A 61,163-nucleotide genomic window follows, 5' to 3' on the forward strand; every position below is an offset into this window, starting at 1 on the left:
CGCTGAGATTAAGAACCGGAGAGCCAGACAAGAGTATGAACTCACTCATCATACTTACAGTTTTAAACAAAACAAAAAAATGTACTGGACCACGGAAAGTTCTAGTCTGCAACTTCTTGCAGCCAAAACAGAAGGACAAAAACTTTGCAGGTTCTTTGTCCACCACACATTTGAACTCATAAAATGAATGCAAAGAAGGGGCGGACAACTTAACTTATAGTACTAAACATCTCAGTTCAAGACACCGTAGTAGATCCCGGCACACCAGCATTTGTGATCCAATAAACACAAACAACAGGACAAGATTTTAACGGATATCCTCTTAGATTCAGTCATCATCATCATCAGAATGTTTACAGCAAAACAGCTATTTTGTTTTTAAGACTTTGCGAAAGCAATCTGGCCTTGCCCCTGCGCTAAAAAAGTTCATTTTATTGTGTTTAGAAATGACATACTTCATTCACAAATAACACATGCTCTTATGTCTTGCGCCTTACCCGAATAAAACATGCATATACACCACCGTTCTTATTAGAACACACAAATGAGAGCCCATTACAAGGTGTTGACCTGCAGTAAGACTATTATATCTCACAGTAAATTTCACGGTTCATTGATTTTATTGTCATATCTGTTTGTATTGCATTAACTGTATTGTATTGGATGTTTTGTCATGCCTATGTTTGAATGTTAGAGGACCACAATGGAGACCAGAATGGAGTTCTTGAGTTTCTATCATCAACAATTTTTAAAGGGTTGCTGTCTGCTATGCAGTCTTATGAAATCTCATTTTTATATTGTAAAATAAATTAATTCATTCATTGTGTGATTTTATGGAGCATGCTTTAAAAACATTATCATTATAAATATGCATTAAGTTTCTTTTATGTACACCATATTCACTTTGCACTTACCACTAATGTGGAAAGAATTTAGTATTACTGAATTATTACCATAAGATTAATAGTTTTTCTTTATGAAAGCGAATATTTTTAGTATTTATAAATTGAATTATTTATTTCAAGTAATTTGAAGATGATCAATTGTGGGACACATTTTTCATCATAAACACACACACAAAACATTTTTTTTTTATTGAAGCATGATATAAAAATACACAAAATCAGTATTTTCTGTGTAGTGTTTAATTTTCAGTTGACATTTGCACAATGGTTATATCAAATTGAATTACCACACCATTTGGCTGCTTTCTGTAAAATAAACACATTTTCTCATGAGACAAAAATGCACCGTCATAAAAAGGTAATGTTGAACACATGATGACACCTTTTCACACGACTTTATAAAATCAGCTGCCATAAGCACAAATAAACAGTTGTTAAGTTTCTTTTTAACAGTCAAGTAAAGATGTCCGTGTGGTCCCTGCAATCTGGGAACAAAATTACACGTAAAACCAGAAAAGCTGCTACTCAACCTGCAATACAAAAAAATCACCTGACTAATTATCTATAATTACCGTTATACCCATCTAGAGGAGTACAATATTCAAGACAAAGGTATAAAAAAAGACCCTTTCATGGTTAAACTGAGAAGATCCATACATTCGTCCCAAATATTAAAAAAGATTTAAATTATTGCTTTAACTGCAAAATAAAAAAAATCCTGCTCACAAACTGATAAAGGAATCATTTAAAATGCACCCAGTAACCATGTCCTGAGTTTAAATCCCACTTCAGAGAGGGACACAGTATATCACCAAACTAACTATTCAACAGTTTCCAGAGCTTATGAGCTGCTTTTATAAATACAACTGTTGGTCAAACAATAGCAAGACATGTATATAATAGCAATGTGGTATGGGCCCAGCTAGCAAGCATATTGCAGTCAACTGCCATCGATACAGGTAATGGGTAACCTATCCGCTAAAAAAACTGAGTCAAGGCAGTCCAGATGACATTTACTGTAGCTGTTAAGAGGACGCAAAATGCTGGTGGACCAACAGCTGGTAAGAACAGTAGCTCCATAGCTGCTTGCTTGCTGGGTGGACAGTATTAAGATTTGGCATTTATTTACTGCACGTCACAATGAATTCACCTATGGTGGACAAAATGGATTTCAGTGATGTATCAAAATACACCGTATAAATACATGTACAAAGAAAACTAGCCTCCTTCCCAGATCTACAATATGTATATATATATTTTTATTTAAGTGCCATTAACATCTGCCTTAAACTGACGTGGTTCTGAATGAATGCTCTTGGTCTGGGTCACATTTTACTTGAAAAGTATCCAAAACTTGAGAATTACAGTACTGACAATTACCACAGTAGTTAGTTCTAAACTACAGTACCAACAAGTATTGTCCAGACTGCACGACAGGTAAGCGGCTAACCATGCCCTGCGTTAAAGAACTATCCAGAGAGACCTGTGGCGTCTCTTAGCTTACGTCTGGTACGCACTCAGAGTCACAATGTTAAATACAGTGAGACTCGTCTGAGCAGAACACCGTGAGAGAGATAAGCCAGTTTTGTGACCGTAATGCCTCCTGTGACACAGGACACAGAAAATAAGTTTCATGCCCCGAGCAGAAATCAAAAGTCGACATATCACATGGAGGCCTTTGTATTCCAGGGGTGCCCAAAGTTTTATGAGCTTTATAGGCAGAACAAGAATCTCTACAATGACCCTTTATGAGCCACCATTTCCAGATAAATAAATTCCAATAATTTTTATAATCATTTTTAACAGTATTCAAGTTTCAGGGCCTAATGCGTACAAAGCGTGGCATTTTAGAGCCCATTTTTTATGCAAATACAGCATCAGCCACTGCTGTATTACTAGTATATTTATATGGGATTGAGATTCACTTTAGTTATGGATATCAATTAATTTTTTTCATAAATAATGTTTTGAATCAGCCTGCTACGGCATAGTTAGCATTTCAAGGACCCCATCCAAATTAAAACATTTTAAATTTAAATAATTTAAATTTAATTATTTTTAAATAATTACCCCTTTCAAGGGCCAAGAACTTGGAGGGCCAAGTCTGGCCATCTGCCCACAGTTTGGGCATTCCTGGTTAATATCATTACAAAGTGCAGGAGTCAAGACAAGAGCTCAAATATAACACTGGATCCCTGATGTTGTTTCAGCATCCAAACCGAGTACTCTTCTGTGGTAACGTTCAACAGCCGGCCTACAGGTCAACATCCACCGTGTCCACATCCACATCATCATTGGCGCCATTCTGCTGCCCCTCCAGGGTCACGGCAGGGACCTGCAGCTCCGCCTCCTCCCCCTCTTGGCTGGAAAGAATGTTCACACGCTTTCAGGTTCACCTCAACCAATAGGACTGCTCTGTTTTACACCTCGGTCCCGCCCATATTTCTCACCTCGTGCTGGATTTGACTGCTTTCTTCCCTTTGGCTTCTGCAGACGCTGACAAGGGAGGGGTCCTCGTGTCAGGGCTCCTGAAGGGAAGCCAGGCACCGCTCTGCACCTCTCCTGTCAAAATAAAAACAGCAACACTGTCACATGACTAGCTTTAGCATGGTCACAATCAGTTCAGTTCAAATTTAAACACATTTCAGTTAATTAATGAACCGAAAAAAGAAAAAAAAACACAGTGGCCATTTATTGAGTTCATGAACTGAATTCCAAATCATGTTCTGAATTAACTGAATAGATCACATCCCTTTTGAAAAGCTTTATTGCCCTTTTTGGTTAAAAAATCGAAATTAGAAAAGCCTAGGAGAAAATGTGGAAAGTAAAAGTCTTGCCTTGTGTTTCTTCCACCCATGAACTCAGCCAGCTGATTTCACTCATTACTTCTACCTCCTGGCTGAATAATTGTACTAATCAACAAATCCAAGTAATTGGAAAAAAATACTGGGGAGGACTCTTTTTTTTAACTTTCTGAACCTGGATAATCCACCTCTGGTGTGAACCATACTATCTCTGTGCATCATGAGTAGAGTGCTACTAAATAGAACCTCATACTGTGAAGTGTAGTACACTTCTGTGCATGTCAGGGACTGTAGCGGGGTCATAAATGTTGCAATTAAAGACTGCAGATAACTGACAAGCCTAGATAGGCCTAATGGTCCATTCTGGTATTCCATATTTTCATATTCTTCTTATGTTCAGCTGCGTGCGTTTCTTGTTGAGCTCGACGCTCTTGGGCAACGCACCGTCAGAGGGAGGCTGCTTGATTGACGGGGAGCGGGAGCGGTTGGTCAGAGAGGGCTGCTTGAAGGTGTCGGAGCTGATGAAGGAGACGGCGTCCTCCCCGTCGGCCGTGGCCAGCAGAGACGCCCGGTAGTAGACCAGGGGGAGCCAGGCCTCGTCCCGGTTGTTGACCGTATGTTCTCCGGCGTACCTCTGCAGGTAACTGTATCTGGGGGACAAACCAAAAATCCTCACCGAAATCCCCATCAGCTTTGACTGTGTGGAGACACTGGCCAGGATTTCATCAATTGTCCTTGCACTTGACTTAGAAAAAATGCTAATTTAATTTAGTTCCTTTTTACCAACAAGCAGTTTTCATTTTTGTGATAAGTGAAATTGTGAGACTCAGAAAACTCAGAAAGAAAAGTAAAGTAAAACTGATTCTTGCATTTAATCATGAATCAAGGTTAAGGGCAAATGTTGGCTGAATAGTCAATATGATGAGTATATCTGGCTAGCAGACCTTTTCACTGTAACTAGCATGGTTCTGAGCATGCTCAGTTTGCCGGTCCAGGCACGGGCTGGTCGTGCGCACCACATTGCAGGGCCGTGAGCTCGACCGCGACCGGGTGCGGTCGTGGAGGCTGGCGCACTTACACGGTCTTCTTGTCGGGCCTCAGCAGCTTGCTGGAGAACTCAGTGAGGATGGTCAGGTACGAGATGTAGGGCGGGGAGTGCCGCTCCGTCTTCTGCACGAATCCCTGGAAGACAAACTCAATGCCGTCCCTGAAACCCAGGAACAGTGAGGCTCAGTGAGACACACGCTCCAGTACGGTCTTTCATTTTTACTTCACCAGCTCTCTTGAGAACAATAACCTCTTTTGCAAGAGAGACATGGACAGTCAGCAGCAGAGCAAGCCAATGACAAATAGATAGCAGAATATATCAATTAGCAATTCATTTGAAAAGATAACCTGAATCAATGAAATCTAAAAACAGTTATAATTAGGCAGGAAAACTGGTATTTACATTTTGAATTTAATATTGCTATGTTTTCTACAGTAATAGAAAACATAGTAATGTTACATGGAAAAGAAATACCTGCGGCAAGTTAAGTGTTTGACAGAGGCAGAAACTGTGATATAAAAAGGGCAAAGTGGATTGAAAGGATTGGATGGGAAAGAGGTGGGGTTGGGATAGGTTTGGCAAAAGTAGAGGTGGAAATAGAATTCAACTTCCATACTTCCAGAGGAACGTGTCACTTCTCTTAGCACGAAACACGAAATCCTGCGGAGGCTGGTGACTTACTTTTAAAAACCGACTTGTTGATCACACAAAAATACAATAAAGGACTTCAAGGTGATTTGTAACGTAGTGTATTTTCAGTCATCCCCATTTCAACCACACGGATATGCCTCTACTGCAGCACTGATGTATGACTGACTCAGACAAGTTACATGACATTGTTTAGAGCACTTTGTGTCCATAGAGAGGAGATTTCAGACCTCCACTGGAACACTGATCTGTTTGGCTCATACAAGTCACATGGGGTTAACAGACTAATCAGGGAAGAGTGTACTTTGTGTTCAAAAAGAGGACCAACATGGCTGCAGTGTACTGGAGGAGTGGCTCTGTGTGAGAGAGCAGTACCTGTGGATCATGGCCAGGGACTCACGGGACTTGACCTGGTCCCAGCCGAAGGTGAGGGAGAAGCGTCGGGCCAGCTCCTTGATGCTGCTGAAGGTCTGGACCCCGGAGCTGCAGGTGTTCCCACTGTCCTGCTCCTGTTTCAACCTGAGGAACAGCTACCAAAGCACAAAGACAGGAGCGTCAAACCTCCTGCCTTCTCCCAAGCCGAACAGCTCAACAGCTAGAGGTGAGCTGTTTATTAGTATAATTGGGTGTGCCAAATTAGGATTGAAATGAAAACCCACAAGATGGTAGGCCTCCAGGAACAAGGTATGGAACCACTGCTTTAGACTATTGGGATACATTTGCAAGGTGGACATACATATGAGGCATATAACCAAGCCATTGGTGCTTTTGAATACACTGCCATAAACCAGGACATAAGTCGAAGAGCCAAATACAGACAGCACAGTCAGTTTCCCAAAAAAATATACTGGAACATTCTACTTAAATGGGGTGGGGGTGTTCCTGTGGGGTTTTAACAGGAACAAACAGTGTTTTCATGGTACCCCTGCCTCCCCCCACGTACCTGCTGCAGACACAGAACCAGGGTCCTTGCGCTCTCTATCTTGTCCATCTGCCTGGTCCTGCTCAGGGTTTCTTTGATGATGTCACCAAAGTCGTTGTAATACTACGGTACAAAATGAGCAAAGCTTTAGAACTCATCTCACTGCAACAAAAGATCACAGCTGGGAATTCCCGCACTGGCTGGGCCACGTAATGCTATCATGCATTCAAAGGCACGTGGAAGGCTTTTAATCGTCAAGTGATAGGGCAGCATGCCGTAGGTTTTATTTGTATTCATTTGGAAGAGATCCTGTGGTACTTTTGAAAATCGAGGGTGTTAACCCTAGTATCCGAGTAAAATTCCAACAAAATTGGCTCTCTACGTCCGCCCACTCAATAGTCCCCTTACATCTGATTGGCTGAGCAATCCCTCACCTTCTGAACCCACTTTGACTCCCCAGGTAGTGAGTGTGAAGTAGAACTGACACACAGTTGAAGGTTAAAACGAGGGGAGCACCTTCATGTACTGCTTTAAGACCTCCGCCGCCATGCTCATCTCCAGGACGCTGTGCACGATCAGCTTGCAGTAGGCGGCCAGCAGGTTCCTGCGCTTGTGGAGGTCCTCCAGCTTGTTCACGGCCGAGCCGCTCTCGCTGGCTGCGTCGAGGTACAGAGAGAGAGAGACGCCCCATAAAAACAGCCCTCTGTCTGAGACATCCCCAGCGCTTTATGCAAAGAACCACACTAAATTTAACAAATACTAATTTTGACATTAAGCCTTTTATTTTTATGTTTTACATTCGTTTTTAGCCTAAAAACATTATAATATTATATTTATATGTCATATAACATTATAATAGTGACCACAACACAGGAGGCTTTTTTTTTGTCTTTTGGCGACCATATTTCTTGCATAAATTACGAAACATATTATTTATTAACTAATCATTGGGGAGAAGGCTTTGTCAGCTTCCAATCAGAAGAGAACTTGAAGTGAATGCCTGTGCAGAACCTCCAGCTTTCGTGCTCAGAAAGGACATACTTTACATCAGAGTAAAGTGTTCTATTATTTTATTATGTTCCCCGTTCTGAAAAATGTAAGCATACATCTTTATCATGCGGCTTAATGAACACTATAAAAGTAAGAAGAAAAAAGTGATTGCGCATGGGCCTTAATAGGAAAAAAATTCCCCGCACATTAGATCTACCGCCAATCTCGCTAACGCTAATGTGTCGGGGAAAAAATGACCTTCCTCAGGGTTTGGCAGGACATCCAATGTGTGGGTGTTTTTTTTTCTTTTCTTTTTTCTGATTTACTAGGCGATGTTGTTCTCCAAGCGACTGGCTACGACAACAAGGTGCGTGAGCATTAATACTTTTAAGAACTACGCGGCTAATGAAATACCTCACTAAACGGAGCTGAAGTTAATAATACTTTCTCCTGGAAAGCAATCGCTCCAATATCTTATCTTAATGGCCGCTCTTTGTCCCCGACTGATTGAACAGCCCGGTCACCTCCTAAATTAACCATACATCATTATAACCCATCTAAAACATGGAGCAAATTACATAACTCTCTGATGGCTGTTTCATTACTGCTCTCAGGCCAGCAACCCCTTATTGCACTCGTGTCCAGAACAGAGTAATTATTGACTGCTTAGGGATATTTTTAGTGAGGTCCAAAGTCCCAGTCATGTGATTATCTATGTGTTGTCTTACCACTTGACTTATTTTAGATCTTTATACATATCTTTGCAGGCAGTGTCGTTTGTGTTATATAGGTGGAGTAGGCTACTTTACTCAAGTACATTAATGTACAGATTTTTACCATATTACAGATGTTATTTTTTGTAGACAGCTTAAAAGAGCCAAATTTTTATTTTGTTGTAAATTTTTATTTATTGATGTCGATGTGTTAAGGCAAATAATTCATTATCTAACGCCGGCAAGGAGATCTTAAGGAAATCTGGAAATGAACGTATACTTCTAACAAGATCTCCCATAAAAGGATAGGATTAATTCAAAGCATATTTCTGAAAAGTAAAATATGAAAACATTTATTTTTTAGATATATTCTTTATATGTTACTATTATATAACAAATATACATCCATGCATTTTATATCTGAATACATTTTCCATTTATAACTACTGTGTGGAAATCGATTTGCCTCAAATTTATCAAATTTATACTGTGAAAGTCTGCCATCTGCTGGTTAACGGTAATACTGTAAAATGCTTAGAAAGGTGAGAGCAGAGCTTGGTGTTCTATCACCGAATATGCTATATTATACACCCAAAATATTTTTACAGTATTTGTGGCACCACATAACAAATTTAGGCCATGTCCTGTTATTCAAGCATCTAAATAAAATGCACTTTTTTGGAGCCAAGAACTAATGTTCTGTATTAAATCAGAAACAAATACCCTAAATTACACAGTCCATAACTGAAAAGTATTTGTTCCTTAATAATATGTAGGGATTACTGCTCCCTGTTACAATATAAACTGTGATAAAGCGCTATTTGGATTTGCTCATATGCATAAGGAAACAATGGTAAAACTGCATCAATTGAAAAAAAGAACTCTAGAAAAAAACATCCCAATGTTTAAATGTAAACATACAAAACAAAAACCAACAAGAATATTTGTTTCATGAAGCATTTTTTGCTGTACTGTTCCAACTGGACCCATACACACTGCACACACAAGGAGACAGGAAGCGCTCACCCCTGCTCTGGCTGTCGAGCTCCACTCCGGTAAAAACGTGCTCCATGATGAATGCCAACAGCGCCCTCTGCAGTTTGGGGTCGGGGGTGTAGAGGACGACTGCACCGGCTGTGTGGTCCCATGCCTGCAGCTGGTAGCTGTGAGCGGTGAGGAGGTCACACAGTGACAGGAAGGCCTAGAGGGAAATCGACACTAGTGAGTGCACACAGACTGGCCTAGTCACGCATTGTCACTGTTTCTGTCAATATAACGGCAAAACGAAACAATCACACACTTCACAACCAACAATGTAACAGCACCAAACAATCACACGCTTCACAACCAACAACGTAAGAGCACCAAACAATCACACGCTTCACAACCAACAATGTAGCAGCACCAAACAATCACACGCTTTACAACCAACAACGTAACGGCACCAAATAATCGCATACATTGTGCGGATGCAGCTCAGTTCCCTTTCAATTCAATCAATTCAGGAAATGATTTGAAATTAAATTCATGAATTGCAAAATGGCCATAATTTTTGATTGAGGTTTTTCAATTCATGAGTTTTATTTCAATCATGCTCTCAATTGCAGGCAATAACAATGCAGACAAATAATCATATACGTGCTGTGATCTGTTGTGATCAGAAACTAGCACTGTGGATTCTATATCAATCTTCTATTCTTGAAATTTTCATATGAAGTACACAAAGAGTTGAAATATTAACCACAGCACATCAGATGTAATATCAGTCTCTCCTGATTGGCTGGATCTGTCTGAGGGTGGGAGCAGCCCTGCGACAGCAAATGCAATGTAAACAGGAAATGGAACTCTGGCATGTTTTTGCAGTTCTAAATTCTGGTTCCGGTTTCCTGGTTCTAATTCTGTTTATATTTCCTGGCAGTGGAAGAGTCTGAAAGAGAGAGACATCCCTCACCTGTTCCTTCACCGCAGGGTTGCTATGGGAGAGACAGCGGTGGCACTTTTCACAAAAACCCCGGAGCTGGTTCCTCTGGGCGAGGGCTTTCTCCTGAAATGGCACAGCAGCCAGAAGCGTGAGACGTCAAGGGACGTCCCTCAGCGCAGCACACGGACTGAATCACAGAGCTGTTCTGAACCAACGCCATCATTACTAGTCATGCGCAGGACAATCAAACGAATCTAAAGACTGTTAGACGTCTGGATTGGAAAGCGTAACGGAGCCTAATTTGACAGCCCAGACGGGGGGGAAGTCGGCAGTCTTGTCTGATGAAAGCGAGTCCTTGTGGCTTCCCTCACATTGCCCTGTGTAACCCATGCTTTCAGAGACACAAAAGCCTTCTGCCCCAGGGACATGCGCCCGCTCCCGTTTCAGGCACTTAGACCCTACAGCAATCTAAATTCTTTAGCACGACTCCCTTTGAACTGTACAACTGCTTCTCAGTCTCCTGCTGAATTCGAAAATCCAAAATGGCCGAAATTCGGAGACGAATGCCCGAGGCATTACAAATGCAAATCGCGACGCGGTCGTTGTCGTCGACGACGAACATTACTGCCCCGCAGTCTGTCAGTTATTGATTAAAGGGTCTTTGGGAAGGGCAGCAATCAATGGCCCTCTCCCGCAAGAAGATTTAATGTTTCCTTCATACCTGAAGCGCTCGCAACCGCCGTTAACATTTCACACGGGAGGTCAAAGATCAGGGAAGAATGCGAGAAATATGATTACCCAGAAAACGGCGACACCAGGTTTAATAATTTAAAAAATGCCAGATAAGAGGGAGGGTGCATGGAACACAACAGGTACAAGAAGCTATTAAAACCAACACAATCCATCACCTGTGTCTACCACACTTAATTACATGGGATGAATCCCCTTCACTGGCATTTGTTTGCCTTATTAAACTCCACTGGGTGTCATCCTTCTTGCTGCTGAGGGATAGGATTTGGCATTACCCCACCTGCATTACTGATGTACAATAAAAAAATAAAACAAAATATGTATTTAACTTGTGGTCCATCACTTGTCCTACTGTAAGATCGTTTCAACACAGAAGAAAGCCTAATTTTATCCCCATTTTAACTGTGTTAACAATTCATTGGACTCAACCAATCTGCAATAAAAACATAAATCCAATGGGAAATTGTGGTTTGGTTTGGTGTTATGTGGGTTGGGTCGATATAGGAGGTAGTTACTTGGCTGGGGTGGTGGAATGGGGGCTAGAGTGGGACAGTTTTGGTCAGGTGCTAAGGGGTGGAGGGTTTGTTAAACAAAGTAGCAAATACATGAAAACTAATAAAAAATCATTTCCCCTGATGATGAAGCATATTTACGCACCCTGGAAAGCGAGCCCTCTCCACACGAGCTGAGCTGCCACAGCACTGCGTAGCACACGCACTGCAAGGCCTGCACAGTGACCTACGGGAGACAGACACGCCTAGTCAGTGAGAGATTCCATCAAAGACTCTACAAACTCACCAGATAGCCAGCTCCACAGTCATTATCCGGCGTTTCTGTTCAATAAAACTGGTGGAGGTGTACGTTGAGAGGTGAGCAACCCATAATAGGTGAAATAAGTACGCCATCCATTTATTATTAGGTGGCCAACCTAAATTGTGACTAGCGCTCAATACAGATGGACAACAAACCAATAAGCAATGCCCACATCTACCTGCATTCAGTGTGGTATGTAACAACCTATTTTGACCAACCATCTTCAGGGAGCAAAATATTCTAAAGATCAGAAGTTCCGTCTCTCTATCATTCAAGCTGAAGATATCAATGAGGGCAATTTCAATTTAGTCAATTCAGTAAATACAATGAAATTCAACTAATGAACTGGTAAAATCCCCATAATATTCTATGGACATTTTTCTTACGATTTCCTGTATCGACTTGAATTGAAATGAACTAGGCTGCAAGCCTGTTGCTGAACATCTGGTTCCTACAGTGAGTCTGTGGTGAAAAGACACATAAAGGTGCTAGTGAATACCTCGGGAGGCAGAGATCCATGCTGGACCTCTACACCGAGCAGCCGAGAGACAGAGTCGTAGAGCCCCCATGAGGATAGGTCCTGAGAACTGTGAAAACGAGAAAAGAAAGAGGTGATGCCCACACACACATACACACAAACACACGCACCTTAGGCGTACCTGGCCCGAGCAGTACTCAATGAGCTTGTTCAGTTACGGGTTTCTTACTTGTGGAAAGCGGCAACCCTCTTCAGGATGGATAAAATCTCCTCAGTCTGCACTTCATCAGCAGTGAATGTGCCATCCTGACAGACAGAAAAAACTTTCTGTTAAGATAAAGGGTACCAACACACACATACACAAACTAGCATACTGTATATGCACACACTCACACTTCCACAATACAAATACACACATACACACACACACACACACAACAGGGTTGTGCAAAATTATGAATTATAGAATTTTCTCCCATTAACTTCATCTGTTGAAATTTGAATTGAACTGGCCACATCCCACAGAATTTTGAATTGTAATGCCAGGATGTGGAATTTAATTCATTGCAATTTCAAGACATTCCACTATCACACAACAAGAGAACTTTGTTACATCTGACATATATATATGTACTTTACCAGAAGATACCAATAATTACATCATTCATTTCTAGAAATGTTTCCCAACTATTCCTTCATCTAGAATCAGTACCTACGGGATTAACTAGATCCATTTTGTTTGTCATGTTCTCAACCTCATATAGAGAATTTTGTTTTATATTTGAAGCCACAATCCCTTTCATTTCCAACTGAATGTTTTACAGACACTTAAGGCAATGTATTTACACATTGAATTTATATGGCATATTTTTAAAATCAGAATGAACATAATCTAGCTAGTCACAATAAATAAGCAGCTATACTATAGACTAGCATATGATGAATTTGATAATAGAATTTCAGCCCTGGCGACATTTTCTTAATCATTTTTTATAAAACATAGTAGAAACATTCAGTTTGTATAAAAAAACTGCCATTCTGTTTTAATACTAACATTGGCTTTACTGCTACTTAAGGTGTCAAAGGTATCAATAGCAGTCAGTGTAAACTATTTTAAAAATGCTTTGCTGCGCCAGTGGGCTGAGCCCATCCATGCAGGATGAACGCTACACACCTTTATCATACTAATGAAGTGGCCTGTGGGCAGAGAAATCATACAAATGAAATATTCTTCCACCATGTTGCACGGAATGAGTGTTAGGATTTATTAATTATAATGACTTATTCTGTAGATTGGCACTTCAAAGATTCATTGTAGGGAGAGACACATCAATACATACTTATAATAGTGTTTAAACAGCATTTTATATATTGTTTTTATGATAACATGTTTAATGTACAAACAAAGCATTAAGATATAAAGTCTTACAGTAAAAAGCTACACCTAAAGCATGTATATGCATTTTTAAATCTGAGTTAGAGGCATTCATAATTTGCTTCTGAGCGGTGCCCAACCCTGATGCACATACACACACACACACACTAACACAATCACATAATTAGTGAATAAGATAGATAAGATGGACGTGGAGACAGATGGAGATGTTTGTACTCATCATCAGATGCCCACCTTCTCCACAGTGTCTCTCAGCAGTGTGTCCAGCCTCCCCACCCAGCGCCGGACCATTTCGTCCCAGGCCGGTGACGCCAGGCTTTCCCAGGGCGTGTCCGCGGAGCAAAGGGCCTGGTACGTGCGGGCGGCGGCCTCCAGCACCGCGGCGTCAGTGTGCATCTCCACCACTGCAGCCATCTGCGTCAGCAAGGCCTTCAGGTGCTGGAAGACAAGCAGCAGGACGACGTGTGCTGTCATTGTCATGCTACAACCCCAGCAGGAAGTGCGCTGTCATGCTACTGTGCTGTTATGCTACAACCCCAGCAGGACGTGTGCTGTCATGCTACTGTGCTGTTATGCTACAACCCCAGCAGGAAGTGTGTTGTCATGCTACTGTACTGTTATGCTACAACCCCAGCAGGACGTGTGTTGTCATGCTACTGTGCTGTTATGCTACAACCCCAGCAGCACGTGTGTTGTCATGCTACTGTGCTGTTATGCTACAACCCCAGCAGGACGTGTGCTGTCATGCTACTGTGCTGTTATGCTACAACCCCAGCAGGATGTGTGTTGTCATGCTACTGTGCTGTTATGCTACAACCCCAGCAGGACGTGTGCTGTCATGCTACTGTGCTGTTATGCTACAACCCCAGCAGGACGTGTGCTGTCATGCTACTGTGCTGTTATGCTACAACCCCAGCAGGACGTGCACTGTCACGCTACAACCCAATCAGGATGTGCGCAGTCATGCTACAACCACGATACAACTCATAAAAACATCCAGCCCCATGAAGAAACACATAAATTAATTCAATGACAGGAGTGACTGAAGGGGAGGGTCTTCATTTTAAATGAAGAGTTTTAGTCCTAATATTTCTTTCTTAAACAGATTTAAAATGAAATTTCTATATTGTCTGTAATGCACAGAATTTGATTTTCGAAAGTTTGCCTATCCATTCAGAAATTACACCTCACACCTCGGGAACATCATACAACAACCACACTGAAATACTATGAGAATGGGAGTTGCTGTCTATTTGTGCTACAAAAAGAGCTCAAATGAATAAGGTGGAGTCTATGCAGAGGTGCAGACGGAGAGAAAAGTACCTTTTCAGAACACGTAGTGGTACCAGCGTCCATTTGGAAATACTGAGGTATTTTTAGGAAGTAGGACACCTTCTCTACGTCACCTGAGTACTGCAAGGAGGAAAACAGCCTGACGTATCATCAGAGGGCTCCCTCTTACAGAAGCTGAATATTCTGCAATATATTCTAAATATGTGGACTTCCTTGCAAATATACAAGTATACAGTATACAAATTTCCAAAAAAAAATACACCACTTTTTCAACTTCACATTCAGTATCTGAAAGCAGCATTAATTTCTACATTATATCTGCTCACATATTTTTAAAGCATTGCAATAGTTTGAATATACAGTGAGCTCCATAATGTTTGTGACAAAGACATATTTGACTCTGTACTTCCATGTTTCATATGCTGATTAGAACACTTAAGGGCAACCAGCCACCAAAACAAGCAGGAGCATCACCAGAGAAAATACTTATACTCTGTATAAAAAGTGCTGTAATTTGTATATGGTGAAACCAAAATGTTAAAAATAAACCCCTTAGATAAAGCTGAGAATCTGAACTTTAACCACAAATTAAATTAGAAATCCAAAATTGTGAAATACAGAACCAAATCAATAAAAATATGTCTTGGTCCCAAACATTGTGGACTCACTGTATGTGTTATTTCCATATATGGTGACAATATTCTATGCCCTACCTTAGACAGCAAGTCGGGAAGCACCACCAGGAAGTGTTCGGTCAGCCTCGTGCAGTCATCAGACTGGGCCTTCCTCTCTCTCACACTGATCACCTGCCTCACATGCACGCACACACACACGCACGCACACACACATGCACGCACACGCACGCACGCACACACACAAATACACGCACACATGCACACACACGCACACAAACACACAAACACATACACACACACACACGCACGCGCACACACACACACACACACAGACACACACACACACAAACGCACATACACACACACGCGCGCGCACACAAACACACAAACGCACATACACACACACAGTATCAGCACTTTGCACTCCTCCTAGCAGGAAGCCCTTCTCCAGGCAGTTCCTTAATAATGGGAGCTACAGGAAAGACTGATGACACTATTGTGCAGAAATAAAAGCCTCTCTGGTGAGTCAGATATAAAGCTCCTCAGACAGACAGGCAGCCTTGCAGTCTGACCTTCTTGCTCGTGCCTCTCCCTGCCTGTGGCGGGCCCTCGGCGGCCTGCCGCACCGATGCCAGCAGGATTTCAATCACGAAACCTGTGTGAGCGCTGCTCTGACCTACGGACGTGTACACACACAACGCAATACATGAATAAACCCACAGACGCAAACATATAAAATGTTAGAAACGTACACACGTGCTCATACAACACAATACACATTTCTGCACACACATACACACACATAAATATATGTGCACTCACAAGTAGTAAATACACGTAAATAAAGACACACAACTACACATATACGTACCACTTAAAAAATAGACAACTTTTAAGTAGACACTCACTCACACACCATGTTTAAAAAGCATGAACACAAAGCACATAGACACATACACACACACATACACGCTCATACATTTAATGACACAGATAAACACACTAATACACAGCAGTCAGCCAATCTTAGGCAGGCACTGATAGTAAGGTATAGAAGGAGAGGTCTAACCTGGCAGCTGTTGTGGTTAAGGGGGCGTGGTACTGATAGTAAGGTATAGAAGGAGAGGTCTAACCTGGCAGCTGTGGTGGTTAAGGGGGTGTGGTACTGAGAGTAAGGTATAGAAGGAGAGGTCTAACCTGGCAGCTGTTGTGGTTAAGGGGGCGTGGTACTGATAGTAAGGTATAGAAGGAGAGGTCTAACCTGGCAGCTGTTGTGGTTAAGGGGGTGTGGTATTGATAGTAAGGTATAGAAGGAGAGGTGTAACCTGGCAGCTGTGGTGGTTAAGGGGGTGTGGTACTGGAAGAAAGGCAGGGAAGGAGAGGACTAACCAGGCTCTGAGGAGGGGGAGTCGTGGAGCAGCAGTGAGGTCAGAGAAGGCCAGTCCTTCAGCAGAGCTCCTGCTGAGTCCCACAGGCTGTCCACCAGGTACACCACATGCTGATGGAGCTGCAAGGGGACAGAGCACCAGTCCTCAATAACACACATACATATGTACATCACAGTACATGGAACATGTACTCATGCACATGCATGCACTAAAAATACACTCACACTCGCTCTCTTACACACACACATACAGTACATGGAACATAATACAGTACTCTCTCACACAGACACACACAGAATGCTCTCACACGCACACATGCATGCACACACACACACACACACACACACAGCAAAGTGCTACCTCCCACCTTACTCTCCCTGTAGAACTGCAGTAGGGCCTGGACCCTGGCATCCGCCAGATTTTTGCGGCGATCCAGTTCTGACGCCCCATCTCCGGGCTCAGCGACGGTCGGAGCGCTAAGCAACCTGGGATGGGGGAAGGAGGGAGTGCATTCACTATCAGTGAGTGTGTGTTAATCAATGGCGAGCTCTCACAATCAGCTGTTTTCTCTTAGGGGAAACCTTTATATCAGTCAAGTTAAAAAGTGTGCAAAACTAGCCGAGACCTTTGGTGCACTCTATAGGGCAGCCAGGTTGTGAGCTCCCCTGTAGGGTCAGGGGTTCACAAGCCGCCATGATACTTTCTGAGCTGTGATCCCCTCTCTACCAGACAAGACAGTACTGAGCGTTGCAATCATACAGTCTGAGACTGCATGGGATTCCCTGTGAGACAGCATGTGAGACAGTATAAAGTCCCAGCGAGGTTGCTCTCACAGACTCACTTTGTGTACAGGAACTCCCCAGCTGTGGCAGCCAGTGGCCTGTGGGAGGAGTAGACGAACTGGTACATGTGCTTACAGTCCTCTGTGCTCAGGACGTCCTCACAGGACCTGCAGGGTGGAATAAAATGAAATTAGGTCATTCATAAATTCTTATAGAACATTTGTGGACATTTTTCAATTCTGAAAGTGCATTTTGGAGGATAATCAATGAATTTCTTTTCAATTTATGTCATGACTTCTGAAATACATTTAAATTCTATTTATTACTTGAAAAGTTATATGGTATTACTTGTATAAAATACAAGTAAAAGTATATCAGTAAAGTATTTAAAATATTTACAGTACATGTATTTACTTCCCGAATTGACTGAATTGAAACAGCATTGACCCCAACTCAGTGAATAATTGGGATGAGGTGGGACTCACTGAGAAATGACCATGAGGAGCCTCATAGCCTGCACTGCCACTTCATGGTCCTTATCCAGAGTCATGGACACCATCCTCTCCTGCAGGGAAGCATATGTACTCATTTCCATTAGATAAAAGGGGACAATGTAGCAGTGATCAGCATATCACCAACTGCCTCAATTCACAATGGCATATTTAGCATGGCATATCTAGTGTATGTATACAGTAAATTTCCATCTGCAGTCCGTAGGCAAGTGAAGCTTTAAAGGAAACGTTAATAAAGCATAAAATGAGAGAAAGTCAAAACACACCATATGGGGTCCTCGCAGGTAAAATATTAGAACCAACTCACAGGAAAAAAAGTATTTACAATTCTTATATTAATAGATAAAATTTGATCACTCCACTGAAGACATTTGTGACTGAAGCCGAATAGCACTTCAGCAATATCTTGGTCATCACAATCATACTGTAAATGGTCTGCAGGGATAAGCAGAGACCTGAGTAACACTCAGACAACGCACTTGAGTAATAGACTAATCAGGCTAATTAAATCGAGAAAGATTAGCATGGCTAATCTCCATCAGACCTGTAAATTCAGAAGCTGACGATGCAGAGGCCCTGTGTTTGAGCCTCATCGCTTCATCTTTCTTATCTTTTCACATCATCAGTCCATCCTATCCTTTAAGAACCGCCAGTAGTTTCCCTGCACGCCTAAGCAACGTCTTGCCTATGCTTGCGGAGTTGGCGCGGGGTTCTGGAGTAATGACATGCCTGGGTCATGCCGTCGAGATGGCTAATGACCTAGCTGAGGGGCTGCACTGCCTGGGGGGGACCTGGGGGCCCTCACAAGCTGTCAATCACTGAAGTCCCGCTAATGGGTGAACTTTCCCCCCTAACCTGTCGCAGACTCTGGCTCCTGTGCCAGAGAGGGAAAACACTCTCAGACTCACATGACTCCTCACCAGCTCCACTCTGTTGCGGCTTCTCAACAAGGATCATAACCAAAAAGGAGGAACAAACCCCCATCCATATTCTGGAGAAGAACAATTACTTGCGTCTGTGGTATTTACGGTAAACACATTTATAAAAAAGGGGGGGGTGGGTGTATACTAATGGAATAATTTGTGTTTTATCTTTTGGGAATCTATGGTGCAGATTGCTCCAGGCCACTGGGTTGGGTTGTTGTTGACAGAACAGGAAAGAGGAGGCTACAGCATTATAACTTTAAAATAAAAGTTTTGAAGTTATAAATCTTTCTTAAATGTTGAAAAATAAAATTCAAACCATCAAAAAAGCACAAAACTTCAGTCTCTAAAAAACCTACCTTAAAACGGCTTGTGAAAAGGTCCAGTTTGGAGTTTAAAAGTGTATCGCCGTAAAGTCCCTGGAGACCCAACACACACTTTAAACGGACGTCAGGTTGCTGGAATAAAAAAGGATATTGAGGCTCATTTAACACATGCACACCTTAAGGAACTGCCTTAAAATACAAGGGTGGAAAACAAAACTCAGAAAAGATAGTGTTTGGTTGGCCATGCACTTCCAAATCCGGTGACGGTTATCATTTCTTTGTGTATTTGGTACCATAAAATATGTCATATGTTATTGGATATAGATATTGATCACATTCAATCTCAATGGGACAAAATTAGTGTGGCCTTGTTGCATGGTAGTGCTAATTTCAAGTTGCTCCTGAAGTCTGTCGTGCAGAAGCTAGAAGTACTACTGCACACCACAATTACTGAAGACAATAGCAAAGACTACTCAATTATAACCTTGGTGATTTCAGTATAAAATATTGCAACAGGTTAGAATAAAATGTGTACAGGCATTCAAAACCGCAATAAGCACTTTTTCCTCACATTTTGGTAGACAGAGGATGTGCAGACAACATCTCCAGGCTTAAGTATTTTATGAATAGTTTACTGACAGAAATACCCAGCCACTGACAGCATCTAAACTATCCATTATTTCTGATGGAATGACACATCACAGAAGGAACTTAGTCTTAGACTAGGACAGTGACGGCCAACAGGACCGCCATCAGGAACTCAGTCACACTAATTGAACCCAGAGGTAGAATTCTTAAAATCTGTTTGACAAAACAACGACTTAAGGAGTCGTATGCCACCTGGACCTCCCTATGTTTTGTTTCCAAGGCAACGTGCAGGAGCCTTCCCTAAGCCCACACACCTTGTCGTGCAGCATCCATCCCAAGTATTTCAAGTAGCTGTCGTTCAGGAACACGGGACTGTACAGCCTCATCCAGATCCCCAGTTCTTCCATGCAAATGGCTCTAATCTCCGGAATCACGTCCCTGCAATTGAAGGCCACATTCGATGAAGAAGGACCTCAAAATCTACAAGCATCGGCGATTGCCAGTTTTGACAGGATAGAGGATAGAGATATCTTACCGATATCTCTTCAGAAAGACTCCTTTGAAAATGGCATCCATCATGTTTTCTATTTCACACCTCTTCTCTTGCAGCTGGGCAGTCAAAAAAACATTTTAAATATGGCTCCCCATCAGGTCCACGGACAACAGGGGTGATGGGCTGCAATCCTGGAGGGCTGCAATGCTAAATTATGACTAAGTGATAAATTTCAGTCACTAATTGGCTCAAGAGTCCACACCCCTAAATTGGCTGCTGAAAGAAAGCCAGAAAAGTCTTCAGACAATGAGGCCGTGCAGGACTTGACTTTGACACCCATGATCTACAATATGCCTGTCAGATTTCAAAGTGTGTAATACACATACACTGGGATAAGACAAGGAGAAAGAACACAAATTAGAAGGAACATTGTATTTGCTAAAAGAAAACCAAACTTGCCTTTTCTATGAGGCAATCCTATTTCTGACAAGCAAAATGAACCCTTACAGAAATTAAATACACTGCAATGTATTGTAAATTCGAAGACTTTTCATAAAAATAAATATAAAAATATATACAGTGAAATATCTGAAATTGGGAATAATTTGTATTGCAAAGAACACACATTACGAAGTGCAGCAATATTCTAACAGCATATGTTTTTTCAATATACATATTTTCAGTATTTCATTTCCGTAAATTCATGTCTCACCTCAGTGATCTTAGCCTGGATTTTCTCGAGCCGGAGCCCCGCTCGTTTAGAAGGGGCCTTCCCTTTCTCCACCTCATAAAGCCTTTGACTGTTGTCCACACTAACACTGAGGTTCAGGGCCACACCCACCAAGGCACTCAGGAGCTTGGTGGCTGTGGGTGAGAGACACACGACAGGATGAGCAGAGAGTTCTGAGAGAAAAAGAACTATAAGGCCATCTCAGATCAAAGAGCCAACAAGTTTTAGAACTTTTAAGAGGACGTTTTTGTCTGCTGAAAACGACTGAGTTCAAAAGGATCAGGTTCACAACAGCAGCAGTAGTCTCTGAGATTCAACAGACGTCAAATTTTCGGTCCAAAGTTTGAAAAAGAGTTGGAGAGCACAGCCAACTTGTAACTCGTTGCAATGGAAATAGGGATTTAATTTGTTAAACCTTATTTTCATGTGGACTGTGTGGTCTTTACGTTACTGTGTAGTAAAGTTTTGGGTTTTTTTTTTTAACTCACCTGTCTATTTTCACTCCTCAAATCTGCTCGCACATCTGAACTGGGCTTCAGTACAGACTTTAACTAAACCAAACTCAGTTAACACAGGAAGCTACTACGGACGCAAGCGGTCGAGTGCTGTATAAAAATGAGCCCGGCGGGCGCACGGGTGTTACCTGCCAGCGTGCAGGTGTGTCTGAAGGCCCGCACCCTGGAGTCGGACAGCTCAGTCAGCAGCGAGATCAGCGTGTCCATCAGGTGGCTGTCAAAGATGATGCTGTATTGGCACTGGGACACCAACACCGACACGAACTCGCAGAAGTTGCCGCGGAACCTCTTCCAGTAAAGGCCTGGCATGGTAAGGGGGTACTCCCCACTGTCCTGAAACAGGTTGTGGGAAACATTAGGACCCCTCCTACCTGTACATCCCACTTACCTGATCTGAGGGATACTTTCAAGTACAAGAGAATGTTAAATTCAATGCATTACTGATATTTACTGCTAAAAGCCCCTATGTTTGACCTTTTTACAAAGGGTACGAAATCTGGCTATGGTGATTTTCAGAGAACTGATTTATTGTCCACAAATACATATTTATATAATTAATATAATAATAGGTTTTTCAATGTGATGATTCAATATGATTACATTTAAAAATGTGATTTCTATACTTTATAAATAAACAATATTATGTCAAATAGAAGTTTATGAAAATTATTTTGGAGCACGTCAAAATTTGTTCTTAGTTATTGACCTGATTTATGGACAAGCGCTCAAAGAAGAAATTATATGCAGTGTATTGGTCTTACACTTTGCTAACACTAAGAATGTAGAGCTGGAAAAACCATAAACGTACCATGTCCAAAGGCCATGTGACTGTAAGAATCCAAGGAAAAGCCAGGAACTTTTTATACTGTAAGCCAGACCCCTATAACAGATTGGAAATTCAATATGCACACATCTCACTTAAGATGTTCCAGAATTTACCACAGCAGTGACATAAGCTGTATAGACACAGAGAACTCCTACCTCATCAAGTTCCTCCACCATTTTACTCATCACCTCGGTGTCCTGTTTGTTTTGAAACATCTCAGCTGTGACCACACCTGTCACACAAGAAACAGGTGTTACTCCATAGCTGTCAACCAATACAATTTTTTTTTTATGTTAACAGTATCTGTGTGCAACATGAGGCCCGTTCGAAGGGAAACTTCACAATAAAATCATTTTTGATGGTAAATTTATTTGCACACTGATAATATGGTGGTAAAAAAGGCAAATTACAACATACAAGAAAACGTTTGTTATCAGTCTCCCATCTTGAAAAAATCTATCAGAGACATATTTTCATCACCATCATAGCCACACCCACTCAATATACTAGCATTGCACGTCAGGGCCAAAGTGGTATGTTTTGGTTACAGGGCATTTCAATATTTTTAGCCCCCCAAAAGTGGAGGGAAGGAAACATTACCTTTGCATCCAGAGCACTGTATGAAAAAGCTAATGAGGTCCAGAAGGGCAGTGTCTCTGTCTGTATGATAGGCCTCAATCCAGTCATCCACCACAGCCTTCAGAAAAGAGATGTGGAAAAATTTATATTGTATATGTATTTAAACAGGAGTCTGTGATTATGCAATAGTCAATAAAATGCTATTTTACAGACACAATTGTGTAGGTGTACCTGAATGGCGCTCCTCCCCATAGTGACCACCTCAAACAGGGTGACGGCCTCGATGTCCCCATTCTTAAGATGGTGGCGTTCTGCCCTGCCAGGGCTGCCACCCCTGGACTCTGAGAACCTGCGTTTGGCATTTTCGGACACCTCCCGTGCCCTCCTCTTCCCTCTCTATGCATAAAACACACACACCCACACACACACACACACACACACACACACTCACACTTCTAGATATGTAGCAACTCAGGTATACAGTAAAACCACTCGAAGACCTACATGATTTTGACACAAATTTAGAGATTATTGCAGCAATATAATCATTCTCTCTTCATCATCAAATTGTAGACTATATCCTGTGAAACCTCAGGAATAGGAGTTAACACCTACCACATTCTTTTGTCTGTTTTCATTTCCATTGTGATTCGCAGAACCAGAGGAAGTGACATCAGTGACTGAGTTCTCTCTGAAATTCAGAGAAATAACACTGCTCAAAGTACCTCTTGTGATAAACGGCCAAACTGCATGCTTGTAACAGACTGTTGTTGTGTTTTTTTTTTTTTTTGACATTTATAATAATATCATTGTAGCATTTAGTAGCAGCCTAAGACTCCCTTTTAAAATGCCATTTGAAACTAGGGCAGCTCTGTGAAACACACCTGATTGTGACTTACATTGATAATTTTTAGCATGTAGGCTATATTTATTAGCAAACTTACATTTCCTGGGACAAAAGTCAATACAATTTTGAAGAGCAGTCTAATATGAATAGGGCAATCACAAACCAAATTACTTGCAATTTCACATAACTTTATTTCCCCAGAGAGCCACCAAATGTACATTTTAAAAGTAGAAAGGTCTTAAAGACTTTTGATACAATTTTAATCAGCATGTTTCTTACTTTTGTATTGAGGATCTGGAGGCTATTGGTTCAGCTATCATCTCTTTTCAGGTCATGGTCATACTTGGGCAGTGAATATATGTGGAATGGTGCATTCAGAACTGCTGTCCAACAAAACATCAAACCCTAGAGAAGGGAAGAAATTACCAGCCTGAAATCACAACATGCATGTAGCATTTGCATATACAGGCAGAAAGTGGTTTGAAGGTTACTAAATAGTTTGATTAAAATAGTTTTATTTCTATATATGTATTCAGATGTTTTTTTTAGGCATTATTAATACAAGACTTTGAGTCTTTATTAAACCTGACATCACTGAGTCTCAATGGACTATCAGTTCGACAGGTGTGTTACCATGACATCAGGATTCTCTAGGGTGAAGCTACATAATTACCATGACTTCAGCACCCAAGAGGTTGGTATTCAGGTACAAGGCAACTAGCAAATTCGACACAACAACAAGCACACACGGACCCACCCGCTGCGAAACAAAGAGGAACCCACAGTGCAAATGGATTATTATCTTTTCTTGGGAGGTAAGTTTATCTCAGAACTTACGGAGTAAGTTAACATTTTGCTAACCTACAGTTCGTTGAGGCTGACGGGAATGAGCAAGTGTGCAGGAAGATGGGCGTAACGTTAAGTAAATCTTGATTTAGCATGAAATGTTACGTCGCAATATTTATTCTTGCTTTTAAAAAATGTGCTTGTAAAGTGTCTATACAAACACATAGTAAGTGAAGTTAAGATAGAATGCAACCTTGGAGTAACGTTAGCAGAATTATTTTTTTTAAAGGCTACCAAGCTATCATATGGGCTAGTTTATAACATAACGAGAGACTATATTAGTACACCTATATACCATGTATTATCAACTGGTTAGCAGCTGAACTAACGTTCTAGCCAAAGCTTTTCATCTTGAGACAAAGCTAGTCAGACGAGCAGCCAAGTTAACTAGCAAACATTAGCGACCAGTTATCTTGGTGCCAGAAAGCGGCGCAGATTTTGTCTGACTGCATGACTAGCTACCTGCTGGTCCGCTACATAGGTGGTGGAGAACCAGACAAGGAAATGTCATTCGCTGCTTAGAACAGGGTAGCAGACTTGTACGTTATTACAACTTGTAAGACTCACATAATAGGTAGTTGGCTACCAAACAAACATATTTACAGATCATTGTCTATTTATTCCATTTATGTAAACGGACCAGTGTTTGTGATAGCACTACCTCGAGCTAATATTTGGTCCCATGTTGTGAAAAACTAACCACAATTTACTTCAGACACAGCTAACATTAGCCTACTAGCCAATTTCTCCAGTGAAAAAGCTGCCGGTTGTGATTAGTCATTGGCTACAATCACGAACATAAACCTTAGACCGAGAATATGATTGGATATCGAAGCTGTCACTCGGGATTCCTTTAAATTTGTTTCTCAAGGTTCTGTACCCATCCCCCACAGCTCCATTCTGAAACACACAAAACTTCAATTCTGCTGCAGTGGTTATATAGCTGTAGTTACATACAGAATATATCCAGTAACACTAAGACCTGAATTACTACGATTAAGCTTCTATCAGTACACCCAAGACACCCAATTCAGTATGTAAACGTGATCATAACGTTGCCATGCTAAGTTAATGACAGCAATTTCAGTTATGGCATTTCTGTCATATAGCTAGCTAACGTTAGCTGACTAGCTATGCAGTATCTTGCCATCTGACAATCCTTGAAACAGCTTGGGGTGGCACAGGCGTCCTTTATTGTACACTGAGCAATTCAATAAAGCATAATCCATGCGTGTAAAAACGCGAAATTCCCTTACCTACCGATTGAAAGCATGCGGATTTGGGTGGGAAAACAATCCTTGTACAGTAGCTAGCAACCAAGACCTAAATCTCACAACGCCATCCTGTGGTATTCTCTTGCAATAACAAAGCAACAATGACAAGAACAACGGAGGGAGGAGCGTTAAAATACATAATCTTCTGACTGTCACAATTAATAATCGGTGCACACTCTGAATATGTAATATTAAAACAAAATGTGGTTGTACGATAACGTTAACTTCCACACTGCACTCGCTGACGTGTCACCGTTTTTTAAATCACCGTGAATCCTAAATCTGCCAAAGGTTTTTTTTTTTTCTTTCTTTCTTTTTAACTTTAGGGATAATCGCAAAAGTACGAACCTAGCTGTACCATGCACCGACAGAATAATATATGCGATTTCTATATTTTTTAAAAACAGGAAATTCCTTTGTACATTTTGCTAGCTAGACTGCTGAAGTTGAAACATTTAAGAATATACCATCCAAATACAAAACGTGCAAGTCCAGCCCTTCAGTCATTAGTTTAACCAGGATTATTTGTACCTGTAATCAACCGAATTTCTCATCAGTGATGCCCACCACACTGCCCTGACACTTATAAACTGAAATGTGAATGTTATATTACCTTAACATGGCTACAGTAAAATATACTTGTAATTTAATTCGTTTGATTGCCTTGCATGTAATTAAGTTGTGATATCCTAACTGATAAAATGATCCAAGTGAGGGTGCTCAATTTGACACTAGAGCAAAGCATCCATATCCAGAGAGACTTACACAACTATTTTTTTTTTACATAGCATTTACATGGCATTCATTTATACAGCTGGATATATGAAGCATTGCAGGTTAAGTACCTTGCTCAAGAGTACAACAGCAGTGTCCTACCTGGGAATCGAACCCATGCCCTTCAGAGTTACAAGACCAACTCCTTACCCATTATACTACGCTGCCACATCCCTGAAAGTGATGAATGCGCTTAAAGAAGTCATACTCAGAGCTGATTAAAAAACTAGTAGGCTATGTGCTGCTTTCCTGTAGCTATGTTTTGCCCATTTCTCTGGGTCGATGAATGCTTCCGGGACCCAAGTCAGACAACTGATTGTCAGCGGTATACCTTATTAATATAGCTATAAGTGTCCGTAGAGTCACTTTAAGTATCTCCAAGGGATACTCTCAGTTCAATACCTGTGACCATGGTAGCTCAGCCATATTCATACATTGAAATTAAATAGTGATCCGAGATCAAATTTTAAATGTGTTGGGGCCAAGGCAAATATGTGTGAAAGGCCAAGTCAAACAGTTCACCAGGACCATATTCCTATCAATGCCAGTACATTTTTAAAAGTGAAGTTTGCAGGGCAGTATGAGTTTAGCTGACGCAATTACGGTGTATACAGTGTACAGAATAGACTGTTACACGTGGACCTTGTTTTTAAAGGAATCAGTGATGGCTTGCAAAATTGCAATGTAAATAATTACACAAGAATAAAAACAGCTTAATATGTAAAAATAATAAAATAAATAAAAACAAAAAAAAATCACCAATTTGATGTATCCTTTCAGAGTATCCATTTATTATTTATTAAATAGTGCTTCAGACAGACAAGAGGTCTTAGATTCTTGCTTTAGCCCGCATAGGCAATCATATTAAAACAATGCTTATACAGGTAGATTTACAGTAATAAAACTGACAGTCGTAACTGAAAAAAGTATTTAATTTCTGTCATGACATCAGGAAGGAAGGATATTTACCGACAGCATTAAAAAAGAAAACGGCTCCAACCCCTCAACAGCATTGGTATAAAAAAGAATCTGAGTAAAGTTTCTTGCAAAACGTCATCTGTATTCTTTTCAAAACACTGTAATATACAAATGTACAGCTGTAGGTATAAAAACCTCAAACTCATTGGACACTTTTTTTTTACCCCCCAATGAAAGCAGTGAGTCTGAAAAATATAATTCTCATTTACTTCTTCAAAGAGATTTACCGCTTGTAAATTCAAGAGGTCCTTGATTGCCTCTTTATATATTACAAAATGTATTTATATAGAATAACAAAAGGCTTGATCGCTGATCGCAGTCCACTCCCTTTCCGTTTGTTCAGAATGGCGTACACCTGGGATAAGCAAACCCAATAGCTGCAGTTGAGAGGTTTCTTTATTCGACTGTCTCGTTGGTAGCCAGTGCGTACAATGTCCAGAGCTGCTTCGGAGATGTAGAATTTAATCTACGGGCGTCCACCAGGGGACAGTGTGAGGTTGGCCATGAGCTCATGAACAGATGCAAATATTGTGCATTCACCTGAAGAGGAAAAGAAGGGAGAAATGAGATTAAAGCACACACGCACGCACGCACGCACACACACACAAACAGACACACACACACATGCATGCACACGCACACATGCACACACACACAAAAGCGGGTCCACTGAGTAACCGCAGGCGGAAAGGCTCTCACCCTGGCGGGGCGGGTGCATTTCGTTGAACCTCCTGAGGATGGTGCTGACCATGAGGGCGGCGGCTCCGGAGGAGCTGTGCTGGCGCGGGATGTCCGCCTGCTGGGTCAACCCCGTGGCCATGTCGTACACGATGGGCACGATGATGCTCACGGGCTCCTGGGGCGCTACCAGCCGCTGGGTCAGCTGGAGCTGGGGGAGGAGGGGGCGTGGGGATGGATCAGAATCTATGCACACTGCACTTCAGGCCAGATTTACCCACAGCGTATTAGCTCCAGAAAAAGCAATATTTATACCGGTTTCCTTTATCAAGATAATGGCTGGCATGCGTAAAAACATTTTATACATGTTAAAACCTTTATTAAAGCTGACCTGCAGAAACTAACACTCACATATGCAGCAAACACACATGAAGCCCTATATAAATGAAGTCACATGACTCTTATATGGCATGTATTTATCTCTGAGCCATATCCTTAAATAGACCCAAAACTGTAGTATCCTCAGTTACAGTTTTCAAACAAGCTTTTTGATGGCTCGCTTTGCAGCTCCTTAGCCTGTTTAGGGTGTTAAAATGGCTGCCAGGATGAACAGTAGAACCATGGTGCCTTTCACTGGGTTCCTCAGCATAAGACAGCAGGTGTACTCACAAAGAACAGCATCTTGGATTTGAGCACCACAGCTATGGTCCCCGGTGGTGCAATGGGCGGGGCACTAGGGGGTATGGTCAAGCAGAACTGCACGTTCCACTTGAGCTGGGCGGCCTGGTCTGGGAACTGGAGCACATAAGAGAGCCAGCGTCATGGACCTGGACACCAGCCGCGTCCACCTCCCCACACACAGTCAAACATCACAGGCATGCTTTCCCCACAGATTCTATACATCAACCAGATGGTCAGCTTCATATTCTTAACTTTGAATATTCCATCACTATCCCACTGCAGCTGAAATATTCCAGATTTATGCATATTTTGTATATCCATGAAGGTGTTAGGCCAAGGGGAAGACAATGGATGTTCTGTTCTTGGGCACACCTCTGCATAAATACTCATAGTAATGCACCACCATAAGGTCCTGTAACCAAACAGAACATCCTGTAGCTAAGAAAAAGGAAGGACAAGTCAGGGCTTAGCTGACCATCTGGTTAGTGTCCACATTTTTTGTTATTGCACACCCAGATGTTATGTTGATCAGAATTTGGGTTAATTCCACTTCAATTCAGTCAATTCAGAAAAATGAATCAGGACATTGTCGGATATTTCAGTTATTTCCCTGAATTGACTGAATTGAACACTGGTTAGTGTCCACATTTTTTGTTATTGCACACCCAGATGTTATGTTGATCAGAATTTGGGTTCATTCCACTTCAATTCAGTCAATTCAGAAAAATGAATCAGGACATTGTCGGATATTTCAGTTATTTCCCTGAATTGACTGAATTGAACACTGATGCATACCTCCCCACAGGCAGCGACACACAGCAGACTCACCAGCTCCAGCTTCATGATGCGGACACAGTCTCGCAGAATGTTGGTGGGTGCTCCCAGCAGCTTAGTGAAGGCATTTAGCGTGTTGTACTTAAATGGAGGGCCAGCCACCTGATAGGAGAGATTCAGAACACGGAGAATATTAACTACAGTGTGAGAATGACTCCACGTACCATACGCTCATCTTGACCTGCAAGGATCCAGATTATCATGTTGAGAACACCCCAAAAGCACAAGATGAGCCACCAACCCCCCCAAGATCATTCAGAGATGAAGCAGGTACCTTTAACTGAAGTGACTTATAGAAGGTGCATTTATTATGTGTAGAAAATTACAGCTAGAGCTAAACATAAGCAAAGCTACAATCAAATTGGTACCAATGCAGTGATATGTGCCAGAAGAACTGCATAACAACGGTAAAACCACATGTTGCAGTTCCTCTCGGCTCCCAACCTGCTCTTGCATGCAATGACATGGTAAGGACATGGGAAGGTCACATGACACCACCCACTACCGAACGTTCAAAAGCCCCAAGTCACTGGCATCAACAAGATTCAGGACACGCTTGACGCCAGAGTTCTGCCTTGGAAATTGAATGCGCAGCCCAGGTTGAGCGAGTGGGCAGGGAGAGAGCCTCCTTTCAGCTGTCTGGGAAGTGGGTCACACAGGAAATTAGCTCACGCCCACCACACATCTGACTAACAGAGAGAGCTTCAAAAACACTCGTGGCCTCATCGTGAGGAGATGGTAGGGGTTTCACACATTAGCCTGCTCTGCTGTCTGTCTTTTAGCACTGGCCCTGCAGCGGTTAGCTAAAGTATGCTTTATTCGCACAAACACATGATGTGGGTTTAGGGCTAACATCTTCCTTTTCATACTGATATAATCTCGTTTGTATTGATTTCTTCATTTCAAAAGGATATGCATTTGTGTGGGCGTGTGCATGTGCATGTGGTCTCACCCTGGTCTCAAAGAACTTCTCCAACACCTGCAACTCCTCCTGGGACCATGGGCCCACATTTTCAGGGGTCACCTTCAGCTGCAGGGTCTGGTAAGTCTTGGGGTTCAGTGCCACCCTACACTTCAGTGCGTCCGTCTTGAAATTGATGACACCAGGCTCATTGGAGGTAAGGATGTTGAGCTGCAAAGGGAACAGTACTACCATAAACCAGACATGCTCCTCATATGCACAGGATGAATCAACCCTACAGTGCCAGCACTTGCTGTAGACAAGCAGCAACATTCACAAAGCTGCAAGCTAGCTGATCTTCACCTGGCTTCTCTTGTCAAGTGCATTTTCCTTTAAAAAAATGTTAAATCTTGTTGTCAAACTACACACTGGAGAAACTGTAAGCAAGCAGGTTATTTAAAATGCTATAGGTCGAAATGGGGTGGAGAGCCTGGGTTTAATGTCCTTACCAAAAATGGTCAATAAAATGATGGGGAAAACAAAGACCTTTTATTAGTACATTGTCTATCAATACAAGATAAATCCTGTAGAGCTGGTATGTGGTTAACAGTTTTAAGAGAACAAATGAACATTGAATCATTAGCATTCATTCCACACCCTCTTGTACAGCCAAATATCTGAAAGGTATGGGGCCTTTGGTTCACCACCTGTCCATCACACCAGCCATTTCCATTTGCCCACATGGTTGAGGCAACAGAGCTACAGCTGATGCAGTGACCTTCCCTGTTAATTGGGCTGCCCTGCATTCTGTGTGTGTCCCCGGAGAGAGCAGAGGTGGACAGGCCTGAGTTTCCCCAACCTGAAGAGGGGGCCTGCTTAGCATAATGTCCATTTTCGCAGGAGTCATTCTGGGGCATCCTAACTCAACCAATTAAGAAAAGCCAACCGAGCTCAGATTAAATGCGAGTGTGGATGACTGCTAATGAGAGAATCAAACACTTTGTCTGACATTTCAATTTTGAAGTACAGACATATCATTAGAGAAAAACGAGAAATATGAAGAACTGAAGACAATAGCTCATAAAGGAGAGAAAGATGGAGAAGGATGAATAATCAGAAGGTAGGTCAAGTAGATGCATGCACAGAGGGAGTAGGATGTTGAAGAATATAGAGACAGACAAATGGAAAAGGAAATATATAATCTAATATACTGAAAACAACAAACAGACCAACAGAAAATGGAGATGGATGAAGACATGGGGGGAAAAAAGGTGGAGAAAATATACATAGACAAATATGTACAGACTGATGAATAGGGGTTGTTTTTATGTCATAACTTTATATAAACAAAGGTTCCAGCACAATCTTCCTACCCTCTGGTTTTCCAGCTCACCATTACAGCAATGTTAATTAACGAATACCAACCAAGCCTGATGATTTATTAAATACGTAATTTGTTGGTCGTTAGAAAAGAAAGACCAATGACAAACGTGAGATTTTATAAAATTCCCCAAATCATTTTAAAGCAAGGAGAAGATTGTTGAAGGCTGCAGTCACCTGGTCCAGTCTTTCCAAGAAACAGTGAGACAGAGCTGTTTGCAGCACACACTTTGTTCTAGGCAAGTTCCATGAAACATGGTAGTATTTCAGTCCTATACCTTGCAGACTAACAGGACTAGCATAGGCAGTTAGCTAACAATCAAACTCTTCAGGTGAAATAATCCAGTAAACTGGCTAGCGAGCTAGGTGCCAGATAGAAGAAAGCTGAGCAGATGGACATTTACAGGCGAAGACAGAGAAGGCCATGTACAGGAAAAGCAAAAGATGGAGAGAGAACAGTCATGCAGACGGACAGACAGACGGAGTAAGAGGCTCACATTGGGCTCCTGCTGGATGATCCGCTGCAGGTGTCTCCTCATGATGACGGAGCCAAGGAACCGCTCCAGAGGGGAGCACAGGTAGCTGGCAGCCAGCCCGGGCACCAGGCAGGGTGTGGGCGACGGCAGCAGCAGCACGTGCAAGGCACTGTGGGTAAGCACGGTGGGGATGGAGGCCGCCCATGAGCGCTGAGGTAGCCTACGATGGGGTGCCATGTTGGATGACATCGCTTGGGAGCCTGTTAATGCGGTGAATGAAGTTGCATATAAGCAGGCACGGCACTGTGAACACCATATGGTTTTCTACACTGTCACCAGTCTATGCACCGCTAGTGTCTGTTGCAAACTTGAGCCTCTCCGTTCAGACTACATAGCTAACTGGGCACGAGAAAAACAAAACTTTCCAGAAAGGCATCAAGTCAACAGTTATAAGAGTACTTTAACTGACTAATGTATCAAGAGAGCAAAATGTTGTGATGAAGACCCAAGGGTCAAAATGTGAACCACCGCAAGGCGAAATAAAATTATCGCATTATGACTGAAGCAAGTTAAGTGATCGAATATTTTATGTGTTATTACCTAAAATGACATTTCGATGCTAAACCCCTGGATTCTGCATGTATATACTCTTGTGGTGGACGGCAGAAAAAATATACAGCTGCAGTGGCCTCAACATGCAACGACTTACTGGTCCCAGCACGTGGAGAGTGAGAGACATCCGGAATGGGAGAGTGGAGCGAGGGGTTCCCTGGGGACATCCCGTGGATTCGTGCCCCTGGGGAGGGGCCAGGAACCTGGGGCGACCCTGGCCAGGTGCCAGGGCGCTGGCTGGGTGAAACCATGGCATAAGGAGAGCTAGGGTCCAAAGCTCCTGCAACACAAATGCAAGGTATCAGCTGTATGGGCAATGAATACTTCATCATCACTATCATCATGAATAACAATCACAATAAAGTCACTGTATTATTGCCTTGCCCGTCTATGCATATTCATTTATGCTGCTCTCTTGGCCAGGTTCAGTGTCAGTGGCGAAATAAGAAGAAAATTTTCACTTTTAGAGCCACAGAGAGGAAGAAACTAAGGAGTCAAAGTACCAAGTGTCTAGTCTCACCATTAGCAGTTTCTGAAGGTTAAACTGAGACAGACCAAAGCAGATATGCCCATTAGAAAAAATGATTGCAGTAGGAATTCTTATCTTATGAATATCACACGCACATACGAGATGACATCAGAGATATAAAGCGGCAATTCAATGAATACTCTAGAGCATATTTTGCCTGCTGCAAAATTCATGTTCGTTGTTAAATCATTTCTTTATCTGCCCCTGGTCTTTACATTTCAAAACAAATCAGTAAAAATGAGTTGCTCCAATTATCAAATTCAGTAACGGAAAGCCCTTTCGCCATTTAATGAGACCAGAGACCATGTGATTTTAGTGTAGCAAGAGAAACCTGTATAAACTGCCCACCTGGAAAATAGTCACTTCCCAGTTTCTAGACATGATCCTATCTGCACTGACCTTCAACAGGATATTACAGGCCCATTATGAGATATTAATAATAGACTATTTCATATACCATCTTTCATCTCATGATTTCAAAGTGCTCTGAAGCCCCGACCCACACATATAATCGACCAATCAGTGGGCTCCGTCAGCACGCGATCACCCTATTGGTCGGCTCCGTCAGACACCGGCGGAGCAATCGCCGCACACAGGCAGAAGCAGGACAGTGGAAATTCCCCGACAGGTCTGGCTGGATGGGTAAGTGGGGGCACAGGCCCAAACACATGCTTCTACCGTCTGATCTGATGCAGGCACGTCTTTCTCCCACTCACTGAGCATAGATGCTGGTAGAGCCAATGTAAACATTCTCACAGACACAAGCACTTGGAGGGAGAAAATGAACACAGATGCACACACACCCACCCACAGTGCAAACTTCTCTCAGGTTTATTATTCCCACAGGTTTATTACAAATTCTGTCACGCGCACATCATTGCGCCTCATAAAAACTAGGTTGGTCACCCGTAGGCACCCGCAAACAGTACCATTGGTAGTTTTTTTTATATAAAAGCCGTTCTATGGCTGTTCTTCTGTCTTTTAATGAATGCCCTTACTATCTACACAGTTACTATCTACACAGTTTTCCTACCACAATCTCCGAATTAAGGAGAACAGCATTTTCTAATCCTAAACATCCTAAACTAATTTAAATGCGATAATACATTTTAATGAATTCATTACCCTTGGGTATATCACTTCTGGTAAGAACTGTACTTGTGTTTAACAAAGTCTCTGCTAACTGTGACCTTTCATGCATTGTATTTACTCATTGTGGCTGCTGACTTAGCCAGGACTCACTTGAAAAAAGATTTTAGCCCAAGGAATTTCCTGGGAAAATAAAAATGTTAAATAAATAAAACTTGGCCGTAGACACACAGACAGACTGCTGGACAGACACTAGTTTGAGGGCAACGGGACATGCAGTTCAAGCCGTAACCTGTGCTTCTTACCCCTCTCATTGGCTGCCAAACACAGATGACGCAAAACAGGACGGCAGGTTTCTTACCTGGAGACTGTGTTGGCATCATGGTGGGTGAGGGTGCTACACTGGCATGGTATGGGCCGGGCGGGGAGGTGAGGGGAGGGTAGACTCCGCCTCCTGCCTGCTGCTTCCCAAACTGCAATAAGAGGAGGAGAACTCAAGAAAACCTATTCACTCTATGCAATGAGGACCAGCACACTTAATTTCTAACAATTTCATTTTATTTACATTTACTTAATCTTTTTTATTTTGGGCTCTTCACACCAAGATATTGAGGGATGATGAACAATTAGCAAAATACAGGCAAAACAGAGCAGCAGCAGTGCGCAGCTGCCCATTGGCCTGCATGAGGCCCCTCCCACCTGCTGAGGCTGCAGCTGGTACATGAAGTCCATGGAGTCTCCGCCCACTGGAGAGGGTGGGTTGTCGTCTTCGTTAATGGAGCGTCGCCGGGCGTCCTGGTTGCTGTCCACAAACATGTTCAGGAACGTCTGCGGGGTGACGGGTGAAAGGAGACGCCCAAACATCAGTCCCCAGCACAAGAGCAATAAAGGCCCCTCATCACTACGCTTGGATTTCTTCAGGTGCATTTAATAATAACAGCAATAACTATGCAAAATACTAGTATGAATGCTTCTGAAAGTAAGTTAAATGTTGATCGTTTTGGTTTTATATGAACTTAATGCCTAATGTTAAACTAGAAAAAGCACTGAAAACACACAAGATATTGCGTATTACCTGCCAACCATGTAATAATATAATAATAAAAATAAAAATTCGTATTTAATTAGTCACCGATTTTCTTTTCGACAAAAAAAAGAAATGCGCTTGACATTATAAGAAGCACTGAGGCATAATTCAGGAGAAGTAAAGTTTGGTCTGTGGAGCGCAGAGAGGGTGTACCTTGAGGCCAGGCGCCGGGTAGAACCCTTCCACGATCTTGGTGTTGTCGAAGAGGCTGTAGGCGCCGTCGCGGATGGCCACCACGCCCCGGCTGCGGCAGTAGATGTCGATGCAGTACATGTTCCGGAAGGCCAGGCGGATGTGGGTGGGCGACTGCGGCAGGATGGAGAAGCACTGGTAGGCCGTGTTGGTCCTCTGCGTCAGGCCCAGCATGGGCACCGTGGGCAGCTTGTTGATGGCATTGAGGGGGGCCTGGGTGTCCGACAGCACCTGCAGGAAGAAGGAAACCAAACGCGGCTCCCGCTCAAGTCGACGCATCTCCTCGTCATAATTTTAACGCGTTAACCTTCCGCGTTCTAAATAGGGCCAGTTTCGTTCAGTCGAACAGTCAATTGTTTAGTTGAAACCGCTCGTCCGACTAAGATTCTGTAAGATGAGCAATCGCTGTTTTGAGTAAGTAGATGTAATTATCGGGTCCGGTTTATAGAATAGCCTACGTCTATCTTTAGATTCGTGAAATTATTATTTTTTAGAAGTTCTAAAAACAATTTATTGTTGCTCCATTTATCAGCTTCTTTTCATTATTTATTTACAACCGCATTAATGCTAATTTTCTCTTTCTGAACAACTGGGCTTCATCGTTATTTATGTCATTTATGAGGAAGCTTGTTGTTTTCCTGGTTCAGAAGAATGGACGTTTAAAAGCACATTTATGGAAACATTTTTTGTTTTCTGGTTCTGGACGAATGGGCTTTTAAAAGCATAAGGCATAAAAGCTGTTCTTATTATGGTTTAATTTGTTGTTCTAGTGGTTGCACTTCACAACAAAAAATAATTGTTGAAGCAATCTTCACATTCACTTAAGATAGGACATGAAGGCACTGGAGCTGTGTCTAATGACATTGCATTTTCCTTTTAATTAAGATTTGTTTAATTAGCCCAATAAACTAGCAAATAGATTATGCATTATTAGAACAAGCATACTAAATGATGCATTATTATAAATCTATTTTTTGTTTTGGTTTAACAGCCAATGACCTGCAGGTCGGCACCGAGAGAATCAGTGCAGTGACGTTGCAAGCACTTGGGTTTTTCCACCCTCAGTTTCACAGTCTGAGTTGTCACACAAAAAAATCAACACAGTGGTCTTGCAATTGCCTGGGTATACTCTGGTTTCTGAGCAGTCCCTCCAATGTAAACCTTCCTAAAAACTCCATCAAACAACAGATTGTGCCAAGAGACAATGGCAGTGCATACAATGTAAATAATTCAAATGAATTGGATGTCTTTACTTATGGGGGAAAAAAAACGATTCTTAGTCAAATGAACTGCCAGTTAGTCAACCAAGATTTTTAGTTGATGACAACCCCAGGTCTAAATAAGAGCATTATTCAATCTCTCAAAAAGATGTATGGGCTGGGGTGGATCAAGATGAAAGCTTATTTTATAAAATAAAATATACCAAATTCCCTGTTGTGTATGCAATGCTGCATTTAAGTTTACATCACATTTAGCAAATACTCTTCTCGAGATGAGCTTAAACAAAAATGCCTTAAAGGTCATTGTATGCTAAAGAACATAGTCAAATTCTACACATAAACAATTAGTATTCTAAAGTCTAATTTCTAATGCGCGGACAATCACCCTAGGTTTGCTAAATAATTGAGTAAAGTTTAATGTCACAGACACCGCAGATGGCATCAGTTTCATCTCCTGAGATCCGGTCAGCTCACGTGACATTGCGCGATAGCAGCAGTGCCTTCAGCTCAGAGTCAACATCAGAACGTCGCTGTTGTGACACTGCTGTACGGCGGATGGAGATTACCTGCAGCAGCTGTACTACTGTGGGAGTCTTGTTGAACATCTCTTGCAGCTGGTGCAGGATGATGTTGTGGCAGTTGCTGCAGCCAGAATTGGGCCCCACCGTGCCCAGAGAGATGTGGAACCTATGTGCGGCAGAGTTCCACTGGATCGTGACCTGGGGGTGAGAGATCGGGTCGCTGAGTCTCGCCAAACCCACTAAAACTGTTCCCCTGGGAATATTACATTACATTACATTACATTACATTACATTACATTACAGGCATTTAGCAGACGCTCTTATCCAGAGCGACTTACACAGCTTTTACATAGCATTTTACATTGTATCCATTTATACAGCTGGATATATACTGAAGCAATTCCGGTTAAGTACCTTGCTCAAGGGTACAACGGCAGTGTCCTTACCCGGGAATCGAACCTGCGACCTTTCGGTTACAAGCCCAGTTCCTTACCCACTGTGCTACACTCCGTCCTCCGTATGACAACCACCAGCAGACATTCTAATCAAACGACATCAAGCTGGTGCCACGAACATTAATACTGAATTGTAACTACGCCCATTGTAACTGTGGCGAGATTCCCCAAGGTCTTGGCAGCGGTGCTAAACTCAGATTTGTGGGGAGGAAGACGAGACAGAGCAGTCATTGTGAGCGCACTTGAGCCCAACCAGTCACAATACGGCTCCTGTGCTGGCCTACGGAATTTTCTGGGGACTGGCGGGAGGAATTCTCACCCTCTGACCATAACTCATGGGTAGCCATTTTCACAAGTTTCACTGGCGAGGGACCAAACGACATGCTCTGGGCAGTTTCTGTGGAACTGCATCGCCAGCTCATATAAATACATTGTGAAGCCTCACCGTAACATGCTTCCAACAGTGACTGCTCTACAGTTCACTGGTCACACATTAGAAGCTCAGGAAGGAAGCCTAATATTTGACATCTTAATTTCGGCTACTTTTTCTTTCTTTCAAAGAGCCCCTCGCTGCCTAGATTTGGACTTCCAAAACACAAGATGTGAATATGTAGAGAACTGTGTTAAATTATATCTTATGTGTTATCATTGAAGGAGTGATCCATTTTTTAACTGAATTACGTTGTCAATGACCACTAAAGGCATCACTGGTCGCAATGTGAACAACAGAAGTCGATACAATGTGAGTCACGGCAATGTAATCGAATAATCTCATGACATCACAGCTGCCATCAGGTGTACGATTGCCTTTTAAGGAAATGTTTGGAATGTGAATCATAGTGCCCGGACAAAGACCTGAAGTGGAAACACTGGTAATCACATTACAGAGCTTAAGTGTGCGCTGTTCTTTCCTTCTTTTAATATAGACCACTCTGCCAGTTTTCCTTTTAACCGTGAGCGTGAGGGTTTGTTGATTGGTTACGGTTGCATTCCAAACGGATCTGCGCTAGCCGAGGGTAGCTGTTCGGTTGGCGGGGCAGCACCCCGCGAGTAGTTCACCACCGAATCCCTCCTGGCGGGAGCCGAGGTCTCCGCGCCCGCTCCCTGCTCCCATTTGAGGGAGGCTTCCCCGGCTGGCACTCACCGAACTCCCCCTGGAGCTGCCGTAGCACAGGACCAGCTTGCGGTAATTAAACAGCCGGATCTCCGCAAAGAGGCTCAGATAGGAAGGGATGTCTGTGGGTGGGGGGAAGAGAGGCAGGGGGAGGGGTGAGAAAGGAGACAGGAAGTACAAGGGCCTTGAGACGTCATGAATAAACATGCGGGAGAGCGCAGAGCTCTGGCGCCGCCGCACGCGCAGGCGTCTCCGCTCCCAGCTGGCCCGGCAACCGCGAGGAAACGCCGTCCGCGCACGCCAGCGAATGAGTCTCTACGCTGAACAGATAGATCATTCCAGAACTACACCTATTTGTCTTTTTACGTTTATTCAACAGAACACGCTGAAATAAAAATATCCTATCAAGACGTGCGTCTGTCTCTCTGTATAAAAATAACGTATATAAACGCTGCTCTGAAACACAGTCATCATATTCGTGGCCGTGTGGTGCTCACCTGGTAGGGAGTGCGAGAACTCCAGCACGCACTGGTACAGCCGGCTGATGCTGTCCCAGTCGTTCAGGAACATCTCCACCACTTTGCGCCCGCCCACGGGCTCTGACAGAGGGTTCTCATAGGTCAGGTACACGCGGCGGGTGGAAGCTGTGGACACGCAAGAGCGATTAGGCACAAAAGACACACACGCCCACACACACAGGCACGCGCACGCTCACATTCAAAACCTATTTACCACTCGCACAGAAAGCCATCTGTAATGACACCAGACCTTCTCCATTTCCTATTCTTGTCCCCCCGGCCCTTCGGGTTCTGGCTCATTAATATTCCCTCACTGCACGCGAGACACACTTCGAGAGCCCAGAAATGAGCTCCGTCACACCCGGTGTCCTCACTTGAGCTGTTCACCCGTGCGTCATTAATTCAGACCAGGTTCAGATGCCTTTATTCGTCAAGTTGAAAAAAATAACATCGGTCTTCCTAGTGCATAGCAGAGACAAACTCAATAAACAAAGTATATCACTAAACCAAAGAGCGGTCCATCAAACAAGACCATAAACATACACATACGACCATATACAAACGATTAAGACGTTTGATCATTAAGAGAGCATGTCAGGGATAGGGTGGGTGGTTACTCACTCTACCCACTCTGATTGGCCAGAAACAGCCAACACCCCCATTTTTAAGCCATTAGGAGAGGAGGAAGGTAAAAACAAGACAGTTCTATGAGACTAACACTTTCAACAGGAGTCACTTTGAGGCCCTGAGTATCCCTCTGGCAGCCAAAGGCCGATATGACAGGATCCTCTTATGGGGGGGGTTATCACAGAACAAGGAAATAAAGGAGGAATGGAATACATTTACACCCCCCACCCAATCCTAACAAACCACTGGCTCATCTCGTCGCCCAGGGCAACAGAAAACCTGTGGCGGAATCCGGTTCGATGCCCCCGCAAAGAAGCGCTTCTGTCTGGCGCAGGGAGGGCACAGAGGAGACAGACCCAGGTCTGTGCTGCCTGAACACAGACCACCTGTCAGGCCTTCGCTTTGAGGCCCAATGTGCACAGAGCCCCCATCGTCAAAACCAGCAGGCTAATGCTGCTTTCACAGGGATCAATGTAGACAGCAGCACAGCATTTTTGGGATGGGGGAAAAAGGGCAGGACAACGAGATGGCAATGAAATAAACGTTGCTATGGTGACGTTGCTTGGTGATTGTCCTATAACAGAGACAGTTTCCAACATGTATAGGAAATGGAGGATTGTGCTTGGTATAGCTCAGTGTCTACGTGGGGATAAAAGGCAACAAAAATGAATTAGGAGAATGAGCTACAAACTGTATCTTCAAGAACAAGGTTTGATGCAAAACACAAACCTCAAAAAAAAGAAATAAAATACTCTTATATTGTCAAAAATTTAAGCATTTTCATCATCTGAGAGCCGTTACTGAAAGCACAGCAACATTTCTCACCTATTTCTATGAAGCTCCGTGAGGAAGCTGTACATAATTTAACAACTTCTGTAGTACGTGACACTACGCAGATGGGATTACTGCTAAGAAAAGCCCACAGTTCTGCACAGCTGTCCATAAAGTACCTCAGAGAAGAAGAGCTCATAAGAGATCAGTTCTGCCTTTTAACTCATTGTGGATAAGGATTACAACGTGTACAGGGAAAGCTAAACCAAGATCAGCGCTCCTACACCGAGACTGTTCATGGACACAAGCCCTGATCTAGGATCCGCCATGCCTTTTGTTTCCCCTGTCCATAGCCTTTGTAATACAGGCCTGGAATACCGACCCTGATCCAAGATCAGTTGTGCCTTTCAGCTCATAATGGATGAGGATGACCAGGGCAAACCTGATCCCAGATCAGCTGTGTGAATGTGCGCCCTGATTCAGGTGCGGCAGCACTGACCTTGCTCCTTGATGGAGGTGCTGGCGAGCGGGCAGTTGGAAAACACCAGCTCCGCCACCCAGGTGCGGTTGTTGCGGCCCTGTAGGCGGAAGGTGCAGTCCAGCAGGGAGCGCTCTAGAGCCTTCTGGGTCTCCACGCCGACGCCTTTACTGGGCGGGATCCTGACAGAGGCAGAGAGCTGGGCTTCACCTCAACCGTAACGTACACATGGTCTAATGGGCCCTTTTCATTTTTTATAGCTGGCTATCACTGGGCTTCCCCCTTATAGCAATGGAATATACGGCAATGTATTGTCAATATTTTCTATGTATTTAGCAGCAGTGTGCAGTATTTTAACATCTGAATGCAGCAATGGTTTGTATATGTACCTGTATATTGCAAAATGTTTAAATCTTAATATCCAGATAAATATTGTTTTATTTTATTCCTAGCATGGCTAGCTTCTCACAGCAAGTTCATGAATGCTTCCAAGGTTATCTGTTAATTCAAGAAAGTTGTATGGATATATGTGTAAGGTGATGACCCAAATAGAACAAATATCCAAAGCAACAATGCTGCCATATCCAATTCCATTAAAAAAGCTGGCACTATGGAGAGGGAAACAGGAAATAAGCCCACAGCACAGTACAAACTCAGTCATGCTGAGGAAATTGCAAAGGGCTCTGGGATACGACAGTACTTCACGGATGTGGAAGTCCCTCTCTTACCTGAGGATGCGGATGGCGTGACTGCAGCAGTCCCCCTCCACCTGAACGCCCTGGTGAGGGACCTCCATGTTGGACAGCTGCGAGCAAAAGCACACAACTTCATAAATCTGTCTCCTAGCAACAATCAAGCATCAGGAGAGCACCTTGAGCGGCGGTCCCCACACTTTATGACTGCTGATAGCCACTTAATGAGTGAATACGTGCACGGCAACATCGCCGCTTATTCAAACGTAGCTTGACACTTGCAATCACGGAAGTTCACAAACCTTCAGGAAAGATTTACACTCAATATGTAAGATGAGGCAAAATTTGAACATTTTGTCATTTCGCCTTCATCAGTGAGATAGTTTTGTCATCTCACTGTGCCAGTTTTCCATAATATTTGGACCTCTGGGGCCAAAGTTTAACTAAAAATGTTGAGTGTTCTTTTCTAAATGTAGTTGGAGAATTCCTTTGATCAATGCACCTGCTTTTAACTCGAAGGGCTGAAATAAGAATGCAATCAGTTTCAATTTAAAACAAGTATGCTAATAAATTAGACATAAGTACATGTTACACACAATACACCCATTGCAGTATACAAGTGCTCTATGTAATTTGATAGTTTTGAATGTCAGTGAAAAATGGATACAAAAGTTATTATCACAGGTATCTTGTTTGCCACCTCAGCCCCTCCCTGACCCACAGGGTAGGACCCCTTACCTCGCAGCGCAGGCCAATGAAGGGCATGTTGGTGTCACACATGGCAACCAGGTGGGCGAGCACTTTGTTGAAGGCGCACATCTCCCCCGATCGTTTGGGCTTTTTGGGTTCGACGGCGCCCTGTTCACCTGACAGCTTTCAGAAAAGACACGGGCCATGTGGTTAACACCCTGCCAGGTTCAGAGCCATGAGATGACTCAGACCACATCCGGCTCTAAGATATATGGCCTTTATTAAACCGGGGAGGCTCACATCATCTGTGGGCCAATAATATCACATTCTAGAAAATTCTCATGTTCCTCTTTTCCTAAGCTGATGTTGTCAGGTCTGATGTGAGTCAGAGCACAGACATAGTGTGCGAGATGGCTTCCCAACAAAGCTGCAATACATTTATACACAGGTATAGGTAATTCAGGTATAATACTCAGTTGTAGCACACACAAACACACGTAAGCACAAACACGTGCACACACAAACACACACACAGACTCCATATTACTCATACTAAAATAACAGCCATTTCTCTTCCTGTCAGGAACAAATTTACAACATCATAAACAATAACTGGTCCCAATGTCCTATAAATAAAGAGCTAAGGGAGGGCACATAGTCATCAATCGCATAACAAGCCCCTCCCCCTGACTGACTCAAACTGCAGTACCTGCAACACTCCGGCAGCCATTTTGTGTCTTCAACCTGCTGAATTTTGCTGCACATTGTGGTAGTCACAGCATGAATACAAACTATCCGCAGAGTCGCTGTCACCTGACACGCCTTCCAGCAGCACAGCAATTGAGATGTGCGTAAGGGCCTGGTTACTTTGCCGTGCTCGTAGATCAAACCTGTTGAAAGGGGTGGTGTCTACGGCCTACCTTCCTCTTGGTCCCCGGCCTGGCACCCTTGCCTGAAGAGGCGTCCATCACCAGCTCCTCCAGGTTGGGCTTGAACTGCTGGAAGAGCTGGGCGCTTGGTGGGCCCTCGTCCCCCTCCACCTGGGTCACCGCCAGGAAGTAGTACCTGTACTCCAGCTCAGTGGGGCTGGCGGGCACGTCCAACATCTCCAGCACCTGAGAGGCCGGGACAGAGAGAGAAGTGCGGTCAGCCTCACACGACGTGACGTATGTCACCGTTCTGAGCGCCCTAACATCACCCACTTTACTCAGGATCTTAGCAGGCACCTTCAGTGCATCAAAGCCCACTTATCCATCTTTTCCCCTCAGGATTTGCTTAAGGGAACACCCATCTTGGAAAAACTACATTCTGAACAGCCTAGGAGACCTGGTGAGAGCCGGGAGAGAGTTAAAGAGCTGGACAGACTGAAAGAGACTCAGACAGACATAGATTCCCCGAGACTTTGAGGGACTGAGAGAGACTGAGTTAAAGACTGGGACTGAGTTAAAGAGCTAGACAGACTCTGAGAGAATCAGTGAGACACAGAGAGAATCTGACAGACTCTAAGAATCTAAGATCCTGAGAGCCACTTTAAAAGTCTGAGAGAGACTGTAAGAGTCTGAGATAAACTGAGAGAGACAGAGAGACGGAGCAAGACGAAGAGATTGAGAGAGATGGAGAGATTTATATACCTGGAGAGAAAAAGGACGAGTTAAAGAGCTGGACAAAGAGAAGCCTGTGAGAGAGATTTAAAGGTATACTAGGAGACAGGAAGGGAAGGGGTCTTACAACGTAGTACTGCGGGAGGCGGGTGAGCTTGATAAAGAGGCGGTGCTTGGACAGGCCCCCAACGGGGTGGGAGGAGGTGTTGGAGAGGTGCAGGGTGTCGCTGCACAGGGTGGGGAGGTGCTTCACCGACTGTCTGCACCGCTGTTCCCCCAGCCAAAATCTACAGTCAACGACAAGTCACCACGGTCACCATCACACATCCTAACAATCACAAATCAGCACTTCTCCATTTACCACCACAGACACTATCGCATTCAGCATCATTCACAGCAAGTGCAGAATCGGGGCATTGAAATCTATGACCGGACAATGCGGAAAGAGGAAAATAACAGTTAGCAGACAACCATCTGGAGCTGAAAATCAACAAAAAAGATTTTCGCACTCTGTCTCAATTTTCACATGAGCTCTGTCACTCCACCTCTGAATGTTTTAGTTCACACAATTAACCGAAACATTCCATTAGTCAGTTCCATAAATAAGATCAGAAAAGGGCATTCAATGTAAATATACCACAATTATTTAATTATCGCTTATTCATTAAAACTGTTTTCTGAAATTGACACAGATTTATGACCCCACTCAACAGTGCATTTGCCTGACGCACACAAGCTAGTGTAAAGTAATGCAATGTGGCAAGAATGTCCTGTCAGTTCTAACAAAAGCTTTGGAAAAATAAACTGAAACCCCATTAACTGGGTAAGTAAAGCTATGGAAGTACACTGAGGGGAGTGAGGGCAGTAAAGACAAGCGCTTACTTGAGTTGTTGCAGCCAAAAACCAATGCGCTTCGAGTCATCGTTGATGGACTTTTCCATGTCATCCAGCACAGATTGGTCTATGGCAAGTCGGAAAAACAAGGAAGCTATCAACATTCTCTCATCGTACACAGATATTTGTGTTTACAATTAGCTAGTGCAAGTCAATTCAAAATATGAATCTTTATTCAGAAAAAAAAACTTCAGAGTATAAGAGTCATTTTTTCAAATCATAAACTCAATATCAGTTCATTATCTTAAGTTATTGCATTGAAATGGAACTGACATCAACCCTGACCTCGACACATGCACACGTGCAGAAAACCATTTCCATTACAACAGTCAGAGCCCCGAACAGGCTCCAGCACTGATACTTACCGACTCCGTAAAACATGGGCTGGAACATTCCGGAATGCAAGTCCACGAATATATGCAGGCATTCCGAGCGGCCGCACGGCTCCAGGACAGGAATGACCAAAGTGGGGAGGGCGGTCTCAATGAAGGCTGGCACAGAAGAACACAGCTTCAAACACTGCACCTCTTCACTGCCCAATAGTCATTTTATTTCTTCCCTTTTATTTATGCTTAATTTTATTGAGGTTACAAACACAATTTCTAAATTTCTCAAAGACGACCCTCAAGAGGTCACTGCAATACTTCATTTGCAATAGGCACAATACAAATAAAAATAACAGAAAACAGAGCATATATTCACACACATGTAAACAGTAAACGCAGATCATTCCCAATGATCAGCATGATTCAAAACAGGTATGCACCTCAATTTCTGTAGTCGATCCCAAAACCCATTTTTACCGAGGCAACGTTTGGATTAATCATATCTCAGGTTCATTATCACTAGATCATGTTACAGTACAGGCTCATTAGGGTTAGCTTTGACTGTGCTGCATGTAACAGAATCCAGGAATAATGTTTCATTGTATCTCCAGCACTAGTAAGTCACTTTGGATAAAAGCATCTGATAAATGGCTAACTTGGAAATTGCAAACGGAGAGCTCTAGACTACTGTACAAGAGTAGGCCTCATGTGGCGATGCATTTGCGGTGCACGTCGCTGTCCGGCCCGCAGAGAAACTCACAGTTCTCGTTGGCGTTGTAGCTCTTCACTACGGCTTTCAGCTCCTGCAGCTTCTGATTGGAGCGCGCGTGGACGCTGTCAATCAGGAGCTTCTCCACCGACAGATGGTCGATCTGCAGGAAGGAGCGATGATAACAAACACAGCGCTGGGCCATTACGGCAGATGACACAGTCTCCGTTTATGAGCGCGAATGCATATGGGATTCTCAGCGGCGCGGGTAAAGAGCGTCTCCAAAAGAGCGGTCTTCCCCCATGGCTGAACGTCACCATGCCAACCGGCTTATTCTCGGTGGTTAAACAATCTGGACGTACTGTCGCTATTTACACAGTGTGACTGAGTACAAACCGTCCCACGAAACAACTAGGCACCAGATGCATGGAGACACTTAAAAACCTCCAGACAAGTTGTTGATGGATTATTTTACATACGTCTGTGTCATTAAAATGGCCCCCGCTCACCTTCATGGCTCTCTCCATTAGTCTTGAGTCACAAGCAGGAAGTGGAGGATCATGGGATATTTGCAGGGGTTTGGAGCCGTCGGCTTCATCAATCTTGATGTTGACCTTGTGCACAGAAGCTATTCCAGTCTTCCGGCCTAAAACCTGTTGGCTGGGGGGTAAGACAGAGCGTTTAGAGAGTGCATGGGGGTCTGGCATGGCTTCAGCTTATCTCCCTTTAAAATCTTTATATTTATTATTTATAAATAAAAAGATAATTTAAGAAATAAAAATATGTAAGAATAAATACAATGGAAGATCAGATTCAGAAACAGTATAGCAAAACACTAATTCAGGTCAAATCAAGGTTGTAACACACCAAAGCAAGAAAACATATAGTAGTAAAGAGGCCATTTTTTTATATATCTGAGGTGATCTGGCAATGCATCAAAGCTGTCTGGAGCCTTGAAACTAAAAGCATTATTACTAGATTCTAGGAACTTAATAACATTTTCTTCTGTGATGCAAAGAGCAGGTAAATTTCTTTACTTCATTCTTTTCTCTGGTTTGTATTCAATTGACCAGGCTTTCCTATCCAGAGCAACTTACACAGCTTAAAAATTTTATACTTATACAATCCATCTTACCCAGCTGTATATTTTTGAAAAGTACAAGGGTGCAATGGTAGTGCCACACCTGGGAATCAAACCTGCCAACTATGAGTTACAAGTCCAGGTTCCTAACTATTAAACAACACAAAGGAAATGGAGGGATGAAGATGGCTTACTTCCAAACGGAGAGGGTGAGGCACTTGGCGGGCAGGTAGCGTTCCACCTGGACGAGGTCACCCCAGCGTTCCCGGATCAGGGTCAGCGTCTGAGAGTGCAGCACCTCCAGCTGCAGCGACAGGCAGAAGGAGTCTGGGAAGTCCCGGTCAAGGACGGGCAACGACGGCACGACCAAACCACGACCCCGCCCAAAGTCCAGAGGGAACAGCGAAATCGAACGAAAATCTAACGGACGAGTTTTCATGAACCCGACAATGGGCGGAGACGCAGAGACTTGTTTGAAGCAAAGGCATCATCTTGCGCTCCGCAGCAGAATAATACGACTGGTGGAAATAAGTGCTCAACTGATGGTATATGAAAGACTCGCACTTGACCTTACGGACGGCTCTCCTGACTGATTTGCTGGGCAGCCACTGGAGGCCAGACAGAGGCTGCTCCATTTGCAAACGGAGCCAAGTCAGCAGAGCTTTGGCCAATTTCAGGTGCAGTAAAGCCTGACAAAGACACACAGTGCCAAAAGCAGCAGGTTGTATTTTGTCAAACACATTAAGGAGCAATGAGACTAATCTTTCTTTTGAAGGTTTATCCTCCACTGATCTGCACCTCAATAAAACTGAGTGTTTCTTCTCATTTACAAATAGGCCAATTTCAGGTATTACATTAGATTCATACTCCAAGAAAGTCAAGCAGAATTAATCACGTGCTAACATAGTATTGTGTTGTCCTGACCCATGGGGAATTGACAACCACGAAGAATACACTGGAAATATGACAATACTGCCGTATATTCCATTTCTCTAAGCGATGTCATGATAAGATTTAAACACCAATAGAGATTATTGAAAGGCAACAGAAGTAAATAAGCTTCTGTTATTGAACAAGCACAATTTCTTTTGTCTAATAACTAAAAGTCAAAGTAAAAAGCATTGCCATCTTAAGCATTTCATGACACAACGTCATTTCGAATTTAGAAAAATCTTTAAAAAGCCAGCCACAAAATAATTCAGAGAAGAAATGTTGGCGTCTTTCTCGTTCGTAAGTGTGCAGAATCCTGTGGCCCCTCAAAGCGAAGTCAAAAAAGCAGGAGCGGTTCATTAGCGATCCTGAAACAAAGCTAAGCGGCCCTTCAAAGAACTTCAATAGGCAATCAGGAGAGGCTCATCTTGCTAATCAGCTCATTATCCGCCCTGCCTCCTGCAGCTAATGCTAACAGACAGTTCCTGGCTCCTTATGGAAATGTGTTTTTTTTTTCGTCTCCGCAAACGCGTCCGAAAAATCAGGGTGGGACTCTACGGCAGCATAAATGCTGCACTGCTGCAGTAGTTTTCCCAACACTCCTGGTATCTTCCGTCCAAGAAACTCTGAATGTTTTTGAACGTTTAATGGCCGTAATTTCTCTACACAGCAAAGCCTTATTAATTATTAATGTTAACGGAGCCCTGGTTTCCAGACATATGGTGCTGTAAAAAAGAAAAAGACACTGGAGAACACAGGACTGTGCTTTGCAGGTGCAAGGACAAAACATTCCAAGATTGGGTTTCAGTCGGCTGTTTTCCAGCACGTTCCGTCTGAGGATGGCGACATACTTTCCAGACAGGGCCACTGCAGCATGAGGATTATGACATGCACAAGTTTGTCACGACCCGTGGCGGCGTGATGAAGTTTTTGTTGCTTGGAAACCAAAAGGCAGCATCCTGAAAAGAGCAGTATTGACTGAGTCAAAAAAAAAAAAAAAAAAGCCCATGTCATTATCAGTGGCACGGAGACTACACAAGATCCAATACCCCTGTGCACCAAAGGGCTACAAACAAGGAGATAGCATGGCAGCAATCACACAAAAAATCAATCACTTGTAATAGGTTTTGTTCTGTTAATTTCCGTTTGGTTTCTGTTCAGAATGCGCGCCTTGTGAGAGAACTTGGATAAGATCACAGACACTTGATAAGCTGCCTGCTGAGGAGGGGTCTACGTGTCCAATTATTGTGCGGTCAAAACAGAACTTTTCGGCACATCTTCTGTGCTCTGGTCCTTAAAAGGCTCTAGCACAGACAGGGTGGGTAACACTGCCCAACTCTACTACCGAGATTTCTGGAGCACATGCACAAGGCAGGATGAAATACACCTTTATTAGGACCCCTGCAAGCACACCAGCTAAATTACAGTACTACATCAAACAAATTAAGCTTCCCTAGAGCAGGGACATCCAACTGCAGACCTGAAAGTTGCAGTGTCTGCTGGTGTTTGTTGCATTTCAGCACCGGCTGTTTAGGTCAGTGACTGGTTAAAGGGGTCCACACAACTTACTTCCAAGGCCTCATTTTGCTACAGATTAATAGGACACCATAAAAACCTGCAGACACTGCAGCCTTCCAGGACTGGAGTTTGAGATCCATACCCAAGAGCAGGGGCATCCAACCTTATCCAAAAAAGACCGGAGTGGTCTTCAATCAAGAGCTAGATAAGTAGAATCAGGTGTGTTAGTGCTAGTCTAAAACAAAAACCTGCAACCACACCAGCCCATTTCCGATATGGACACACCTGCCCAAGAGACAGGATTTCACCAACAGAGGGCAGTGTGGAGGCGATGGGGTGAGAGGGACCCAGGTGCAGAGTGAGACCTGATGAGTGTCTAAAGTAGTCTTGCAGGTCTGCAGCTGCAGTGAAAGGATACGCAGGCAGTTGTACATGTCCTGCAGCGGTTTGTCATCAGCAAAGAGGCGGGACTGCACCAGCTCGTGGATGAAGTTCACCTGCATGCTGTGGACCAGGGCTCGGCCATCTGGGGGTCGGTGGCAGGTTGGCAGGAGGTTGGCGGGAGGGCGGGTGGGGGTTTGGAGATGGGAGAGAAAAAGTTATTTTACGTTTACATTGATAAACTTCTCTGTCAAGTTATAACTCAAACCGCAGACCACTGATCTGTGAGGCACATCAATAAGGCATGAGAAATTTCAGCCTATTTGACCGATGGAATGAGATATCAGAAAAAACTCGACACAAACAAACCCATTTGACTGAGATGGGGTGAATTTTTTTTTCAACACCACAAACGGGAACAGGGAGCAAATGACTGGCCATGAGGCTTTTGCATTTATATAGGTTAGCATCTTGGCAATTACTTTCAATGAGACCCTGCTTCAGCGCTCTCTTGCCCATATAGAATAATGTTCCATGTCAATCCGAATTGGTTATTGGCTCATATTTCCAATTTAGGCTTAATAAATTACACACAGTTAATTAAATTCTGTAATTCAGGAAGACTTGGTGACATCACAGACCAGAGCAATGTCAAACATTCATTGGCAATGTTACCAACTTATCAGGGCTGTGCTCCTGGTAGCCAACAACAGGAAATTTGGGAGTGCCCCTACCACAGCACTTTAACACACTTGCCAGGCAGGTGACCCCGTGACCCCAAGGCAAGGCCCCTTTATCGTGAATGTACATCCCAGAATCCCCTGCCGTCTGCCCACAGCCTCACCTCCCGTCTCTTTGTCTTCCACCAGGATCTCCAGCTTCAGTAACCTCCAGGGGATGTCCGGGTCGTCCCCCATCACCGTAAGCGTGGCCTCAAACTCGCCCTCCACACGAAACTTCACTCGCCCGTTAGCTTAAAAAATAAACAAACACACGTTTCAATTTTAAATGAACCACTGGGTTTTTCCAGCATTGTAAAATTTTGGACGGGCCTCCGAAACGCAATGTCAAAACAATCTACTGAAAAATTAGAAAATGGAATTTAAATCCCCATTTAAATAAAAGCCCATTTTAGATGTGCGCAAGAGTGGATTGTGGTACAATCACAGACTGTAAGAAAATATATATATACTAACAAAGTGACTGTAACTTTCTCTAGGCTTGTGAAAAGCCATTCGAAGCCATGGAAGTGCAGTTTTGTGTTGCCATGTTGTACAAATTGGAGCCAGAGACGACGCAGAAGGGAAAGGGGGGGATCCCTATATGATCATTCAGTCCAGGCTTGGTCTGGGTCATCCAGTAAGCGCGTGAGATACCGACACCTACCGCAACAACATGTTCTTGTGGGAAAAAACCATTGCCTTTTTCACTGCATTGGTACCACTGACTTACACTGAAACGTGTGGCTGAAAGACCTATACTGGCGCCAACCGCAGTGGTGCAAGACAGCCACTTCGCAACAAGACCAGGAAGGAAGCTTAAAAATGAAGCCTGGCCTTGGCCCCTTGGGTACGATGAATTCAGCCACCCACACAGGGTGTATCAGTTGTGACAGGACAAATGGGAGCTGGCAGAGCAGTCGGCATGGGAACGAATACCAAACCCGTCAAACCAACTGCATAGAACGCTGGGCAGCTGTTTTAGAACACTGGACGACAACTGTTCCGCAGCCGTTACAGTTCCGTTGTGAGTTGTGACAGATGTTTGGCAGGTGAAGCACTCCAATGTATACAAGCTTAGACAAAAAAAGTGCAGGCACTGGGTGTCTCGTGGCGTAGCCTGTAGAGCGCTTTCCACATGCTCATGCTGCGAGCCGCGATGTCTGCGGTTCAAATCCGACCGCACAACATTTTTGCATGTCTCTCCCACTCATCCCCGTTCTTCCGGTCTCTCTACACTGTCCTATCCAATAAAGCTGAAAAAGCCCATAAAAATATCTTTAAAAAAAAAAAAAGTGCAGGCACATTTTCAGTTGACTCCTAAGGAATTAAATTCATCATTTCATGATAGTTTGTGAAAGTTATTTGGGCACGTAAGTGTGTAATCCTGCATTGTGGTAGAGCCCTTTGCAGCATCTCAAGTAATACCATCTCTTAGCCTCACTGAAATAATACAAGCAATGTCAGTGGCAATGAACTACAATAAATTGCAAAAACTACAACCAGACGCATATAAGGTTAGAATTTCCTTTCCTCCCACAGCACCCCCAAGCCAGAGAATGGACTTCGTCACTTTGAAATACGCAGTCTAATTTTTTCTTTTTTTTGCCATCATAGCCTAACTTGCCAAAGATGAATTGATGATTTTCATAATTTTTTACGCAAGTCAAATACATCAGAAAACCAACATCAACTTCATTCCGCATTATTTCAATGCACTATAAAGTGGTGCACGCACAGGCAACCATTAAGAACTGAATCTTGGTTTGTTTCCATCCAAATAAACAGGAGGACGACACAGAGTGGAGCAGCTTTCTCAAAGGAGTCATTACTTTGACGGCTGACGGCAGTGCCTGACGCCTGATGTGCTCGTCACGGACTGGCGGGGTTACGGACAGGGCTCTTTAATATTTAATGGACGGCATAATAAATCTACTTAAGATTGTAAAATAAAATGGAGACTGCAGCGAGTCGTTCAGGAGTGGAGAAACACTTAACACTAAACAGTGTGCGCGCTGTAAGTGGGACAAAAATCAGTCAGGATAACATTTTGGGCTCAAAAAAAGTACGACTGGTCACATTTGTCAGCAACATTGCCCATCTGCATTACCTCAGAATGTTGCCTGTGTAATGACATTAAAGGCAAAGGCAATCACCTTTAATGGAATCAAAGTAAGATCCCAACCACATTTCTGGTATTAATACTGACAAACTCTTAGCCATGGAAAAACTGCTACTGAGTAAAGTGTCACCCAGGGAAGGGGGACGACGACGACGACACACACACACACACACACACACACACACACAAAGCACAGTCCTTACCCACGGTGAGGTTGGCCAGCTGAGGGGGCAGGTCTGTGGTGACTAGTCGATGGCGTAGGATCTGACTGAGCTGGTTCAGGGTGGTCTGCTTCTCCCCTCTGGTGATGGGGTCCGGGGGGATGATTTTATCCTGCAAGGATACCGCAGACTAGTCAGTGGACTGTTGTGTTCGGGGCACACGGCTGTATTTAAAGTCAAAACTTCACAACACGGGCACCGATGGGTCACACGTGCCAAGAGTGTGAGGCTGATTGAGTTCATTCTCGAAAGGCATTAGTTAAAATACTGCTTTATTTTTTTACTTGTTATTTTTTGTACTACAATAGATCAGAACTACAACAATTTGAAAGAGTCAAGCTATGATTGGTAGCATACAGTGCTTGGTAGAGAAAATAACGAAGGCAAGACAAGATTATTAGGCAACGGGGGGAAGGAAACTGGCTAAATGACCACTAAAAGGAAACTAACTGAGAAAAGGAGTCAGGGGTGAGACAGAAGTACCACACGGACACAAACTGCCTCGGTAATTAGTGTGAATTTGCGCATGCTAGGCAAGCAGCACACACCCCCACACCTGTCAATCAGTGCGCCCTCCAGACTGGAGGTCTGCTATGAAGACTATCCATTTACACTCCTGTTCCATCTCTCCAGGGCTGTCCGTATTCTCTCATTACTTCGCACACTACTTGGTTCATTTAAACCAGAACTCTCCCACTAGTGTACGGCACAGCCAATTTGCGCCTTGAAAACAAGGTATGTAGACACCGTAGTCCTCCAGGATGGTAAATGGTAAATGGACTGCATTTATATAGTGCTTTTATCCAAAGCGCCTTACAATTTTCTGCCTATCATTCACCCATTCACACACACACTCACACACCAATGGTGAAAGGCTGCCATGCAAGGTAACAATCAACTCATTGGGAGCAATTAGGGGTTAGGTGTCTTGCTCAGGGACACTTCAACATGCCTAGGGCGGGGGATCGAACCGGCAACCCTCCGACTGCCAGTCAACCGCTCTTACCTCCTGAGCTATGTCGCCCCTATAGGACTTGAGACGGAGATCCCTAAACTTCGGCTGTCTCATTAAAAGAGGGTGGCACAGTTCCCCACATCAGGTCACTTACTCTAATGCAGGTGGGCAGGCGAGGGTACGACCCTGTGGTCAGCACGTCTATGGCAAAGGGGATGGCAAAGCTGGGCAGGCGGGCGTGAACCAGGGCATCCCTCGCCAGCGATGCCAGCCGGTCAGCTGTGTCCACAAACAAGAAGGCCTGCTGGTCCAGGAAGCTGGAGATCATCTGTTCATAAGGACACCAATGTGAGACTGGCATATTTCACTTTTTTCACTACATACACAACAGAATGACCAAGGCTGGACAACCACTTGTGCAGAAATATGGATTGTGCCTAACCAGAGCTAGACAGCTGGTACCCAGCATTTATAATTATTTGCAGTCACAATAGTAGCAAGGATAGTAGCCTAAAACAAGACTAAAATTTAAAAAAGTACATACATGCATGAGACTTTTTTCAGTGAGCCTGGTTGCAAAATGCAGGTTTACTGCATGCACACTGAGACCTGAATATCTATGAGGAAAGCAAGATGGCGTACCGCACACTTCTCAACCTTCCCGGCGTTGCTGGCCCACTTCACCAATGCCAGGAGGCGCACAAACATCTGTCGAGTACGGCTCGCGAAGTGCACAATCTCAATTTTTCTGTGAGAAAAAGAGAAAAGAGCCAACATGCCAGCGTGCAAAAATAAGTGAGTTGTAATACAACAAATAACTGTGCTCCACTGGGTTACCAAGAGATAGCTTAATGTACGGGAGAGTCTAAAATACATTTCAAGTGTTCAACAGAGAAAAATCATACTCACTGGCAAAACACTTATCTTTCAATCAGAACATCACATCAAAGATGTAGTAATGTTGAAGTGTTCTCTAGTACCCTCCACACTGCTGCAATAAACTGTGTTATGTTTAACAGTGAGGCCCTAAGTCTCACTAAGAGACAATCTTCTTAAAGTTTCTGTGGTAAGGTGTAGAGATTGGCCTCTTTTGATTAACTTACCTTTCCCTGTCTGTCTTCCTGGGGAGCCTGTAAAACAGAGCATGGACCACTTTAATAATGTAAAACCAGAAAAATGTCTTTAACTGTCAATAAAAAGGCAATCTGCATCCTGTAAGGCGGTAGCTGCGACCTCACAAAGAAAACACTACAGAAAACAGCCCAATAACTTCACAAGCAGATACGCTAATATGCCAGAAAAATAACCTCAGTTTCATAAATGATCAGTAATAAGGTATGCGTAAAATAATCAAGCCAATTAATGCTTGTATACTGGAGTGGAAAAATGTAGGCTATAGCCTGGAGCTTTCCATTGCACGCAACAACACTATTTCTATCACTCAGATATATTATTTCAAATGTTTTCTTTTACCATCCAAATGAGATTCAGCACAACGTAACGATAAAAGCCTAAAGATAGGCTACTTGTCCCAGGTAATAATCATATTTTGATCAAAGTGGGTTCATATCTAATGAACAGTTAACAGTTATCACTGCACATATTTGTCTGTATCATTCCATAACGTGCCTCCATATTCAATGACAAGTTAACAACTAGGTATATCATTAACTAATATATCATACTTAAATCTGCATCTAACCAGTTTCATTCCAAAAGCCAGAGTCATTTCATGTTGTTGCACAATCCAAATAATTCTCTGACAGTCCCTTTGCGAAGGGAATTTAAATTTCACTGACTTATTTATCGCCAGAGCTGATACAGGCCTACCAAAAATAGTGTACATTATTTATGTTGACACAGTCTTAACAAACAGAAAGCAAACCCCACTGCGCTGAAAATGACACGCTGGTGAGAGATCCCACTGCTTCCACCACACAAAGGTAGTCCATTACATTAATCTAATTCCAGCCCGCCCGGCTTCACCTCAGCGTACTTCCAGAACACAGTGTTCCATTTCATTTAGGTGCACCAGATAGACAGCCACCTAGAGCTCAATGTTCTACTGCATGGCCACATCTAGTAACAAATCCCTGTTATGGTTCAGTTCTCTCTGTCTTATGCTGCAAATCAATTCCAACATTCTTCCTTTGTTTTTTTTTTTAAGTCTTGAAATTGCCTGTTTTGCATATTGATAAAAAATGCTTCAGCCACAATCAATCACAAATTCACCAAGGTAAAAATGTATTTGATTCATTTGAATTATCTTTGAATAGTCTTGAAAACATTTATTTGTATCAGAATAATGTTACATATAATAATCACTTTGTATGGCTCCGTATAGAGCAAAGTACTTGAGAATACTAGACATGCATTTGTAGGAAAACCTGAAGATGGTATTTTAGGGAAGCATTTAAAAAATACTTCAAATGCATTCAGAAAGAATCGGATCTTTTTCCAAATAGCATAAATAAAATAGAAGTAATTATTTTGCAATATTTTATTTGAAAATATTCAAATACACATAAAATTGCATTTTCATTTGCAAATACTAAAATTCAAATTTGACCCAGGTCAGCTCCATATGGTTGCAATCAAGCTAATATCATCTACAAAGCTTCTTGTGCGTGTGGAATTAAAGGCAGTCATTGAGTAGCTCCAACTGGGCTGCCTGGCTGCAGCGGGTTCTAAACATGCAGACTGCAGCATGCAGCTGCTGCAGGCCTGTCTGACATCAGCACCACTGCAGCCAAATGCTCTATAAGAGAACCGCTCAACATGAATTGTAAATAACACTGTGTGGAAAATAAATAAAATACATTGCGTGTATGTGTATGTGCATGCATGTGTGAGTACAGAAACAATTATGTCAGTCATCAAATTTTAGAGCACCAGAAAATATTATCTTTTTTTGTTGTTATCTTTTGTATAGGAAAAGGTTTGAGTAGTGATTTTCTCCCCATTGTGGCCCATATAACACTTTCAGGCTGGGACATGCATCCACTCTTAAGGTCCAAAGAGTTTATAAACACTGCTCTACTGCAATGACGATGTGGGAAGTGGACACTGGTTAATTAAGGAAAACAGATCTATGGCTGGGAAAACCCATTTACAGTTGCTGTAAAATTCCATGAAAAAAATGATAATTATATAATGATAAAAAACCCAGAAATGTGTTTTAGTTTATAATTATGAACATCTTTTTGGGACCTCTTTGGAAGTTAGTAGCTAGGTCCTTATGTGCAGTTGTTGCAACATGATAAACTACTGACTGTGGCCATTAACACAGACTCTGCACATAACAGCATTCATGCTCATATGAAGTAAAATATAAGCTCTAAGGCAGGCAGACATGCTACTAGCTCAATTGACCAGATTTCATACAATGTCCCTGCATCGGACATGCCCTACATTGAATAGTGCACACAAGTGATGCCACAATAAATCACACAACATTTGGTATACAGACTGCAATATTTAAGTCATGTCATGACCAAATCACCTAAATGCTTGAATAAAAAGCTTTATGCTATACTTTCCCTAAGGTGTGATCAGACTATCAAAAGAATGAGGACAAATATATACCCGTGAGTACCTGTGTGTAACTCCACAAACTCGTTTAATTACATATAGCCGCTATCACCTGGTGTATTGCTGCACCATAATAAATCTAAGTGGGTTACTGCATGTTTACTACAATACTATTTCACAAATCTATTTTATGGGCTACCCCATTAATGCCATGTTAGAGAAAGTTGCAATTCCCAACATTACATGACAATACCAAATAGCAATTCTCGAGATGTGCAAGCGATTCACTTTGCAACGCAGCGACCTGTACTGTCAACTAAGATGGGTTGAAACGTGTCATTGTTACTTCTACTGTTAAACGTTAATCTAGCCAAAGGAAAAGCAGCAAAATGATTTTAACATTGTGGGAGCTTTGGACAGCTTAGACTAAGAAAGCAAGGGAACAAAAAATTACCAGGAAGTAAGGTATGTCATACACCAAGTTGGGCTTTGGCGAATCATCGCACACAGCAGTTCCCCCCCCACTTTTCACTGAATTTAACCCGCGTAGTAAATTAAGACACGTTGTCGTGAAATCACATATGTTGATACGACTTTGGTAAAAAAAAATCCAACTGTACCCCGGTGGGTTCATACTCACAGTTCAGCCAGCAAGGTAATTTCATGATAGGTTCTCTGCAGAAGGAATTCTATCAGCAGGCTGAGTCGGACTCCATGCGTTGCCGGGACACCCGGTTGAGCAGCCATAGGCGCCGACGTTGGACCCCCGATTGGGACCAGTTGGCCTTCAGATGCAATTTGCACTGGAGCCATTTTAACAAAGAGATTGGAGCGATACACCTAACTTAGCTAATAGGGTATCTTGCTTCACAGGCTAAGAACCTAGCTAGCTTGATAGATGGACAAACGGTTCGAACAAAAAGAAAGATAACGAAGACAGAAACCTTCGTTTATATTAGATTACTTAAAGAAAGAATTGACCCTCAAATGTAACACTATGCCCTGCTCGTTTCGATCAGGCACTTGCGACTTCGCCCCATGGAAAAGCCGGCATTTACCGCTGTTAGCTATATGTTATATTGTAAAGACTGCAACTCTTCAGCCCCGCCATCATTTCGCTTTCACAGGAAGTGATTACAAATAAAATAAAACCAAAGACCCGGATGCGGAACTGATGGTAGGTCAAAAAATAGCCAATCAGAACCTTTGTAACAAATTAAGGGACCTTTGTCAAATAGCATCACCATTTTAAGCGTGACAGACAGTCTGGTACACGGCGTACTTGTTCAAGGCTGTATAATGAAAAACGAAATTTACTATTAGCGAATTATTTGCAGATACATCGGATAATTTTCAAAACTTCAAAAAACTGTTTTTGAATTTAAAAATAATTGCATTTGCAAACTGTTTTTAAGTGCATTTTAACATTTCTATATGAGCATTTTAACATTATTTAAGGTAAACACTTCAAGACATGAAACCTGGCCATAATTAGTTTACTTATAATAATATAATCATTATTAAAAGTGGTTTAGCTGGTCATGCCATCTGAAAACCGCTTCAAAATATTTTCCCCATTGCATACAATTTATAAACTTCTGGTATTGATGAGCCTACTCATAATGCTAAAGTGCCACATTTTTGGAAATACAGTGAATGTTCTGTAATTTCATTATAACTGAACTTTATATTTTGAGCCAGTACAATAGTCTTGTAGAGTGGAAGTGCAAGTCTCTGGGCTGAACAATGGCTTTTAAAATTGTTACTGAGGCCTTATGTTATAGCTTGGGCACATTTCATAATGAGACATAATGCAAAATACTGCCACATAGACTATTTTGTCAGGGTCAGCAGTTGACATATTGCCGGATTCTTCAATTTCCTAGAATAAATTTAATGTAGATTGTTTTTTTCTATTTCCTTCTCTTCCATTTCCACCCTTTTTGTTTTGAATGGACATTTTCTACCACAAATTTTATATTGTATCAGGAAAAAAGGAGACTAAGACATTGGAAGCTTAGCTGTGCATGGAAAACACTCTTAATTATGGATTTAAAGACTAAATCTCTTCTCAGAGTCACACCAAACAAATCTTTTGCCCAGGTAACAAAACATAATCAGTGCTCGCTTTTTCATGAAAAACTAGAGTTACATTACATTTAATTTGGCAGATGCTTTTATTCAAAGCAACATACAATAAGTGCATACCAGATGTTGTTAGAACAACTAGAGAACACAGGCTAGATAAGGTACAATTCTCATAAAGTATCAGTTATCCATCCAATACATAGTCCAATATTTTTATCTGTTTACAGTTACGCTGTACTCCTTCTCATGTGCATTGATATGTCACTTACACAATGATTCCTTTATTTGGGCATACAAGTTATACCATCTGCCAAGTCAAAAGATAATTTGTCCTTGTGTAGACCTCATCTCACTGATGAGGTGTGATACTACTGTGATAAGTGGAGGGAAAACAAAATGTAAAATGCAGATTCACCAGGACTGTTCTTTCACCAGCAAATCTTAAGAATACCTGTATACGTCTCACATTGTAAATTGCTGTTTGGGCAAAAAAAAAAAAAAAACCCATGAAACACAATATAAGATGGGACAAAAGGAAAATTCTAGAGGATTTGTCATTTGTCAGTGTTATGTGTGTGTGCAAAACAGTGCACACACAGCAGCCCAGGAAGGGGCCTGTGTGGCAGGGGTTAATCCCGGCCTGGTCGGTAGCTTCACTGTGGCAGTGAGTCAGCAGTTGTGTTTCTCTCGCTGGATCCAGTCCTCACAGCTGCAGAAGTATGACTGACTGTTCCCACAGCATGAATGCCCAGAGAGTTCTGTAAAGTTCCATCAGATCAGGCGACGTGTCCATTCCATAATCCTGGGTTTTGGTTTAGGAGTTTCACACTCAACTGTGATGACCT

At 42.8% G+C, this 61,163-nt stretch overlaps 2 protein-coding genes and 1 long non-coding RNA gene across 4 annotated transcripts; 1 reads left to right on the forward strand and 2 right to left on the reverse strand.

The window, feature by feature from the left end:
* Nucleotides 1–1,125: 1,125 nt before the first annotated feature.
* si:ch211-269e2.1 (cohesin subunit SA-1) lies at nucleotides 1,126–26,733 on the reverse strand. Of its 2 annotated transcripts, none has more exons than XM_035410958.1 (32): nucleotides 25,928–26,733; nucleotides 24,105–24,230; nucleotides 23,594–23,669; nucleotides 23,210–23,374; nucleotides 23,000–23,096; nucleotides 22,555–22,631; nucleotides 22,382–22,453; nucleotides 21,702–21,906; nucleotides 21,041–21,192; nucleotides 20,371–20,444; nucleotides 20,150–20,273; nucleotides 19,281–19,379; nucleotides 17,972–18,051; nucleotides 17,546–17,653; nucleotides 17,072–17,189; nucleotides 16,706–16,823; nucleotides 15,889–15,992; nucleotides 15,395–15,487; nucleotides 14,712–14,801; nucleotides 13,623–13,826; nucleotides 12,222–12,298; nucleotides 12,014–12,101; nucleotides 11,359–11,439; nucleotides 9,982–10,074; nucleotides 9,057–9,231; nucleotides 6,844–6,983; nucleotides 6,349–6,450; nucleotides 5,781–5,935; nucleotides 4,788–4,916; nucleotides 4,154–4,359; nucleotides 3,356–3,467; nucleotides 1,126–3,268 (listed from the first exon to the last, which is right to left on the reverse strand). In XM_035410958.1, exons 2-32 carry the CDS (start codon nucleotides 24,143–24,145, stop codon nucleotides 3,160–3,162), a joined length of 3,564 nt encoding a protein of 1,187 aa, XP_035266849.1. In that variant the 5' UTR covers nucleotides 24,146–24,230; nucleotides 25,928–26,733; the 3' UTR covers nucleotides 1,126–3,159. The 2 variants fall into 2 exon arrangements, with proteins under 2 accessions (XP_035266849.1, XP_035266848.1); XM_035410957.1 differs by having other exon boundaries at nucleotides 25,932–26,732.
* LOC118223899 lies at nucleotides 7,352–11,152 on the forward strand. The gene is made up of 3 exons (XR_004764519.1): nucleotides 7,352–7,684; nucleotides 9,039–9,251; nucleotides 9,949–11,152. It is a non-coding gene; the product is annotated as an uncharacterized LOC118223899 (long non-coding RNA).
* A 749-nt stretch (nucleotides 26,734–27,482) lies between the features above and the next one.
* Nucleotides 27,483–59,561, reverse strand: LOC118223584 (mediator of RNA polymerase II transcription subunit 14-like). The gene is made up of 30 exons (XM_035410301.1): nucleotides 58,871–59,561; nucleotides 55,803–55,829; nucleotides 55,342–55,447; nucleotides 54,854–55,027; nucleotides 53,727–53,856; nucleotides 51,527–51,655; nucleotides 50,720–50,827; nucleotides 48,048–48,180; nucleotides 47,282–47,432; nucleotides 46,824–46,935; nucleotides 46,103–46,228; nucleotides 45,726–45,804; nucleotides 44,971–45,130; nucleotides 44,163–44,357; nucleotides 43,291–43,425; nucleotides 42,589–42,665; nucleotides 41,882–42,042; nucleotides 39,964–40,110; nucleotides 39,497–39,588; nucleotides 37,943–38,095; nucleotides 36,118–36,387; nucleotides 35,577–35,705; nucleotides 35,239–35,350; nucleotides 33,357–33,539; nucleotides 32,669–32,907; nucleotides 30,843–31,022; nucleotides 29,885–29,992; nucleotides 29,045–29,170; nucleotides 28,397–28,586; nucleotides 27,483–28,237 (listed from the first exon to the last, which is right to left on the reverse strand). The coding sequence occupies exons 1-30, from the start codon at nucleotides 59,041–59,043 to the stop codon at nucleotides 28,164–28,166; spliced, it is 4,179 nt and encodes a 1,392-aa protein (XP_035266192.1). The 5' UTR covers nucleotides 59,044–59,561; the 3' UTR covers nucleotides 27,483–28,163.
* Between the last annotated feature and the right edge of the window lie 1,602 nt (nucleotides 59,562–61,163).

The sequence above is a fragment of the Anguilla anguilla genome, chromosome 3 (genome assembly GCF_013347855.1).
Source record: "Anguilla anguilla isolate fAngAng1 chromosome 3, fAngAng1.pri, whole genome shotgun sequence".
Classification (NCBI taxonomy): Eukaryota; Metazoa; Chordata; class Actinopteri; order Anguilliformes; family Anguillidae; genus Anguilla; species Anguilla anguilla.

What these genes read in the sequence shown, in the direction of transcription:
- si:ch211-269e2.1 (XM_035410958.1), bottom strand. Translation starts at nt 24,145, where the DNA reads ATGATAGCTGAACCAATAGCCTCCAGATCCTCAATACAAAA. An exon ending in TCCAGGCTAAGATCACTGAG is followed by an intron (nt 20,445 to 21,040) that starts GTGAGACATGAA and finishes TTGACTGCCCAG; the next exon opens with CTGCAAGAGAAGAGGTGTGA. An exon ending in AGTTCTACAGGGAGAGTAAG is followed by an intron (nt 16,824 to 17,071) that starts GTGGGAGGTAGC and finishes GTCCCCTTGCAG; the next exon opens with CTCCATCAGCATGTGGTGTA.
- LOC118223584 (XM_035410301.1), bottom strand. Translation starts at nt 59,043, where the DNA reads ATGGCTCCAGTGCAAATTGCATCTGAAGGCCAACTGGTCCCAATCGGG. An exon ending in TCATTGGCCTGCGCTGCGAG is followed by an intron (nt 42,666 to 43,290) that starts GTAAGGGGTCCT and finishes TTTTGCTCGCAG; the next exon opens with CTGTCCAACATGGAGGTCCC. An exon ending in ACCAGCTGCAGCCTCAGCAG is followed by an intron (nt 35,351 to 35,576) that starts GTGGGAGGGGCC and finishes CTCTTATTGCAG; the next exon opens with TTTGGGAAGCAGCAGGCAGG.